Source organism: Bombina bombina, chromosome 2 (assembly GCF_027579735.1).
Source record: "Bombina bombina isolate aBomBom1 chromosome 2, aBomBom1.pri, whole genome shotgun sequence".
Classification (NCBI taxonomy): Eukaryota; Metazoa; Chordata; class Amphibia; order Anura; family Bombinatoridae; genus Bombina; species Bombina bombina.
The window spans coordinates 220,136,962-220,209,050 of NC_069500.1; the positions used below are offsets into that span (position 1 = coordinate 220,136,962).

General features: G+C 40.9%; 1 protein-coding gene and 2 non-coding genes across 3 annotated transcripts; all 3 read left to right on the top strand.

Moving 5' to 3' along the window:
* Positions 1-21,846: 21,846 nt before the first annotated feature.
* On the top strand, positions 21,847-24,683 carry LOC128648670 (cytochrome c oxidase subunit 7C, mitochondrial). Its single transcript, XM_053701475.1, has 3 exons — positions 21,847-22,005; positions 23,420-23,555; positions 24,599-24,683. Exons 1-2 carry the CDS (start codon positions 21,931-21,933, stop codon positions 23,534-23,536), a joined length of 192 nt encoding a protein of 63 aa, XP_053557450.1. The 5' UTR covers positions 21,847-21,930; the 3' UTR covers positions 23,537-23,555; positions 24,599-24,683.
* LOC128650684 (small nucleolar RNA Z39) lies at positions 22,401-22,464 on the top strand. Its single transcript, XR_008400948.1, has one exon. It is a non-coding gene; the product is annotated as a small nucleolar RNA Z39 (small nucleolar RNA).
* Positions 24,449-24,510, top strand: LOC128650686 (small nucleolar RNA Z39). Its single transcript, XR_008400950.1, has one exon. It is a non-coding gene; the product is annotated as a small nucleolar RNA Z39 (small nucleolar RNA).
* Positions 24,684-72,089: the final 47,406 nt, after the last annotated feature.

The following is a 72,089-nucleotide window of genomic DNA, read 5'->3' on the forward strand; positions in this document are numbered from 1 at the left end:
GACATCGCCCGGATAGAAGACCTCTTCTTTGCAGCTTGGAGGAAGACATCGCCCGGATGGAGGACCTCTTCTTTGCCGCTTGGATCAAGACTTCTACCGGATGGAGGACCACATCACCCGGATTGGATGAAGACTTTGGCTCGGCTGAGTGAAGACGACTCAAGGTAGGGAGATCTTCAGGGGGTTAGTGATAGGTTTTTTTAAGGGGGGTTTGGGTGGGTTAGAATAGGGGTATGTGGGTGGTGGGTTGTAATGTTGGGGGTATTGTATTTTTTTTTACAGGTAAAAGAGCTGATTACTTTGGGGCAATGCCCCGCAAAAAGCCCTTTTAAGGGCTGGTAATAGAGCTGATTACTTTTGTAATTTAGAATAGGGTAGGGAATTTTTTTATTTTGGGAGGCATTTTTACAACTTCTTGTAATATTTTTTTAGTTTTTGTAATTTAGTGTTTTTTTGTTTTTGTATTATAGAATAGTTTATATAATTGTATTTTAGTTTAGCTAATTGTAGGTAATTTATTTAATTAATTTAATGATAGTGTAGTGTTAGGTTTAATTGTAACTTAGGTTAGGATTTATTTTACAGGTAATTTTGTACTTATTTTAACTAGGTAGCTATTAAATAGTTATTAACTATTTAATAGCTATTGTACCTAGTTAAAATAAATACAAAGTTGCCTGTGAAATAAATATAAATTCTAAAATAGATACAATGTAATTATTATTTATATTGTAGCTATATTAGGGTTTATTTATAGGTAAGTATTTAGTTTTAAATAGCATTAATTTATTTAATTTTAGGAATATTATTTTGTTTAATTTAAATTATATTTACCTTAGGGGGGTGTTAGGGTTAGAGTTAGGTTTAGGGGTTAATAATTTTATTATAGTAGCGACGGTGCGGACGGGAGATTAGGGGTTAATAATTGTAGGTAGGTGGCGGCGATGTTAGGGAGGGCAGATTAGGGGTTAATAAAATTTATTATAGTGTTTGCGAGGCGGGAGTGTGGCGGTTTATGGGTCAATACATTTATTATAGTGGTGGCGAGGTCCGGTCGGCAGATTAGGGGTTAATAAGTGTAGGTAAGGAAGCGGCGACGTTGGGGGGGCAGATTAGGGGGTAATAAATATAATATAGGTGTCTGCGATGTTAGGGGCAGCAGATTAGGGGTACATAGGGATAACGTAGGTTGCGGCGGTGTCCGGAGCGGCAGATTAGGGGTTAATAATATAATGTAGGTGTCAGCGATAGCGGGGGCTGCAGATTAGGGGTTAATAAGTGTAAGGTTAGGGGTGTTTAGACTCGGGGTTCATGTTAGGGTGTTAGGTGCAGACTTAGCGAGTGTTTCCCCATAGGAAAAAATGGGGCTGCGTTAGGAGCTGAACGCTGCTTTTTTGCAGGTGTTAGGTTTTTTTTTCAGCCCAAACTGCCCCATTGTTTCCTATGGGGATATCGTGCACGAGCACTTTTTTCTAGCTTACCGCTACCATAAGCAACGCTGGTATTGAGGGATGAAGTGGAGCTAAATTAGGCTCAACGCACCCTTTTATGAGCCTAACGCAGCCCCTCAGACAACTCTAAATACCAGCGTTGTTTGAAGGGTGCGCTGGGGAAAAAAGCAGCGATAATGTTTATAGTAATTTGAAAAATGTTACTGCTAAAATAGAGTGGATCCTACAGTTAGGGAGCCTTTTCTAGCCTTCACGTTTATTTTTATGTCTCTTCCTTCAATGGATTAGTTTTCTTGTATGGATGTTCCACTAGTAGGTCTAATCCATAACCTATAACCATTGCCGGTAATATTATACAATTTAATTTCTCAAAATGCTATGGAGATACTGGATTATGAGACAGTTGAGATATAGCACATAATTCTGATATGATTACTATTATAAATAGTTTACCATAGCCTAATATAGACCTTAGGACTCAGTCAACTATCTGGTTCCGCCTTGTGGGTTGCGGCCAAGCTGCAGTGAGAACCGCACATTGACAAAGGTATTATACATCACTAAAAAAAAAATACTGATTTCCAATTTACTCGTTTCTAAATAAAGTATCTCCATACTTCAATTTATTATACACTAACCAGAGATTAATCCCCATTATATTTTGGTATTTAACCCCCTTTCTATAACTAAACAATGGCCTGTATGTCCCCTCAAGTTTACATAATTTATAAGTCTGGTATAATTACTGACCGCTAGATGATGATATAAGCCTAGCATGAGAAGCAAGGATAACTATTACCTGATAATATCTACACAATAAGCTAGGCTCCTCTCCATAACCCTTAAACAGTACATATCATGGCATTTAAGCCTCTGCAAGATAGCTATTGTATTCCTAATGCCCATAGCTACTAATTATGAGGATATATTTGTATTTGCTCTTTTGGCATGGCGCTGGTCTATATACTAGTTGTGTGTCCCGTTTTGGCACTTGCATCGCCATAACCTTCCTAAAATAGCATTATATTTCCTAAAGATGCAACATTTTGAATGTTTATTGTTATTTATTTTATCTTTCTTAATGTTAACCCCTAGTGCACAGACCTTTATAAAAATTCAGGTCCAAAAAAACACTGAGGACTTTATTCTTGTTTGTTTACTTCAGACTATAAGAAAGGAGGTGACGATGTGATGCAATGTTTGCAATTTACACTGTTTGTACACTCATTTCTTTGTCCTCAATAAAAATATAAAAAAAAAAAAAAATTCAGTGTAACAAACAGTTGTTAATCTCCAATATTTTAAATTTACTTCAACATGAGAATAATTTAATCTGTAATGCAGTATTTGATATCATGAAAATTAACATTAAGACTATGGGACAATTTATCAATGTCTGGCGGAGATGATCCGCTGTAGCAAATCATGTCTGCCAGAGAACGCTGAATGCCGACAGCATACGCCGTCGGCATTTAACATTGCACAAGCAGTTCTGGTAAACTGCTTGTGCAATGCCGTCCCCTGCAGATTCGCGGGGTGTCAATCAACCCGATTGTACACGTTCAGGCGGATTGCAGACCGCAGCCTCAGAGAAGGCGTATGAGTTAAGTGCCTGAAGGCTCGCGCAGAAACAGGGCAATTAGGGGCCATTTGGCTGTTGTTCAATCGGCCCCCTAGTCTTTAGCTTTATGGCTTATGCAATGCTTATACGGTATCTAAAACCAGATTACTATCTCTTTCCTTCCAGGGAAATAATTTTTTTGGGTATCAACTGGATTCTTTTATTTCTAATATTACTGGAGGTAAGGGAGTATTTCTTCCCCAAGACAAAAAGTCTAAAGGGAAATTTAAGGCTCCCGATCGCTTACGTTCCTTTTGTCAGAATAGAGAACAGAAAACTGTCTCCTCCCCTAAACCGTCTGGCTCAGTCTGGAAACCTTCTTTAAATTAGAATAAATACAAGCAATATAAGAAACCTAATCCAGTCTCTAAGACCTCATGAAGATGCGGCCCCCAATCCAGTATTTCTGGAAGAAGGCAGATTACACCTTTTTAAAAAAAAAAATTGGTTAGAGTCTGTCCAAAATCCTTTTCTATTGGGTTTTTGTAAAGCGCGGCTAATTATCCGTAAGGGTCTCGAGGCGCTGATGGGTACCGATTAACTGCGAGTAGCTATGAAGTTCATTTGAAGAGCCAGGTTTTGAGGTCCTTTCTGAACTTCATTAGGTCGGTAGCCTGTCTGAAGTGCAAAGGGAGGGTGTTTTGGACCTGCCTCTGGCAGTGTTTTTTCTTATGTGGGGATGAGAGCGAGGGCTTGGTCGGCCGATCGCAGTTGCCTGGTGGGGGTGTAGAAAGTGATATGGTGGTTTAGGTATTCAGGGCTGATGCTGTGGAGGGATTTGAATGTGTGGGTGAGAAGCTTGAAGGTGATTCTTTTGTTGATGGGGAGCCAGTGTAGGTCTCGCAGGTGTTTTGTGATGGGACATTGGCGGGGGATGTTGAGGATAAGTCTGGCAGAGGTGTTCTGAACATGCTGGAGTCTCTTTTGGAGCTTGATGGTGGATCCGGCATAGAGTGCGTCGCCATAGGCTAGTCTGCTGCTGACAAGTGCGTAGGTCACAGTTTTTCTGGTGTCAGGTGGGATCCATCTGAAGATCTTTTGCAGTAGATGGAGCATGTGGAAGCCTGCAGAGGAGACAGCGTTGACTTGTCAGTTCATGTATAGTGATGAGTCTAGAATGAAGCCTAGGTTTCGTGCATGGTCGGTGGGGGTTTGGAGGGGGTCCGAGGGCTGTGGGCCACCAAGAGTTATTCCATGCTGATTTATCGGGTCCGAGGAGTATTTTGGTTTTGTCTGCGTTCAGTTTGAGGCAGTTGTTGTTCATCCAGGTGGCCATTGCTGTAAGCCCTTTGTGGACGTTTCTCTTGGCAGTGGTGGGTTTTCTGTTGAGAGATATGATTAGCTGGGTGTCGTCGGCATAGGAGACGATGTTGAGGTTGTGATGTAGGGCGATGGCTACGTGAGGGGCCGTGTAGATGTTGAATGGTGTGGGGCTCAGTGAGGAGCCTTGTGGTACACCGCAGCTGATTTCTATGGGCTTGGAGGTGAAAGGTGGAAGTATGACTTTCTGGGTTCTGCCAGTGAGGAAGGAGGTGATCCATTCCAGGGCCTTGAAGCGGATGCCGGCATAGTGTAGTCTTGTGCAGAGGATGTGGTGGGAGACAGTGTCGAATGCTGCTGAGTTCTAGGAGGATGAGGGGGGGTTTCTCTGTGGTCGATCAGGGTGTGGATGTCGTCTGTGGTGGCAAGAATGGCGGTCTTGGTGCTGTGGTTGCTCCTGAAGCCGGATTGGGAGGGGTCCAGTGTGAGGTTGGCCTCTATGTGTTGTGTTGATGGATTTTTCAATGACTTTGGTCGGAAATAGCAGCAGAGAGATGGTGCAGTAGTTTTTTTGATACTTGGGATTTTGCTGTGCGTTTCTTCAGCAGGGGCTTCAGCTCCGTGTGCTTCCATTCTTCCAGGAAGGTGCCGGTCTCGAGGGAGCAGTTGATAGTGCGGCAGAGTTCTGGGGCGATGATGTCGCCTGATTTGTTGAATATGTGGTGGGGGCATGGGTCTGAGGGTGCTCTGGAGTGGATAGATCTCATGATTTTGAGGGTGTCCTCAGTGGTGAGTGGGTTCCAGAGGGTCCGAGGGGGATTGGCGGAGTGTTTGGGTGGGTTGTCGATGGAGTTAGGTAGGTTGGCGGTGTTGGGATTGTTCTGTGGAGTAAAGCCACTGTGGAAGTACTGTGAAGTACTGAGTTCCTGGGAAGGCAGGATGTCGTTGTTGCTGTTGGGTTTTGAGAATTACTTGATGACTGTGAATAGCTCCTTGCTGTTGTGGGCGTCGTCGTTGATTCTGTCTTGGATGGCTGTCTTTTTGGTGGTTCTGATAAGGTGGTGGTGGTTCTATTTGTGTCAGGGTTTTTTCCCTGTTGTGTTTGCCATATGATGCTGGCAGCCATTTTACTCACCTCTCTTGCTGACTATGGTGCATTGTGGGGGATGCTGCTCAATTCCTGCACTTCCTTTATGGCCAGACTGGTGTGCATCATCCATGTGAGACAGGATGCAGTCTCAGAATTGTGATGTCATCACTTATTATTTAAAGGGCCTCTGTTCAGTATGCTTTGCCTTTGCGTTGTCTCAGACCTGCTTGTGAGAGTTCCTGTGTATTATCTGGCTGCCTGACGTCCTTCCTGGTTCCTGATCCCTGGCTTGTTCCTGACTCTGCTGTTTTCCTTGTTCCTGATTCCGGCTTGTCTGACTATTCGCTTTGGCTCCTGACTCGGCTCGTCTGACTACCAGCTCTGGTTTTGATTCCTGGCTTGTTATTTGACTTGTGGACTTTTTATTATTTCTTGCTATTAATAAAGGTGTGATTATTTTTGCACTTCTCGTCTCAGTCTGATTCCTGGCACCCTGACAATTTGAAGGAGAAATGGATGCAGTGGTGGTTGGCCCAGTGGAGTTCTGTGATGAGGCTGACTGAGATGTGGTTGCCTGCGTAGAAAATCGGGTTGAGGGTGTGTCTGGGCTCTGTGGGTTGGGGAGTTTACGAGTTGCTTGAGTCCGATAGTTTTAAGGTTTTCCAGTAGGTTGGTGGTGTTGTGGTCATTGAGGTTGTTGAGGTAGTAGTTGAGGTCACCCAGGAGGATGTAGTCCGTGGAGGCATGGGTGTGGGGTGTGATGAGGGCGGTGATGGAGTCGCAGAAGGCAGGGCGGGGTACGGGAGGTCTGTAGATGAGGCTGTCATGGAGGGTGGTGTTGGGGTTGACCTGGATCTTGAAGTGTAGGTGTTCCAGGCCTGGAGAGTGATGGTCGGAGCTGGAAGGGACGTGGAGGTAGTGTTTGTAGATGATGGTGATGTCTCCACCTGGTCGGTTAGTGCGGTCCTTGTGGGAGATCTTGTATCCATCAAAGATGGCGATGTCAGGCGTGGATGAGGGGTTCAGTTAGGTTTCAGTGAAGAATGTGACATCTGGTAAGGTGGAGTCGAGTAAGTTCTAGATTTCTATGGCGTGCTTGTGGATGGAGCGGATGTTGAGGAGGATGCAGTTAAGGTGGTTGTGGCTGTTGTTGAGTTTGTTGATTGTTGGGGTTGTGGTCCGTAGGGAGGAGAAGGGGCAGGTTGGGGCAGTGTGAAGGGTCCATTGGTGTTAGTGGGGGATGCGAGGTGACAGGCGGGAGATCTCTTGGTGTTAAGACCGAGAAGGGTACTGGTGCTGTAGTGGATGCGGGTGCGGGGGACAGGGATGGTTGCACTGGGCGTGGTTAGGGTGCGGACAGGCACAGACGGGCTTGCCTTTGGAGCGCCTTCGGAGGGTAGAGGCAGTGGCGGTGGAATCAGGGGAGGCTGAGTGGAAAGAGAGGAAACAGAGAAGGTTATGAGCAGGGAGGCAGAGAGAATGAGGGATTCTGAGGGGAGTCCCAGAAGGGACTAGGAATGTAGCACAGCGAGCAGCATAAAATAGAGCTGGGAGGGGGCAGATCAGAGTGGCATGCGGGAGGAAGGAAGAGGCAGTGGAATCAGGGGAGGCTGAGTGGAGAGAGGGGACACAAAGAGGGATGTGAGCAGGGAGGCAGGGAGAAGGAGGGTTCCAGAGGGGAGTCCCAGAATGGACTATGAATGTAGTGTAGCGAGCGGCATAAAATAGAGCTGGGAGGGGGACGGGTCAGAGCGAGAGGCGGGAGGAAGGCAGAGGCAGTAGCGGTAGAATCAGGGGAGGCTGAGTGGAGAGAGGGGACACAGAGAGAGATGTGCGCAGGGAGGCAGAGAGGAGGGATCCAGAGGGGAGTCACAGAAGCGACTAGGAATGTAGTGCAGTGAGCGGCATAAAATAGAGCTGGGAGGGGGTGAGTCAGAGCGGGAGGCGGGAGGAAGGCAGAGGCAGTGGAATCAGAGGAGGCTGAGTGGAGAGAGGGGACACAGAGAGGGATGTGAGCAGGGAGGCAGAGAGGAGGGATCCAGAGGGGAGTCCCAGAAGGGACTAGGAATGTAGCACAGCTAGCAACATAAAATAGAGCTGGGAGGGGGCGTGTCAGAGTGGGAGGAAGACAGAGGCAGTGGTGGTGGAATCAGGGGAGGCTGAGTGGAAAGAAGGGACACAGAGAGGGATCTGAGCAGAGAGAAGGAGGGATCCAGAGGGGATATTGAATTGGATTCAGAATACGACCTCCTATGCGAGATGTTTTTTTCTAACCCATATTCCTAAAACACTGTATAAAAGCCCAAGCTTTTCTAAAATCTGTTCAGATCTAGAAAATATGTGAGTAATTGTTCCAGTACCTTTGCAGGGACAATGGATTGGATTTTACTCAAATCTCTTTATTGCACCAAAAAAGGAAAATTATTTCATACCAATTCTGGATCTGAAAACTCTAAACAAATTTTTAAGAATTCATACTTTCAAAATGGAAACTATAAGGACTATTATGCCTTTTGTTCAACAAGGTCACTTTATGTCCACAATAGATTTACAGGATGGTTACCTTCACATCCCAATTCACCCAGACCATCAGCAGTTTCTAAGGTTCTCCTATCTGGAAAAACATTACCAGTTTATTGCTTTTCTGTTTGGCCTAGCGACAGCTCTGAGAATATTTTTAAAGGTTCTCAGTGCCCTTATATCTGTAATCAGAGTGCAGGGTATTGTAGTATTTCCTTATTTGGACAATATCTTGGAACAAGGTCAATTAGCAGAATCTCACACAAAACAACTATTGTTGTTTCTCCAAAGAAATGGTTGGAGGTTAAATTTACCAAAGAGTTTCCTTGTATCTTTATGTTAAAGCCCTTTGCAGCCCTTATTCTCTAACACCTGAGACCCTCATATCTTTGAGCCCTTATAACTTTTTAATGCAATGTTTTATTAGACTGTCAGGGTATGGCATTGTATATCACATAATTTATTATCTCATTTAGCTAACATCTACTATAAATTGATTTAGCAGCATTGTGAACTAATGCTGGAATGGGTGATATCAACCCCCTCCCTTTTTGTTTTGAAACACAGACCTTGTAGAACAAAAGAAATAGACACTTGAAAAACTCAGGATGTCCTGATCTTTCTTCTATGTACGAAAAGTTACCAGGTAATGACCCCCATATGGAGATAACAGACATACTGTCTATAATTACCTCTTTGAAGCTAGGTGAAGCTCAGGAAAATAATAATTAACACTTACTTGGCAATCAAATTTTAGTTTACAAACAGCCCCTTGAAGATTCTCAATACGCATCCTGGTCTGGAAGGAACATATGCCAAAATTCACTTACAGGCATGTGAAAACAGTTTGAGATTTTAAATAGCCTATATTAAAAATGTTCAAACTTTTTCATTTATACCTTAGTACTAGTCGATAAGCCTGCCCAAAGGGCAGTCTAAATTTTTTTTAAACTACAGATGTAGAAACAACCTATTTTGGTAACTCTTTTTTATATAAATAAGTGGGAAAGCCTGCCCAGAGGGCAAGTCTTTTGTGGTGACGGAAACCACCCTGACATTTTCAGAAGGGCGGCCTATTGTGGTGACCACCCTGCCATTTTTGGAATCCACCTGGATGCAGCTTACGTTGCATCCAGGTGGATACTTTCACCCCCCTGCCATCCAGGTAGATTTACAAAATGGTAGGGTGGTGAAAGAATCCACCTGGGATGGCAGGTGAGAGAGCAAAAGAGGGAAAGAGAGAGCAAAAGGGGTGGTGAAAGAATCCACCTGGATGGCAGGGTGGTTAAAGAATCCACCTGGATACAGCATAAGCTGCATCCAGGTGGATTCCAAAAATGGCAGGGTGGTGAAAGAATCCACCTGGATGCAGCTCCTTTCACCACCCTGACATTTTCAGAATCCACCTGGATTCAGCTTACGCTGCATCCAGGTGGATACTTTCACTACCCCTGCCATCCAGGTGGATTCCGAAAAATGGCAGGGTGGTGAAAGGAGCTGCATCCAGGTGGATTCTTTCACCACCCTGCCATTTTTGGAATCCACCTGGATGCAGCGTAAGCATTTTCAGAATCCACCTGGATTCAGCTTACGCTGCATCCAGGTGGATTCTTTCACCACCCTGTTATCCAGGTGGGATTCCGAAAATGGCAGGGTGGTGAAAGGAGCTGCATCCAGGTGGATTCTTTCACCACCCTGCCATCCAGGTGGATTCTTTCACCACCCCTTTTGCTCTCTCTTCCCCCTCTCTTTTGCTCTCCCCCTCTCGTTTGCTCTCTCCCCCCTCTTTTTCTCGCTCTCCCCCCCTCTCTTTTGCACTCTCTCCCCCTCTCTTTTGCTCTCCTCCCCCTCTCTCTCTTTCTCTCTCTTTTGCTCTCCCACTCCCCCCCTCTTTTGCTCTCCCTCTCCTCCTTTCTTTTTCTCTCCCTCTCCCCCCTTTCTTTTGCTCTCCCTCTCCCCCCTCTCTTTTGCTCTCCTCTCCCCCTCTCTCTTTTACTCTCCCTCTTCCCTCTCTCTTTTACTCTCCCTCTCCCCTCTCATTTGCTCTCACTCCCCGATCTTTTGCTCTCTCTCGTTGCCCCCCCTATTTCGCTCTCTCTCCCCCACTCCTTTTGCTCTCTCTCTCTCTCTCCTCTCTTTTGCTCTCACTCCCATCTCTATTGCTCTCTCTCTGCCCTCATTAATGCTCTCTCTCTTCCTTCTCTTTTGCTCTCTCTCTCCTCTCTCTCTTTTGCTCTCTCCCCTCTCTCTTTTGCTCTTTCCCCCCTCTCTTTTGCTCTCTCTCCCCCCTCCATTTGCTCTACCTCTCCCCTCTCTTTTGCTCTATCTCCCCCCTCCATTTGCTCTCTTCCCTCTCTTTTTGCTCTCTCTCTCTGGATAATATTGAATATGAAATGAATTGAGTTAAATTCATATAAGTTTATATTCTCCACACTCAGACTATATTAACATATATATATTATATATATATATATATATATCCACACTCAGACTATATTAATATATATATATATATATATATATATATATAATAAATATATATATAAATATATATATATATATATATATAATATATATATATATATATATATATATATATTGATCTGAAACTTATACTGTATTGGATAAATGTCCTATATTAAATGAATGGCTGTATTGATGATTTAAAAATTTTTTGAAAACCTTCAGGATAAAAATAAATAATGCTTTTCTTTGTTTTTCAGAACCTGGTCTGACCGGGAAATTCCAAATAAGATTGATACATAATAAATAAGCTGTCCTATGAATATTTGTCCCAAACATAAGTCTAGACACTGGATATTAAAATGATATCCACAAGCATACTGTATTTAAAACAATAGAAATGTAACTTTTAAACACATCTTATCTAAAATATTATAAGTAATATACTCATGTTTAGTACGAAAATACTCAGGGTAAATAGTATTATATGGTCCCATACATATTGTACACATTGTTTGCTGATGCTAGAAATTAAAGTATATTTAATAAACATTTTAAAGGTTAGATACTTGACTGCTAGCAATATTAATAATAAAAGTGCATTTCTGGTCGTCTGCTGCCCCCTAGTGGAATAAAACTGGTATGACAGCTAAACGAATTGACTTTTAGAACCCATACCTTCCCAATAAGCCAATTAATGTTCAGCTCCGAGGGTAAATGGGAGAGACAAGCACTTGGTGCGTATCCAAAACATTCACCAATAATTACAATATAGATGCGGGGTTATCACTTGATAAACTCATTCAAAAGGAAGGAAAGGGGTCCTTTTTGGTCTTTTGCTGGAAATTTGACTGACGCAGAACTGCTGCCTTTAAAATACAGTCTCTATAAAGCAAGCCTGGGCTTAACTTTCTTTATCCATAATTGCAATACTTCTCATATGAGGTGAATTGGATTTATCTGAAAAAGCTGAACTCTAAATTGATTTATTTGGTGATGTATATGATTGCTCTATATTTTAATGTTTTAAATCAAAGGTATTCTAAAGCTATAATTAGATTGCAGCTGGTAATTTAAAGAGCATATTTGGTGTTTTACGTTTATATCCAGAGTCCTGTGTAAATTAGAATCAGTCATATTTAATGCCTAAGTAATTTATTTGCTAGACAGGATTTTGCACTCCAGATTTATAAGTCAGTCATTATTGTGAACTCTTTCCAAACTGTACATAAATTGGTTATTGTGGTTAAATCTCTGGTAGTTATTAAGCACTGTTAAGTTAGCGGTCCATATTTTATTGTGGTATTTTAATGCAATTCATTGTGAGTAAGGTTAATTTTAAAGATATATTTTTTTATGATCTGTTGTATAGAATATTGTAACGGAATAAGCGTGTATAATTGATTCATAATCTAGTTTCTAAATAAATATGATTAAAGGTGTTTATAAATTTTAACTAATCTAGAACAATGGAATTAATATAATTTTTAATTGGTAAGTATATAAATTTTATTGGTTGGCAACTGCTGAAATAAGTACACCAACATTTTTCTTGGAGATTATTGCTAACATAATAATAAATAATAATTTTGTAACCTCGTATATACCGAAAAGACATTGTTATTATGTGTGTAACTGTACTTTTTTGTGCCACTTTTTTAAAGTTGCGCATCAAATTGAATTGAGCTCAAGCAAACACGTTTACTATGAACTCATAATACACTCGCTATGGCTGATGCTCTCATAAAGCAAAAAAAAATCCAATATCTCTTGCGCGCAACAGTTAGCAAATCACTCGTAATCTAGCCCTATATATTTAAAGGACTTATTGTATTGTTTGTTGAAGAGGTTTGTGCAACGTATGTAACTTGCCTTTTATAACTTTTAACAGTGTAAAGACATCCGATGCATGGTAGTGACAGATTTTAATATTTTGCACATACAACAGCGTGGCTCTGCAATGGGTGAGTATTTTAGTCATGGAGTTGATATACAAAGTGTAGACATCCAATGTATGCAAGATTTATGATTTGGCACCAAAAAAATGCTTGACTCAGCCAGGCCATCAGTCAACCAGGCTTCATGAGGGTACGAATAAGAATGGGTAAATACTTTGAGTCATGGAAAAGTTAAGGGTATAGACATACAATACATGCCAAATTGTTGTTTAATAAAATATTTCAGATCTAGCACCAAACATTGCTTGGCTTTATAACAGGTAGTCAGCCAGCTGGGCTTAAGGGGGCATACAAATGGGAATAAGTAGGCATAGAGACAAATTATATAAAAATATAAAGAAGGCATCCCAGTGGTGCTATGCCACACCACAATCTTCAAAGATTATACAGAATATCTCAAAATATTATCACAAGCATATATATATATTCTAAAAAGCAATAACAAATAGTGCTATAAACACAATTAGGCTCCTTTTGGAGCCATCCAGCTAGCTCATTCAATTGATTTCCCCGCTTTACTTAGGAAATCAATTGCAAAATAGATTATCATGTGTGTATATACCAAATAAATGGACCCACTGCTTTTGGTAAGCAATTTGATTCCAGTATCAAACCAGAAGAAAATAGCACCAAGACTCTATTGGCTCTATAATATTTCTGTGTGGCAGCAATAATGTTAAAAACAATTATATTTATTAAAATCACTCACAATGTGTTTCTCTGCTTAAACATGGCCATTACCTCAGGCAATAAACAACTAGCAGCAAAAATTCTTATAAACGCACTCAGCGGTCATACTGAAATTAATACCCATGTGCAACCACATAGCCACTCATATCCTCACTTTACACTAAAGGGTGCTATTAAAACTTTGGCGACCGAATATATAAAAGTACTTGAATATAAAAAATAATAATTTTGTGACTATGTTGTAGCCCGCATTCTCTGTCGGCATTTAGCAATGACGGGTGGACATGGTTCACTACAGCGAATCATGTCCGCCCGGCGTATGATAAATCGGCCCGAAGTGCGTGCCTTCTTGCTTCTTATATACAATAGCTACGCTACTGTAACATGAAATCTAATTGAATGCCTCTTTGAGAAGACATTATTGAAAAAATTATTTAAATGAAGTTCAAGAATGGAACATAAAAGTTCTTTTTTTCAGAGGCATTGAAGAAATAACTTTAAATCATTTTAAACTTGAGGTTGGCAGTAAGACTGTAAATGGTGTTGAAGAGATATTCTTAAAGGGACAGTCTACACCAGAATTTGCATTTTTTAAAAGAGAGATAATTCCTTTATTACCCATTCCCCATTTTTGCATAACCAACACACATATTAATATAATTTTACCTCTGTGATTACCTTGTTTATAAGCCTCTGCAGACTGCCCCATTATTTCAGTTCTATTGACAGACTTGCATTTTAGCCAATCAGTGCTGACTCCTAGGTAACTCCATGTGCATGTGCACAATGTTATCTATATGGAACACATCAACTAAGGCCCTCTAGTTGTAAAAAACTGTCAAAATACATTCAGATAAGAGGCGCCTTCAAGCGCTAAGAAATTAGCATATGAGGCTACCTAGGTTTAGCTTTCAACTAAGAATACTAAGTGAACAAAGCAAAATGGTTAATAAAAGTAAATTGCAAAGTTGTTTAAGCCCTTAACGACCAGGGATGTGCCAGGTATGTCCTATAAAAAACGGGTCTTTAAGGACCAAGGACATGCCTGGTACGTCCTCAGGGGTTTTAAGTGCTAGAAGCGATCGTAATCGCTTCCAGTCGCTTTCAGGGTATTGCAGCGATGCCTTGATATTGAGGCATCATGCAATACACTCTGGTAATCAAATGATGCAAAGAGGGCCACTCTGTGGCCCTCTCTGCATCAGTCAGCGATGCTGCCGATCGTTGGTGGCGTGGGAGGGTTGGTGGACAGCCCATCGCTGGAGGGGGTGGGAGGAGGTGTAAAAGGGGCGTGAAAGGCTGGGAGCGGGCGGGAGTGGTTGGGAACGCTACGCTACAGCAAAAGTTTAGTGAGAAGGGAGAGGGGGGATAAGTGTTTGGGAAAGGGATCTGGGAGGGGGGTAGGGTATTGAGGGGGCAGCTATATATAAAAAGCCTTTTATGTTAGTACTGACAGAGTTTCTGCCAGTACTTACAATGGATGTGACAATTGTGGGGTGGGGGAGGGAAGAGAGCTGTTTGAGAGGGATTAGGGAGGGATCAAGGGGTGGGATGTGTCAGGTGGGGAGGGTAATCTATACACTAAAGCTAAAATTAACCCTACAAGCTCCCTAATTAACCCTTTCACTGCTGGGCATAATACAAGTGTGGTGGCGCAGCTACATTTAGCGGCCTACTAATTACCAAAAAGCAATGGCAAAGCCATATATGTCTGCAATTTCTGAACAAAGGGGATCCCAGAGAAGCATTTATAACCAAATGTGCCATGATTGCACCAAGCTGTTTGGTAAATAATTTCAGTGAAAAAACCTAAAGTTTGTGAAAAAGTTAAAGATTTTTTTATTTGATCGCATTTGTCTGTGAAATGGTGGCATAGAATATACCAAAATGGACCTAGATCTATACTTTGGGTTTGTCTACTAAAAAAATATATATACATGCTAAGGGTTATTCAGGGATTCCTAACAGATATCAGTGTTACAATGTAACTTGCTTATTTGGAAAAAAAAAAAAATGTTTAGAAATAGCAAAGTGCTACTGATTGCCCTATAACTTACAAAAAAAAAAGCAAGAACATGTAAACATTGGATATTTCTAAACTCAGGAGAAAATTTAGAAACTATTTAGCATGGGTGTTTTTTTGGTGGTTGTAGATGGGTAAGAGATTTTGTGGGTTAAATGTTTAGAAAAAGTGTGTTTTTTTTCCATTTTTTTTATCATATTTTATAATTTTTTTATAGTAAATTATATATGATGAAAAAAATGGTATCTTTACAAAGTCCATTTAATGCGAGAAAACGGTATATAATATGTGTGGGTACAGTAAATGAGTAAGAGGAAAATTACAGCTAAACACAAACACAGCAGAAATGTAAAAACAGTCCTGGTCCTTAAAGAGACACTGAACCCAAATTTTTTCTATCGTGATTCAGATAGAGCATGCAATTTTAAGCAACTTTCTAATTTACTCCTTTTATCAAATTGTCTTCATTCTATTGGTATCATTATTTGAAAAGCAAGAATGTAAGTTTTGATGCCGGACCATTTTTGTGAACAACCTGGGTTGTTCTTGCTGATTGGTAGATAAATTCACCCACCAATAAAACAAATGCTGTGCAGGGTCTGAACGAAAAATTGTCTGGCTTCTTAGCTTAGATGCCTTCTTTTTTAAATAAAGATAACAAGAGAACGAAGAAAAATAATAATAGGAGTAAATTAGAAAGTTGCTTAAAATTGCATGCTCTATCTGAATCACGAAAGAAAAAAATTGGGCTCAGTGTCCCTTTAACAGTAAGAAAACTGAAAAATGGTCCTGGTCACTAACGCTAGATTGGAGTTTTGTCGGTAACGACCCGAAAATCTAACGCCGGCTTTTTTCTGGCCGCACCATAAAAAATAACTCTGGTATTGAGAGTCCACATAAAGGCTGCGTTAGGCTCCAAAAAAGGAGCGTAGAGCATTTTTAACGCAGCTTCAACTCTCGATACCAGAGTTGCTTACGCAAGCGGCCAGCCTCAAAAACGTGCTCGTGCACGATTCCCCCATAGAAAACAATGGGGGCTGTTTGAGCTGAAAAAAAAACTAACACCTGCAAAAAAGCCACGTTCAGCTCTTAACGCAGCCCCATTGTTTGCTATGCGGAAACACCTCCTAAGTCTGCACCTAACACCCCTAACATGTACCCCGAGTCTAAACACCCCTAACCTTACACTTATTAACCCCTAATCTTGCCGCCCCCCGCTATCGCTGACACCTGCATTTTATTTTTAACCCCTAATCTGCCGCTCCGTAAACCGCCGGCTACTTACATTATCCTTATGTACCCCTAATCTGCTGCCCCTAACACCGCCGACCCCTATATTATATTTATTTACCCCTAATCTGCCCCCCACAACGTCGCCACCAGCTACCTACACTTATTAACCCCTAATCTGCTGACCGCAAAGCGCCGCCACCCTACGGTTATCCTTATGTACCCCTAATCGCTGCCCCTAACACCGCTGACCCCCTATATTATATTTATTAACCCCTAATCTGCCCTCCTAACATCGCCGACACCTAACTTCAATTATTAACCCCTAATCTGCCGACCGGAGCTCACCGCTATTCTAATAAATGTATTAACCCCTAAAGCTAAGTGTCTAACCCTAACACTAACACCCCCCCTAAATTAAAATATAATTTACATCTAACGAAATTAATTATCTCTTATAAAATAAATTATCCTATTTAAAGCTAAATACTTACCTGTAAAATAAATATTAATCCTAATATAGCTACAATATAAATTATAATTATATTATAGCTATTTTAGGATTAATATTTATTTTACAGGCAACTTTGTAATTATTTATAACCATGTACAATACTAATAAATAGTTAAGAAACTAGTTAATAGTTACCTAGTTAAAATAATTACAAATTACCTGTAAAATAAATCCTAACCTAAGTTACAATTAAACCCTAACACTATACTATCATTAAATTAATTAAATAAAAATACCTACAATTAAACCGTAACACTACACTATCAATAAATAAATTAAATACAATTCCTACAAATAACTACAATGAAATAAACTAACTAAAGTACAAAAAATAAAGAAAGAACTAAGTACAAAAAATAAAAAAAATATTTACAAACATAAGAAAAATATTACATACAATTTTAAACTAATTACACCTACTCTAAGCCCCCTAATAAAATAACAAAGACCCCCAAAATAAAAAATGCCCTACCCTATTCTAAATTACTAAAGTTCAAAGCTCTTTTACCTTACCAGCCCTGAACAGGGCCCTTTGCACTTTATTTTTGCACTATTATTTTTTTTTGTACTTTAGTTAGTTTATTTCATTGTAGTTATTTGTAGGAATTGTATTTAATTTATTTATTGATAGTGTAGTGTTAGGTTTAATTGTAGGTAATTGTAGGTATTTTATTTAATTAATTTAATGATAGTATAGTGTTAGGTTTAATTGTAACCTAGGTTAGGATTTATTTTACAGGTAAGTATTTAGCTTTAAATAGGAATAATTTATTTAATAAGAGATAATTAATTTCGTTAGATGTAAATTATATTTAACTTAGGGGGGTGTTAGTGTTAGGGTTAGACTTAGCTTTAGGGGTTAATACATTTATTAGAATAGCGGTGAGCTCCAGTCGGCAGATTAGGGGTTAATAATTGAAGTTAGGTGTCGGCGATGTTAGGGAGGGGCAGATTGGGGATTAATACTATTTATTATAGGGTTAGTGAGGCGGATTAGGGGTTAATAACTTTATGTATAGTAGCGGTGCGGTCCGCTCGGCAGATTAGGGGTTAATAAGTGTAGGCAGGTGGGGAGGCGACGTTGAGGGGGCAGATTAGGGGTTAATAAATATAATATAGGGGTCGGCGGGTGTTAGGGGCAGTAGATTAGGGGTACATAAGGGATAACGTAGGTGGCGGCGCTTTGCGGTCGGCAGATTAGGGGTAATAAGTGTAGGGTAGCTGGCGGCGACCGTGTTTGGGGGCAGATTAGGGGTTAATAAAATATAATATAGGGGTCGGCGCGTGTTAGGGGCAGCAGATTAAGGGGTACATAAGGATAACGTAGGTGGCGGCGCTTTGCGGTCGGGCAGATTAGGGTTAATAAGTGTAGGTAGCTGGCGGCGACGTTGTTGGGGGGCAGATTAGGGGTTAATAAATATAATATAGGGGTCGGCGGTGTTTAGGGGCAGCAGATTAGGGGTACATAAGGGATAACGTAGGTGGCGGTCGGGCAGATTAGGGGTTAAAAAAATTTAATAGGAGTGTCGGCGATGTGGGGGGGGACCTCGGTTTAGGGGTACAAAGTAGTTCATGGGTGTTAGTGTACTTTAGAGTACAGTAGTTAAGAGCTTTATAACCGGTGTTAGCCCCAGAAAGCTCTTAACTACTGACTTTTGTTCCTGCGGCTGGGAGTTTTGTCGTTAGATGTCTAACGCTCACTTCAGACACGACTCTAAATACCGGAGTTAGAAAGATCCCATTGAAAAGATAGGATAGGCAATTGACGTAAGGGGGATCTGCGGTATGGAAAAGTCGCGGCTGAAAGGTGTGCGTTAGACCCTATTTTGAGTGACTCCAAATACCGAGGTAGCCTAAAACCAGCGTTAGGAGCCTCTAACGCTGGTTTTCACGGCTAACGCCAAACTCCAAATCTAGGCCTAAGGGGATTAAAATGACATGGCCCCTACCTCAGGGGGCGGGCAGACTTTTGTAACGCAAAGGGGCTTACCTCTAATATTATTCCAAGTGACGTGGTCAACTAACTAAAAAAAAAAAAAACAGTCTTTATAATAATAATTACATTAACGTATTTATTGAAAAAACACAAAGAGGCCAATTTGCCAAAGTGCGAGCAGACATGATATGATGTAGCATATCTTGTCCGCCGCACATCGATAAATGCCGACCAGCGTATTTATCATTGCACAAGCAGTTCTGGTGAGCTGCTTGTGCAATCGCCGCCCCCTACAGATTCGCGGCCAATCAGTTGCTAGCAGGAGAGTGTCAAGGTCAGCCCGATTGTATAGGATCGGCAGATTGAAGATCGCAGCCTCAGAAGCAGCGGGACAAGTTATGGAGCAGTGTGTCTTTAGACCGCTGCTTCATAACTACTGTTTCATAACTACTGTTTGCCACAAATAGGACCTGCTGGCTGAAAATTTTATTTTTGACCACAAATAATACAGTCTTTAAAAATCAGCTGCGCTCTTTAAAAATTACAGGCCATGCTCTGTCTTTACTTACTGTAAGAGCTCTCTCTTTACATCACGCTGGGGACCGTCAAGGCAACCTTATCTGTGTACTGCACCTGCGTTTAATAAGTAGTATCACAATCAAGACGGCTCGAGGACTCATTCTACAAAGTAATTTTATCGGCTGGGACTCCATGTCAGGTTAATTAGGGGGCAGGTCCTGTAACCAAGCGAGTTTAGCTACAGCAGCGTCGCGGAATCGCTGAAGTACAGTGGCCCATACCGCTGTCATAGACTCAGAGTCATAGTCGATTTCAAAAGTCTGCAAAAGAGAAAGATTTCTCACACATCTACGGTGGCGAGGCTCTTCACTCATAGATGAGTGAGTCAAATCTTTTTCTTATTATGCAGACTTTTGAAATCTTACAGACGGTCACCCTCAAAATTCACTTGCGGTCCACTGGTAGACCGCAATCTACGTCCCTTGCCCTCCCCTGCCCTATCTGAAATTATTAATTTTTTTTTGGTCTAGACTGTCCCTTTAATGTAACAATTGAAGTTTCTTAGGTCATTAACAGAGCAGCCAGGAATACCACAAAATGCTTAAATGAAAGAAATAACTATATAGTATATCAGAGATACATATTTGTGATAAAGGTAAAAGTAAGCATGTTTAAAGTACAGCAGGCTGTAGAAAAAAAAAATAAAGACTAAGGACAGAGATGATGTTATGGCAAAAGGTTAATACGATAAAAGTAAAAATGAGGTCTAGCTATCTCCAACCAGATACCAACCTGTGGGAGACTTGTGACAGGAATGAACAGCAAGAATCACTACACAACCAAGTGCCTGCAAGACACAGTATGCAGGTAATGGTAAGCAGATCAAGTATACAGGGTAAGACAAGGCAGGCACGAGAAGAGTAATAAGAAAGGCAAACAAGGTGCTATGCAGGCAATAGCAAAAAAAAAAATACTTGTGTAATGTTAAGCATTAGAAGTGTTTCAGAGAAATGATAAGACTAGCTCAGACCAACAAAAAAACATCAGTGTGAGATCGACATATGGAAGTTCTGTAGCTGGGATTTCAGCAGGGTAACAAAAGTAGGAATGGTATCAAGTTAGGAGGTATGGCCACAAGCATCTGCATTTAGAATATCTTCTTGCATGGCATAAGATTTTTTTACTTTTCCTGAGAAAGTGGCATGACCACCAAAAACAATGATATTTTATTAGTGACAACTATAACCATAAATATTACCTAGAAAATTGTGACTGCCCAAAATACACTACCCCCCCCCGCAAAAAAAAAACACCCAACAATACCTCATACATAAGTGCTACACGCAACTACAGACTCTCCACCTATGATGAACTGTCTACCTGTCCACAATGAAAAACCTGACTCAAGATATTCGCCAACCAAATATGAACCCCATTCCATTATGGCCCCACACAAAGTACCTGCATAAAGGCAGGTGCCTTTTTAACCCATTTAACAAAACTTTCATTTTTACAGAGTGGGGGGCACAAGTATGAGCAGCACCAAGGGTGTCACTACTTGGAATTTAGTTTCAGTTTGGAGTAGGTGTAAAATTTGAACCGTTGTAAAACGAGGGCCACCTGTATTAGTTAAGCACTTCCTGCTGCTTTTTTTTTTAGTTGACAGATGCGTTCCGCTACAAGATAGCAGAATTGACAGCTGTCGCCAACAAAAATACTGGACAATTATTCAGTGACTGGGCAAAATGGTAGGTGGGGTCTCATTATGCCTTCCCCACAAATCTTGATCTATACCCCCCCTCTAGATTTACCATGTTTATTTGTCACAACTGGAGCAGTCATTTTACCCCTTGGCTGCCACTACTTTTACCTTTCTAGTTGCCAGTAATACATATAAACAGAAGTGATTTATCCCCTTGACTGCTCCCCACTTTTTCCTGCTCCATATTTGTACTGTGTGGAGGGATAGGAGGCGTTTCACATTTAGCTTAAACAAAAAGACTTTTTAAAAACAATGGACATTTAAAGAGACAGTCTACTACATAGGTTTTATTGTTTAAAAAGATAATCTCTTTATTACCCAGTAGTAGTGTCTAGTATTTTTGTGAAGGTTTAACAGAGAGGCTAACACTGATACGTGTTTTAAATTGAACAATGTCCATTTAATAAGTTGTTGAAATTAAGAATTGAGGAGTGAAGGAATAGCTAGAATACAAAAAGTTTATGTCTTCACGGTTATGAATTATCGAGAGGGAAAAAGGTAACAAAAATGGTTCTTGAGCATTTATTTTACGGAGTATTTAAAATATGAACAAATAACATCGTTTGCACTTTAAAAAAAAAATCAACTCATAAAAAAGATAATCATTAAGCAACAAAGCCTACGCTCTATCACGACCTTGACAAATCCCTCCTAACCCACCCACTACCTCCAACGTACGTATTAGGAAAGGCCAACTTTTTTTTGCAATTGTAGCTGGGAATTGTAGTCATTATCTTTCTTTCAAGCAAATTACTGTGACAGCAAAATACTACAATTCCCATAGTACCCCGGATGTCTTTCTGTATGTTCCAGCCCTCTTTCTTTAGCGGAAGCGCTGGGATATAGAGGACTCTGAGGTTACGGTAGTGGCCAGAGAGGTTTCAGCTATCATCATGTTTGGTCAGAGTGTTCGCCGTTTCACTACCTCTGTAATTCGTAGGTCCCACTATGAGGAAGGCCCAGGCAAGGTAATGAGTTACAACGTTATTGAGCGAGAACGGTACAAGCGGTTCTCCTATTTTTAAAGTGTTAGAGGTGTCATGATAATCGTGTCTTCTATAGTGAGGCCTTGTATCGCGTCTAAGGCCTCGTGTACCTACCGGCATTTGCGGTGTTTTAAATATACTCCATAATTAAATAGTATAATATTATGAAGTATTTACTGGCTCTATTACATTGATAAATACGTTTGGAATAATTAATTTTGCTATTAATTTGACACCAAAGTACGTGTTAATATTCTCATGATGCTGAGGGAATAGCATAGGTCTAACCTTCATTCACTTATAAATTAGGGGTGTCCTCTTACTAAAGTAGTTTAGTACGTGCTATTTTGCAATGATGATACACTATTTTATCTTTGGTGCAAATGATGTGAACTTATCAGTATGAGTGTATCAATGATACTGTAAACGCTTGCTGATGTACCAAAGCTGAAATCATTTATTCAACACACTCTAAAGGGGACATACATACAAGTTCATATCAAGCAATCTGTGTGCTAAATGTAGGAAGGTTAAGTTCCATGGAATGCACTCCTGCCTCTGTGGAAACCTAATTATACCATAAACAATTAAAATGCAGTTGTGTGTGCGTGTTTTTTTTTTGTTTTTTTTCTGTGCTTAATTAAACTTTTTATGTGGACTTAAATTCAGTTTAATGTCCCATCTAAGTATGCCAGATAGCCTTACACTCAGTGCATGCTACTCTGATTGCTTTAGAACAGTGCAAAAGCTCTATTACTAGCCACAATCAAGTGAGAAGCTTAGACCACCTGTGAACCCTGGAGCATATGTTTATTATATTTTGCATATTGTACTTGGAAGGTGACTGGTTTACATGCTTTTAATGCAGACATTTTGTAGGCTTTGTATGTAAAGGGACATTAAAGTAAAAATTTACTTTCGTTATCAAAATTTGCACTTTTTTTTTTTTTTTTTTTTTTTTTTTTTTTGTTTTTTTTTTTTTTTTGTTTAATATATATGCACATTGAGACACCATCACCTGACCATGAGAAGTGCACAGTATGTGTTGTGATTGGCTGATGGCTGTGTCATAATAAAGAGAGCAGGGGCAATTGGAAGTAACTGACATTTGTCAGGAAAAAAAAAACTCTTAAAATTTAGACAAAATTTTTATTAAATTCTCTTTATGTGTTTTGATTTTGCAATATTACTATAATGGTTCTGGTGTATTTACTGATGTAAATTATATATTTTTTTTTTAAAAAAAAGCCATAGCTGTGCATTTTTATGTTTATAGTGTGTGGTTGTTGGTTTTTTTTTTTTTTTTTTTTTTTTAAATCAAGTGTACGTAATAAAGATTAATTTTGTTTGCAACCTCTTTCTGTATTAAGATTTCAAAACTATTTTTTCTCTATAGAATCTACCTTTCTCTGTGGAAAACAAATGGCGATTGCTAGGGATGATGACCCTTTTCTTTGGCAGTGGATTTGCATTTCCCTTCATCATAGTCAGACATCAACTGCTAAAGAAATGAACACGCTGTACTATTAAAGGTATTGCAAATATTTTCCTTTGTCATGTCAAAGGCTTTGTTTCTTTTTCGGAAAGGTTTGTGGTTGAGTATGTATGATTATTTTTTATTAATAATTATAGCATGAACTTCTCAAATGTTTGATTATCTTGTTTCATTGCTAGTTTTAGTCAATTCTAAAATATCTTTCAGTCTTTTGGAAAAGATCTTAAAAGTACTATTTTTAAACTCTAGGTTGTAGAATATCCCATTCGGCACACTGTACTTGAAAGTATACTGCTACAGTTTTTATTTTGCTCCTGTAATTGTCTAAACATTGTGTCTTTTACAGTTTTGTCAACTGCAGGCTTTACAAGGCTAACTGTTACATAGCTATCTACTGAGCCCAACTAGGGACAGATGAATTGCAAATCAATTGAGTTTTTACTTACAAATTCAGTGTCCAGCTAGTAACCTTGTCAGAGTTGCTTCTCCAGATAATGCATTGAAGCAAAAAGGTGTTAAATCATTCATTAAGTTTTCACACTCACCTGCTAAATTTAATTTAGGGCTTCAGAAAAATCTTGTAATTACAAAGTTCCTTTAATATACAGTGGATTATAAAATAACCCCAAAAGCAAGTAATCATAAAACGTAAAATATCATTTTAATGTTTAAGTGAACAGGACATACTTTTACTTGCCTGACTGTTTCAATGTATTGGGAAAACAAACATAAGTCCCTAAAGTAGAGGTCCTAGACTGTTCTCTTCTTTCAAGTGGTAAGGGCACTATGGCTTCTCTGGCTATACCTTGTGTGGGGTGAATAAATTACAAAAGCAATGGTTGAAAGTGAAATAGCATCCACAAGTTTAAATGCATTTTTAATAACTTTGTAAACTTTGTATCTTATTTTTACTTTCCCTTTAAAAAAAAAGTGCAAATGATGTAAAAGTAACGGTATGATAAATAATGATACTGTAAACGCTTTCTGATGCACATTTTATTTATTTGGAAATTAACAAGAGCATTAGTTGCTCTAGTAAAGTAAAAAAGCATCTCTCATATGTCATTATTTTCTTTCTAGGTACCGGGGACCTAATGTTTGATGGAGTATGTATAAATTTCCCGCTATACCAGACGACATTTGTAAATAAAGAAGTTGTGATCTATTTTTTTGTTTGTTTTCTTTTGCAAATAGTTGGGGTATGCAACATCAGTTTGGTTTTGACACAACACTGAGTAACTAATTGGTGTAGTGTATATGCTATAGGGATTCTTGATGGTGTTCTGTTCCTTTTAAAAGAAATCAGTGTAAAGTGATCTAATGAATGTCAGTGTTGAGGTCCAGGCCCCTCACACTATTGACTTAAAGGGACAGTCTACTCCCAGAATTTTTTATTGTTTAAAAAGATAGATAATCCCTTTTATTACCCATTCCCCAGTTTTGCATAACCAACATGGTTATATTAATATACCTTTTGTGATTACCTTGTATATAAGCCTCTGCAGACTACCCCTTTTAAGTTATTTTGACATACTTGTATTTTAGGCAATACATGCCCTCTCATAAGTAACTCCACGGGTTTGAGCACAATGTTATCTATATGGCACACATAAACTAACGCCCTCTAGCTGTGAAACTGTCAAATGCATTCAGGTAAGAGGTGGTCTTCAAGGGCTTAGAAATTAGCGCATGATGCGATCTAGGTTTAGCTTTCAACTAAGAATACCAAGAGCACAAAGCAAGTTTGATTAACCCCTTAATGACCACAGCACTTTTCCATTTTCTGTCCGTTTGGGACCAAGGCTATTTTTTTTTTAATAAATAAAGCTTTATTGTTGTAACTGTACAATACAATAAATGTGAACAGCATGAAATCAGGAGTATAGTATACTATATGCATTCAATATGGTACAAAACAAATGGGTTATGGTTACATCCAAATAAAGTCATAGAGGGTCTTAACATCTGGTAACAAGACCCTCTTAAAAGCAGTGTGTTTTTATTTTTTCCATTTATTTCCTTTTTTAGATGATCTATCAAGAGCTCCTGTTCTCTCCACTGAAGATTTATCAAGACTATATTTTCCAGGGAAATGCTAGCCGCACTACCCGGATATCCGTTACTATATTCTCCGGAGAGGATGGGTGTGTTGGAAGAGTATGTGGGAAGGGTGGAGCGTTAGGGTTCAATAGAGGAGAGACAAGAAAAAGGTGAAGAAGGAAGAAAAGGGAATGGGGGGGGGGGCAGGAGAAGAGAGAAGGAAGAGAAAAAAAATGTGGAACAGGGGAGGTGGATCGTCTATTAAATTGTTTTGTTCCAGATTGCTAGAATGTATTCATGTGTCTAATTTGTGGGTCTTGAGATAATGGTAACGTTCCAGGGTAAGCAAATCAGAGACTTGCAGTCTCCACTCTAGTAGAGATAGTACCTCCTGGGATTTCCATCTTTTGGGGATGAGTTTTTTTTTGCGGCTTTTAACATAATCAACAGGAGAGCCAATTTGGCCTTATCTGGTATTTTAGGAAGTTCACAGAACAAGCTTTCAGGGGTTTGGGGGGACCTGCATCTGCAGTATATCAGAGATTGCAGCGAAACCTCTGACCAGAACGTGCGTAATTTTGGGCAGAACCACCACATATGGAGGAGTGTACCCTCTTCTCCACATCCCCTCCAGCAAGTGTTGCTCAGCGCTGGCAAGATTTTGTGGAGTCTGGAAGGTGTGAGGTACCACCGGGTTAGAAACTTCAGGTGTATCTCCTGAATAGTGGCTGAGACAGATGAGCGTTTTGTTAGGAAAGACTCTTTTCCAGGAGTCATCATCGATGTCTTGAGATAGTTCCCTACTCCATGCCAATGTGTATGATGGGGTGTCTGTAGTGCCCAGCCCAGAGGTGAGTTTGTATAGGAGTGAGATTAGGTGCCTTGGAGATGTTGGTGAGAGACACAATTTTTCAAACTGTTTAAGTTCTCTACCAAAGTCTGTCTTATGTTTGTGGTAGGAGATGTAGTGAATAAGTTGGTTGTAGTTCATCCAATGGGAGAACTTCCCTATATCTCTTTTAGCTGTGCATGTGTTTTAATATTTTATTTTCAACCGCGTAAAGAACTTAGCCTTCTTTTAAGTGGTATGGATGTTTAATACGGTTACTTAAGGCACTGTAAGGAAGGCTCTTGTTATCAATGATTGGGGTTAGAGGGGAAAATTTAGTTGAAATGTGAGTAGAGGTAGCAATCGTCCTGTCCCACTCAGTCAAGGCGTTTGTTGTTATTAATATATTTAAAGTTTTAGGTCTATCTTGGGGGGGGAGACCAGGCCAGAGTGCCAATGTTATTGACAGAAAATATTTGTCGATCTAAATGTACGCAGGCCTTATCTATGGTGTTATGGGACCATTCCACAATTCTTTGTAACATTATAGCTTTTCTGTATGCAATTAGCTTTGGGAGGCCAAGGCCCCCCTTATCTCTTGTGAGATACATGTTTTTCTTGGGACTCTCTGCCTAGTCCCCGCCCAAATATATTGGTCAATGAGTCTTTGCAATTGATTAAGGTAATTTTCCTGTAAAGGAATAGGTAGCGCTTGCATCACATAATAATCGGGGGAGAATATTCATCTTAATGATCCCTATTCTTCCCAACCAAGACACAGGTTTATTTCTCCATGTGAGTAAATCTTTCTATTTCTTTTTTCAAAGGGATTAAATTGTGTTTGAAGAGATCTGATGGTGTTGGTGTGAGATATATACCCAGTTATTTCAGATTAGTTTTAGCTATGGTTACGTGGTGCTCAGTCTTAAGTTTCTGTATACATTGGTTTTGAGTGTTAATATTCATCAGCTCAGATTTATTAAGGTTTAGTAGAAAGTTGGACACTCTACCATAGGCTTTCAATTCTCTTAACAATTCCGGGACAGAGGATTCAGCTTTTTTAGTATAAAGAGGGCGTCATCTGCATGGAATGCCTGTTTGTATTCGGTGTCACCTACCGTTATACCCGTAATATTAGTTTTATTTTGTGGGCTAGGATCTCCATGGAGATCGCAAAGAGCAGAGGCGATAACGGGCAGCCTTGTCGTTTACCATTACATATCTGAAATCTATCGGAAAGCATGCCATTCACCCTGACCCTTGCGTTCCCATCTTGCTCATTGTAAGAAGGGCCATCCTACCCTATCGAATGCCTTCTCCGCATCAGTGGAGAAGAGCACCGTAGGTATGTCAGAGACCCTAGCGTGATTAATCAGCTGGATAACTTTAGTGGTGTTATCGCTTTCCTCCCTCTTGGGTACAAATTCTACCTGATCGTTGTGTATTAACCCTGGGATATATTTAATAAGTCTGTTGGCTAAGGTTTTGGCAAGGATTTTCATGTCATGGTTGATGAGGGAGATAGTTCTAAAGTTTCCTGGTTTATCCGCTGGTTTCCCTGGCTTAGCAATAAGAGTAATGTGTGCCTCTAACAGAGACTTAGTTAATTTAGGGTTCTCTTGAAGTTGGTTAAAAAGTTTGTAAGTGGGTAGAGAGGGTTCCCTGGAACTTTTTATAGTATCCAGAGGTGAGGCCACCCGGGCCCGGGATTTTGCCCGTCGGCATGTCCTTAATGGCTTGTGATATCTCCTCTAGGGAGATTGGGCCAGAGAGTGAATTTGCTGCATCTGTGTCTAAAGACGGTAAGTGTAGCCTTGTAAAGTATTCATCTATTCTCTCTGGGAGTGGGGTTGTGATATTGCCTGATTGAGTTTAGTCTCTATTACATAGCTTGCTGTAATAGTCCCAGAAAGCTGAAGCTGTACCTTGACTATCTCTCATGACAAGGTTTTCGGGAGTGGATACTTGCGGATACCAGGTTTGTTGCCTCCTTCGAAATAGAATTGCTTGAGGAATAAGGCATTTCTTTGGTGGATATCTGTGAGGTGTTGATGAAGCTCGGCTCTAGTGTCAAAGTTTATTTTTAGTTGTTACGTTGGAGGGATCTTTTTTTATGGTCAAATTCCAGGGATTTGATGGTTTCTGATCCACAAAAACATATGTGTATATCAAAACAAATCGCAAAAAATCTATTTTATAAAAATATTGGAAAAAATGATTAAAAAAAACTTTTTGAACAACAGGTGTGTACTCAAACTAGTTGGTGTGATTAGAAAGTCATTAAAAAGTCATTGGAGGTGTGGAGGTTCCTGAAATTCAGTCCATTTGGTATAATGGTCCTTTGGAGATCCTTTATTTGTAATCCTAAAAAAGCATTAGAAGTCCTAAAAAATGTTTGAAGATCCAAAGTGTAAAAATATACAAAATGTGTAAAAGTGTGATCGATGTATAGAAAAAATAAAAATGGTGGAAAAAGATGGTGAAAAAGGATAAGGATACTCTGCAAATTTCTCAAGACCTATAAATAAAAAAATACTAACATAGTGTAATACTGTTTAGGTATTTCAGAATTAGTAGGAATAAAACTCACCATATATCTGTCAACGCGTTTCGGCCTGCCAAGGAGGCCTTTCTCAAGACTAATAAATGGTGTTGGTGAGCTAGAACTTATATACCCTTACTTGACCAATCAACTCTATGTTGGTCGCGCCAAAAAACGTCAAACCGGAAGTGATTACTTATCTCACCGAATGTTTATTTCGTTTTTATCTATTTTTTTATATCTTATTTAATATAATTTTTGTTATTTAGGGGCAGTGATTATTGATTGTTCCACAATGTCTCCCATTAGTGTTTCTTTATCCCCTATTTCTACTTCCACTGTATTTGTCTGATGCCGTAGTTTCTAAGAACCGGAAGTGTTTAAAGCGATGTGACCTTCCGGTGTGGTTCTCTATGGCCGGGAAGTGTGAGAGGAGAGAGTTTCCGGTTCCTTCTAAATGTTCGTGTTATAATTGCATTAAGTTTGCTTAGCGAATAAACGGATATGATCCATTTTGCCTACTTGGTTTTTGTCATTGTATGTTTGTTATCTATCTTAAGTATGTTCTATAGTTATCAGAAGTGGCTGTTTTAGTTCCGAAAGAAACAGAAAAAACTTAAGATTTGTGGGCCAATTCACTTCCGGTACATTTTTCTAAGGCCGGAAATAGAGAGCCGTATTTCGGTTTCTCCTGGGTATCCCATGTGAGTAAGAGATAAATTGGTCAAGACTATAACACATGATTCCATAGTTCTTGTATGTGTCAGATACCAAACATACCACTTAATTGTGTTTGGTACACAGTCATTCGGTATGTGTCATTCTAAATTGTTACCGGTACCGGTCCACGATATTGTAATTGGAGAAATGGAATACATTTAACTTTTTAAATGTTTTTGAAACTGAAGGAACATGTATTTATGTGTTATTTTCTATGTAAAATTAATAGGTACATATTGTAACAATTTAGAATTACACAAATAAAGGATCTCCAAAGGACCATTATACCAAATGGACTGAATTTCAGGAACCTCCACACCTCCAACAATGACTTTTTAATGACTTTCTAATCACACCAACTAGTTTGAGTACACACCTGTTCAAAAAGTTTTTTTTAATCATTTTTTCCAATATTTTTATAAAATAGCTTTTTTGCGATTTGTTTTGATATACACATATATGTTTTTGTGGATCACATCCCAATTTATTCACATGCTAACTATAACTGCTTTTGTAGAGCTCATTTTTGGAGACTGTTTTTAAATACTTTTATATATATATTTTTGATCACAACGTTTACTTCTTCTCATTCAATTTTCTTGGTATACTGGTATTATTGCACTTTTTTTCCACACAATTGTTGTGTTTACGATACTAGGGAGGTCACTCACCAGTACGACCTCACCATCATACTGTATATGTGAGACTCACAATACTTTATATTCAGACAGCCATATTCGTTTTTAAATCTGCTTTTAGGACACATTTATATGTAATAGGATTTTATTAACATGGATCCATGTACTTAATTGTTTTAACTATTTAATATTCTGTGAATTGTACCCGGTTGTTTTAATTATACGATATTTTGTGCAAATTGTAATTATTCTTTGTTAAATACACCATATCTAAATTCTAAATCTATCCTTATAACACATGATTCCACATAGAAATTTTTTCTAAACACCCAATATATGCTATCCTAACCCAGGGTCCTAGCATCAAAACTACAATTATTAATCACATAAGCCCCTGCCTATTTTTTGGCGCTCCTATCTATTTACTTTTTCATATTCTATTAACTTAGTGGGCACTTGGGGGACCCACATTAGACAGGAGCAAGAGGTCACCAAACGCAGCGCTGTAGGATACCAATATTTCTAATTTGATGGTTTCTAGCAATGCTGAATGGTTCTTGGGACGTTTATTTATTTTAGACTTATGCTTGATAAATAGACCTCTGACAACTGATTTGTGCGCCTCCCATTCAGTAATGAGGGATGTGGTAGAATTTGAGTTTAGTTCAAAATATTCCTTTAATTGTTTCTGAATGTATTTGCTATTGGAAGATTATCTAACAAAGTATCATCCAATCTCCACAACTTGGGGGAGACTGGATGTCAGGCCAGAGAATCAGACAAGTAACTGGAGCATGATCTGACCACGTGATAGGTCCAATGGTGCATGCATCCATGATAGTTAATCCGTTGGAGTCAGTAAAAATATGATCTATCCTAGTGTAGCAACTATGTGGGTTTGAGTAAAATGTGTAATCTCTGTTGGAGGGATGTAGTGTTCCCCAAACGTAGTGAACTTTTAGTTCATTCAAGGTGGATTTAATGGATTTCATGGTTGTTTAGGGACATTGTAGGTACCTCTAGAGGGAATCTAGTGCTGGGTCTAGAGCGAGGTTAAAGTCTCCTGCCAGAAAAGATGATGCCTTGTGCATGATCAAGGCGTAAGTTGGCTATCGTTTTGAAAAACGCTGGCTAAACTGTATTCTGGGCATACCACGTTTAAAAGTGTAATATTATGGCCATATAGTGTACCCTTGAGTAAGAGGTATCTACCCTCTGGGTTCCTATCAGTGTGGAGTATCTGAACTGGGAGTGTTTTGTGGAAGAGTATAGCCCACCCCTGCTCTTTTGTTGGGCCCAGATGCAAAATAGGCTGTGGGGTAAAATGGCTTGTGCTACTTAGGCTCTTTCCCTTTTGGAAGTGGGTCTCTTGTAACATCAGTATATGATTATTTAATTTTTGTAAGTCATGAAATGCAATAGATCGTTTTCCAGGGTTGTTAAGCCCTTTTGCATTTATAGTTGTCAAATGGATTGAGTGGTCCTGGAACCTACTGGTTTTAGGGGGTATAGTGACAATGTGGGGAAAAAAATAGAACCTGGTTAGAGATAGCAAGGGGATGAAATATGGGGAAGAATGGAGCTTTTTTAGAGAGATAAGTACAGGTAGAAGAGTCTGAGAAAGAAAAGACGTCCAAAGGAAGGGGTAGTTAGAAGTTACTTTCCTGAAAGAGCAAGAGAAAAAAAGAACAGAATCTCACGGGGTAGTAAACCCATTGCAGATTAGTAATATAACTTTTGGTAGATTAAGGATTATCACATGGCATTGAAGGGCGCTAGAGGAGGGAGAGGGATATGAGGGGGGAGAGAGAGGACCTTAGATAACATGTCGTAAGGAGATGGGGACAAGGATAATAATAGGATCTGGGGTGTGCTAATTTAATAAAATATATATATTCCGTCTGGTATGATGTAGTATTATCAGATCATGGGGACATTAGATCTAACGCTAACTCTCTATTATCTCAGTGTATGTTCCCGTGATATAAAACCTTATCATAATTCTATTGTGAGTGTGTCACTAGGAGACTGGGAACAGGAGTGGAAACAAATATCAATGTCAAAACATTAGGAATATAATATAGATTCTTAGTCTAAAGGTAAACTGTGCTTATCCCCTTAACGACTGAGGACGTGCAGGGTACGTCCTCAGAAACAAGGCAGTTAATGCCTGAGAACGTACCCTGCACGTCCTCAGTGTGGAAAGCAGCTGGAAGCGATCCTGCTCGCTTCCAGCTGCTTTCCGGTTATTGCAGTGATGCCTCGATATGGAGGCATCCTGCAATAACCTTTCACGGCCATCCGATGCAGAGAGAGCCACTCTGTGGCCCTCTCTGCACCGGACATCGATGGCCGGTATCGTTGGTGGGTGGGAGCCGGTATGGGAGGTGGGGTGGCGGCCATCGATGGCCCTGGTCATGTGGAGGGGGGCGGGATCGTGGGCGGGGGAGTCCGGGGGCGGGGCGCGTGCACGGGGAGGGAGCGGGGTGGGAACCGCTACACTACGGAAAAAATGTGTCCCCAAAACACAAAGTGGGACAAATAAAAAAGCCCTTGTGTGATTTGGGGGGTGGGGGGCGATTGAGCTACACTACAGAAATTAAAAAAAAATAATAATAAACAGTTGATTGTTCAAAATGGGTACTGGCCAGACAGCTGCCAGTACCAAGATGGCCCCCAATAAGGCTGAGAGGGAGGCGTAGAGAGCTGTTTTGGGGGGGATCAGGGAGGTTGGGGGTTAAGGGGGGGATCCTAAACACAGCATATGTAAATATGCTTTTTTTTTTTTTTTTCTTTAAAAAAAAAAACTTTTATTTTAGTACTGGCAGACTTTCTGCCAGTACTTAAGATGGCGGGGACAATTGTGGGGTGGGGGAGAGAAGGGAGCTGTTTGGGAGGGATCAGGGGGTGGGATGTGTCAGGTGGGAGGCTGATCTCTACACTAAAGCTAAAATTAACCCTGCAAGCTCCCTACAAACTACCTAATTAACCCCTTCACTGCTAGCCATAATACACGTGTGATGCGCAGCAGCATTTAGCGACTTTCTAATTACCATAAAGCAACGCCAAAGTCATATATGTCTGCTATTTCTGAACAAAGGGCATCCCAGAGAAGCATTTACAACCATTTGTGCCCATAATTGCACAAGCTGTTTGTAAATAATTTCAGTGAGAAACCTAACATTGTGAAAAAATTAACATTTTTTTTTACTTTGATCGCATTTGGCTGGCTGTGAAATGGTGGCATGAAATATACCAAAATGGGCCTAGATCAATACTTGGGGTTGTCTCTACACTACACTAAAGCTAAAATTAACCCTAGAAGCTCCCTACATGCTCCCCTAATTAACCCCTTCAATGCTGGGCATATACACGTTATTGTGCGCAGTGGCATTTAGCAGCCTTCTAATTACCAAAAAGCAAAGCCAAAGCCATATATGTCTGCTATTCTGAACAAAGGGGATCCCAGAGAAGCATTTACAACCCTTTATGCCCATAATTGCACAAGTTGTTGATAATAATTTCAGTGAGAAACCTAAAGTTTGTGAAAAAATTTGTGAAAAAGTGAACAATTTTTTTTATTTGATCGCATTTGGCGGTGAAAAGTAGTGGCATGAAATATACCCAAAAATGGGCCTAGATCAATACTTTGGGATGTCCTTCTAAAAAAAAAATATATACATGTCAATAGATATTCAGGGATTCCTGAAAGATATTAGTTGTCCCAATGTAAACTAGCGCTAATTTTGAAAAAAAGTGGTTTGGAAATAGCAAAGTGCTACTTGTATTTATGGCCATATAACTTGCAAAAAAAGCAAAGAAGATGTAACATTGGGTATTTCTAAACTCAGGACAAAATTTAGAAACTATTTAGCATGGGTGTTTATTGGTGGTTGTAGATGTGTAACAGATTTTGGGCTGGTCCAAAGTTAGAAAAAAGTGTGTTTTTTTCCATTTTTCCTTCATATTTTATAATGTTTTTTATAGTAAACTTATAAGATATGATGAAAATATTGGTATCCTTTTGAAAGTCATTTAATGGCGAGAAAAACGGTATATAATATTTGTGGGTACAGTAAATGAGTAAGAGGAAAATTACTGCTAAACACAAACACCGCAAAAATGTAAAAATAGCCTTGGTCCCAAACGGACAGAAAATGGAAAAGTGCTGCGGGTCATTAAGGGGTTATTGAAACAAGAAAAAACAGACCACGTAGGCCACAGAACAAGCATTAGAACAGGTAATACAGTAGAGGTACTCGTATAATCTGAAAGAATCATAGTATTCTAGGGCGCTGACTAATATCACCTTCATATCAATGCAACTACATAAGGGCTAGCATTTTGTAAGTATAGGGAGCCATATCAAGGTAGTTCAAGTCACAGAGTGCTTCAAGAGCAGTGTATGGCATCAGTATGTATTTATGTAGTATAGTCTCTTGCGTATATATGGTATAGCTGTCCTCAAGCAAGGCTATTAATGGGTCCATTAAAAGTATTAAATGTTAAGGCTATAGGGTAATGGGTTGCCCAGTTAAGTCGTTGGGGGTAGTCGTCTAGGCTACAAAAAAAAAATCTCCAAGACACTAAGTGTCATATAAAATTTAGTCTTTTAGCCCACGGAATATAAAAAATGTAAACATTTAGTTATATGGCGAGCAACTTGGGCGCATAGAAACTGGTAGAGCCCTCAGGTTAACCTGTAACATAAGTATATTTTATATTTGTGCATAGTAAAAACAAAGAACATTCACATCAACATTTTGTTCAATTATAGTAAACAAGAAGTAAAAAAATAAACAGTAACAAAGATCACTATCAAGTAGATCTCATAGCTTTTAAATCTTTTTTATATGACCCTTGGGCCCTATCGTGAAGCAGGATAAGTCCTTCTCCAATGCCAGGGTAAGAAGAATGTCCAGGTGCGGGCCTTGGTGTAAATACCTGTACAGAAAGACCTTACATATACAGGGGACTTTTGGGAGTTCGTCATCTTGATTTAAAGGAGCAGGAGTACTCTCAGGAATCCGCCACCTGTCTTTGCTCGGTAGAAGAGGTGGAAGGCTGTTCCCCTCAGGGGAATCCTTCGACAAGGCATTCCCAGCATTGGGTGATGAAGCGAGGTCCATGAAAAATTTCTGTGGAGCCATTCCAGGACGGAATATGAATGTTCTGTTGTGTTTGGTAGCCAGTAAAGACACGGGAAAAACCCCATCTATATTGTATTCCATTTTTCCTTAAAGGAGATGTAATATGTGACAATTCTCTCCTTTTTTTTTGTAACTTTACCGGGGCAAGGTCCATAAAAAATTTGTATCTCCTCCCCCACATGGAGGACAGGGTGGTTTGTTCTGGTACATTTCAGGATTTTTTCTCTGTCTTTGTAGTTGAGAAATTTATTAATAATGTCCCTGGGGGGGGGCTTTAGGTGGTGGTTTAGGGTCGTAAGGCCCTGTGGCCCTTTCAATAGGGATGGCTGCTGCCCGAAGGGTCCATTTTTCATAGTCCTGAAAAGAGCTTGTAGGTACCCCCTCGATTGCTGGTGGGTAAACCTGTTTCTGTGACAACCTCTAATCCTAAGATTATTTCGTCTGTGCGGTTATCTAAATCCTCCAGTTTATCTGATAAAAAGTGGATATTGTCCCGCCTGGTTTTGGAGTTCTGTCGTGTGGTTCTGGAGCGTAGATGACATGGAAGATTGACTCTTCTAGAGTGGATACCCTATGGTATAGTGCTCTGAGATCTTTTACGAAGATCGCCAAAATAAGCTCATTTCCTGGAGAACTCCCCTGGATTTCTTCCTTTGAAGATAGGTGTTGGATGTCTTGTTTAGTAACATGATGAGTGCTAGAGGGGTCTCTTCTTTGATGGATTTGAGCAGTAATACTTGGTTATTTGTTGGCCATTTCTTCTGTAGGGCTAGTCGGTCTGGGCTCTGCAGGTTTTAAGTAATGGTTGAGCGTTTTGGAGATGTTGGGCTTTCCCTGATTTGCTTTGCCTCTTATTAGGCATTCACATAAAGCTTGTGTAATGTGGTTAGGCCCTTATTCTATCTTTTTAGATAAAGGGTTATAGATAGTTTGAGTCTTTTGGGTTATATTCCAGTCCTGAGGGGCTCCTTTTAGATGTGACACATGTTTCCAGGGTCAAGGAATACTCTATGGGAAGTTCAATATCTTGTACTCGGTGGCCCTCAGCCCTAGGATATTTCAAAGGCCCGTTTTGTTGTTTCCAACAATATAGCACAATGCTCTTGGCTTATTGTGCTCCTTTTACACTTTTATATTTAGTTATTCCCTGCAGCTTTACAAATATACTGTCCTGCAGTCTCAAAAGACACTCTCGGTGCTGAGAGGCCTGTATAATAGGGGAAGGGGACAGAGCCACGTGTGCTGCTTGCAGCTGCCTGTACTGAACCGTTATTTAGATATCTGTTTCCTGACTTTAGGATCTATCCCTATGCGGCTCAAATATCTCCCTATTAGTGTGGGTCAGTTAATGTGCAGGGGCAACTGTAAAGGGAGTGCTCCGGTGTGGGCAGCGTTTGGAGTCAGGTGTGCGTCGGCAAAGGATCTGCACTTTGATCGAGCTCCAGTAAGGAAGTATATCCCCTCACACGATCACCCTCTTAACTACTCAGACTCGTGTGTCACCCCTTGGGTTTAAGGCCGATGCAGTCTCCGGTCCTCTATAGGTGCAGACTACGCCTCTTAGCTGTTCGTGGGCAGTTTAGGCTGTATGACTGTGAGGCTTGCGGCATGCTTGCTGTTGCGCAGCGTGATTACTGTGGAGTTCCGTATACAGCTGGCTGTTGGCTGATGATCGTTCTGTGTCCTTCCTTATGTTTAAAACATGTCCAGTTGTCCCTCTTCGATGTGTAATTGATGTCCCCCTGAGTCTAGCAGGGATAGGAAGATAAATATGCCATGGATATTGATGTTTAATCTACATGGGTTTTAGGAGCCCTCTTAGGTAGCGGCCATCTTCCTGCGTGGCCAGACTCCAAGGCTATTTTTGAAGTGTTTGTGTTTAGCTGTAATTTTCCTCTTCCTCATTTACTGTACCCGTTTTTCTCGCCATTAAATGGACTGTCAAAATGATACCATTATTTTCATCATATCTTATAAAAAAAATTTATAGTAAATTATGAGGAAAAAAATGGAAACAATACACTCTTTTTCTAACTTTGACCCCCAAAATCTGTTACACATCTACAACCATCAAAAAACACACATGCTAAATAGTTTCTAAATTTTGTCCAGAGTTTAGAAATACCCAATGTTTACATGTTGTTTTCGTTTTTTGCAAGTTATAGGGCCATAAATACAAGTAGCACATTGCTATTTCCGAACCTCTTTTTTTTTTTCAAAATTAGCGCTAGTTACATTAGAACACTAATATCTTTCAGGAATCCCTGAATATCCATTGACATGTATATATTTTTTTTTTTTTTTTTTTAGAAGGCAGCCCAAAGTATTGATCTAGGCCTATTTTGGTATATTTCATGCCACCATTTCACCGCCAAATGCGAATCAATAAAAAAAAATTGTTCCACTTTCTCACAAATTTTTTCACAAACTTTACGTTACTCACTGAAATTATTTACAAACAACTTATGCAAATTATGGAATAAATGGTTGTAAATGCTTCTCTTGGATCCCCTTTGTTCATAAATAGCAGACATATATAGCTTTGGCGTTGCTTTTTGGTAATTAGAAGGCCGCTAAATGCTGCTGCGCATCACACATGTATTATAGCTAGCAGTGAAGGGGTTAATCAGGTAGTTTGTAGGGAGCTTGCAGGGTTTAATTTTAGCTTTAGAGTCGAGATCAGCCTCCCACCTGACACATCACACCCCCTGATCCCTCCCAAACAGCTTCCTTCCCTCCCCCAACCCACAATTGTCCCCGCCATCTAAGTACTGCAGAAAGTCTGCCAGTACTAAAATAAAAGGTATCTTTTTGGGTGAGGTTTTTGTGTGTTTGGCATATTTACATATGCTGCTTTGTAGAAATCCCCCCCCCCCAAAACAGCTCTATAACCCTCCCCCTCTACCTTATTGGGGGCCATCTTGGGTACTGGCAGCTGTCTGCCAGTACCCAGTTTGCAGAAAAAAATGGTTTTATTTTTTTTTTCTCCCATTTTTTTTCTGTAGGGTAGCTTCCCTCCCTCCACAGAGCACCCAACATTCGCTGATGACCTTTTTTTTTTTTTTTTTTACATTTTTACTTATATTATTTTCTGTAGTGTATCGGTTCCCACCCGCTCCCTCCCCGTGCACGCGCCCGCCCCCCTCCACATCATCTGGGCCTTCGATGGCCGCCTCCCATACACGCTCCCACCCACCAACGATGAAACCCATAGATGTCCAGTGCATCGGATGGCTACTAAGGGTTATTGCAGGATGCCTCGATATCGAGGCATCACTGCAATAACCGGAAAGCAGCTGGAAGCGAGCAGGATCGCTTCCAGCTGCTTTCCAGACTGAGGACGTGCAGGGTACGTCCTCGGTCGTTAAGGGGTTAAAGTAAATTGGAAAGTTGTTCAAATTGACATCTATCGGTATGATACATAATGACTGTTTAATTTTGACTAGGCTGTCCCTTTTAAAGGGACAGTATACACCAATTTTTGTATAACTGCAAGTAATAGACACTACTATAAAGAATAATATGCACAGATACTGATATAAAACAGTTTAAAAACTTAGAAGCTTCCAGTGTAGCTCTGTTTAAAAGGTTACTGGAACACCCACTGCAAGTTGGAAATATCAGATGCTCTCCCTTCCTTTGCATATAAGACCCCTTTACACCAACAGAAGCAAGCTGGAGTAGGTATATGTTGGTATCCTTTTAAAACTTTGGGGCTTGGTTAGGAGTCTGAAAATCAGAGCAATGTTATTTAAAAATAAGCAAAACCTATACATTTAAAAAAAAAAAAAAAAACGTTATGGACTATATAAATAGATCTGCAAAACATTAATGCAAAGAAAACACGAGTGTATAATGTCCCTTTCTTTAATCTGTTTAAAGATAATTATTATGGATTCTATTAGCTTTTTCATTGTTGTACATGAAGTTTATAGTTCGCACACTCAATGTCAATATATTTTCCCTTCAAGTGTCTAAATTCTGTCGCAAAAAGTCAGTGAACTATGTAAGTTGTGCCTCAGTGTATTGTTGGTCTGTTCTTTTTAAACTAAAAGTACAAATTATCTAAAGGTCTCTGTTTGCAAAGTTCTCTAATGAAATCTTGTCAGTACTATAAAGCCATTTGTATTAACCTGCCCCCTACCAGCTAAGCTGGAATAAGGGCCGCACCTTCATGCGAATTTGGGGGCTGGCTTTGATCTCTTAAATGGCTTGAATTCATTCAATTTAAGCCACAAAGTTCTTCTAGCTAAAATAGCTAAAGTCATAGATTTAACCTCAATGTTGATAATATCAAAAAAATGGCATCACAAATGAAATTATTAGCATGTTGGCCAAAAAAAAGATGAAACAGCTGCGACATCAGCCAAAGAAATTGCAGGCCTAAGAAAAGGACCTGAAAATAAATTAATTTTCCTTAGATAAGATACAAGTTTCCCCTCTGAAGGATCTTTAAAATAAATTCTATTTTCCATAGGAATAGTAGTACGTTTAGCAAGAGTAGAGAGAGCCCCATTAACTTTGGGGATCTTTTCTCAAAACTCCAAACTAACTACTGGCAAAGGATACCATTTTTAAAACCTTAAAGAAGGAATAAAAGAAGTATCTGGCCTATTCCATTCCCTAGTATTAGGAACTGGAAAAAAACCTCTGAAGTAACCACAGGAGGTTAATAAACAGAATTTAAATGTTAGCTAGCCTTAAAATCAAGAGGACTAGTCTCAATATTCAATATAATCAACACTTTTTCAACAAAGAACGAATGTACTCCAAAAAAAAAAAAAAGTAGATTTGTTAGTGTCAATATCTGATGAAGGATATTCTGAATCAGATAAATCCTCATCAGAGAAGGATAATTCAGTATGTTGTCGGTCATTTGAAAATTCATCAACTATATGAGAAGTTTAAAAAAGACATTTTATTAGAAGGCGGGGATAGCAGACAAAGCCTTCTGAATAGAATCAGAAAAATATTCTTATAAATTCCCAGGTATATCTTGTACATTAGATGTTAAACGAATAGCAATAAACAATGCCTTAATACTGATGGACATTTTCTCTGCATGTAAAAGTTTATCATGATAACTTATTACAAACCATAGCTAAAGATAAAAAATGCATAACATTAAAATAAATTAACTTAGCTTTGGTAGGACTGATATCAGTCAGCAGGAATCCAACAGTGTTTTCTGATACAGGAACAGTTTTGAGATATCTTGCAAATGTAAGAGAAAAAACAACATATAAAGCAAAATATCTATTCTCTTATATGACAGTTTCAGGAATGGGAAAGATGCAAAACAAAATAAGCCTCTGGAAACCAGAAGCAAAAAGAAATGAAGTCTTAAATAATGTCAAAAGTTTGGCACCAAGTATGACGCCCACAACTGACAAAACTATTTTTTGGAGCAAAAACGTCTGCAACAAACACGAGTGTCATAGATGACGCAACCACGTGAAAAAACTCTGCGCCAACTAAGACGCCGGAAATTACAAAATTACGTCAATAAACATAATTCTCTCGCCAAAAAGTGTTGCGCCAAGAGCCTAACAGCCCGCAATTTAGAAAAGAGAGTCAATATGAAAACTTCAGCTAAGTATTTTTTTTTTTTTTTTTAAATATACATGCATTTCCCAAATATGAAAACTGACATTCTGCAAAAAGGAAATATACTGATAAACCTGAATCATGGCAAATATAAGTACAAATATATATTTAGAACTTTAAATATAAAGTGCCAAACCATAGCTGAGAGTGTCTTAAATAAAGGAAACATACTTACCAAAAGACACTCATCTACATAAAGTAGATAGCCAAACCAGTACTGAAACGAGAATCAGTAGAGGTAATGGTATATATAAGAGTATATCGTCGATCTGAAAAGGGAGGTAGGAGATGAATCTCTACGACCGATAACAGAAAACCTATGAAAATAGATCCCCGTTAGGATGACCATTGTATTCAATAGGTAATACTTCACATCCCTCTGTCATTCACTGCACTCTGAGAGGAACCGGGCTTCAAAAAAGCTGAGAAGCGCATATCAACGTAGAAATCTAGCACAAACATACTTCACCACCTCCATAGGAGGCAAAGTTTGTAAAACTGAATTGTGGGTGTGGTGGGGGGTGTATTTATAGGCATTTTAAGGTTGGGAAACTTTGCCCCTCCTGGTAGGATTACATATCCAATACGTCACTAGCTCATGGACTCTTGCCAATTACATGAAAGAAATGTTCACATTCTTTTTATATTTAAAATTTTTGAGTCACCAGCTCCTACTGAGCATGTGCAGGAATAAGTGTGTATGCATTTGCGAATGGCTGTCACATGGTACATGTATGCATTTGTGAATGGCTGTTGGCTGTCACGTGGTACGTGTATGCATTTGTGATTGGCTGATGGATGTCACATGGTACAGGTACTCATTTGAAGTTCAGACTAAGTGCTATTGCATTGTCTTGTTATTATGCATTTGCTGATCATGCAAATCTACTGTGTTGACTGGTCCTTTAAACATTCAAAAAATATGTTCCTTTTAGATCAACGGAAGCAGTTGCACTTCCATTAACATGTAAATTATCAACATATGTAGTATAGTAGTATACATGATAAGTCACACTGAATTATAGTGAAACCAACTAATGGAGTGTGCCAGCCTAATGTTTTTTTTTTTGTTTTTTTTTTAAAAAAAAAGGATACGATGAAGAATATTGAAAAGATAATGTTGAGTCTATGTGAAAGGGACCTCATTTTCTATAGCATATGTTTTCTTATGGTAACTACAAGATGTTATATAGTACAGAATAGTATATAAAGAGTTAGGGGAGATCAGCAGGCTAGAGCTGCTCGAGGTTGGAGGGGAGGGGGGCGGGCGTTCTAATTGTTGATATAGTTAATAGGTGATTAAAGGTTAGTATAGAGTTCCTAATAAAATGGGTGTAATTGTAGGCTGGGTGCATATAAGTATAGCAGGTAAGATGTTAGTATGAGCATAGTATGAAATATGATTGATAGAGATTAAGTAGGGTACTCTTTTGTTTAACTTAAAGTGTGTGGGCCATAATGATATATAAATGGTAAGTAGAAGTGTAACAACTTGGTATGGGGAAGCTCTTTACTTGTTTGGGCAACTAAAAGAGGTTATAGAGATCTATTGTAAGCTAACACTTTGTAAGACAGATATGAGAAAAGTAGCTACAGAACCCCTACTGTATATTTTCAGCTAACCATTAAAGAGGAGGTTATAGTGGGCTATTGGGGCTATTGTAAATTAGCTCACTATATGACATATATGATAAGGGTAGTTATAAGATCTTAGTTATTGTCAGAAAATCAAATTTGACTTAGACAAAACCTATCTTACGGCTAGATTTAGAGTTCTGCGGCCAAAGGGGTGCGTTAGCTATGCATGCTTTTTTTTCCCCCCCGCACCTTTTAAATACCGCTGGTATTTAGAGTTCACAGAAGGGCTGCGTTAGGCTCCAAAAAGGGAGCGTAGAGCATATTTAACGCCACTGCAACTCTCGATACCAGCGGTGCTTACGGACGCGGCCAGCTTCAAAAACGTGCTCATGCACGATTCCCCTATAGAAAACAATGGGGCAGTTTTAGCTGGAAAAAAAACCTAACACCTGCAAAAAAGCAGCGTTCAGCTCCTAACGCAGCCCCATTGTTTTCTATGGGGGAAACACTTCCTACGTCTGCACCTAACACTCTAACATGAACCCCGAGTCTAAACACCCCTAACCTTACACTTATTAACCCCTAATCTGCCGTCCCCCGCTATCGCTGACACCTGCATATTATTATTAACCCCTAATCTGCCTCTCCGTACACCACCGCAAGCTACATTATAGCTATGTACCCCTAATCTGCTGCCCCTAACACCGCCGACCCCTATATTATATTTATTAACCCCTAATCTGCCCCCCCACAACGTTGCCGCCAGCTACTTACAATAATTAACCCCTAATCTGCCGATCGGAGCTCACCGCTACTATAATAAATGTATTAACCCCTAAAGCTAAGTCTAACCCTAACACTAACACCCCCCTAAGTTAAATATAATTTAAATCTAACAAAATAAATTAACTCTTATTAAATAAATTATTCCTATTTAAAGCTAAATACTTACATGTAAAATAAACCCTAATATAGCTACAATATAAATTATAATTATATTGTAGCTATTTTGGGATTAATATTTATTTTACAGGCAACTTTGTATTTATTTTAACCAGGTACAATAGCTATTAAATAGTTAATAACTATTTAATAGTTACCTAGTTAAAATAATTACATAATTACCTGTAAAATAAATCCTAACCTAAGTTACAATTAAACCTAACACTACACTATCAATAAATAAATTAAATACAATACCTACAAATAAATACAATGAAATAAACTAACTAAAGTACAAAAAATAAAAAAAAGCTAAGATACAAAAAAATAAGAAAATATTTACAAACATTACAAAAATATTACAACAATTTTAAACTAATTACACCTATTCTAAGCCCCCTAATAAAATAACAAAGACCCCCAAAATAAAAAAAAATGCCCCTACCCTATTCTAAATTAAAAAAGTTCAAAGCTCTTTTACCTTACCAGCCCTGAAAATCGCCCTTTGCGGGGCATGCCCCAAAGAATTCAGCTCTTTTGCCTGTAAAAAAAACACATACAATACCCCCCCCAACATTACAACCCACCACCCACATACCCGTAATCTAACCCAAGCCCCCCTTAAATAAACCTAACACTAAGCCCCTGAAGATCTTCCTACCTTATCTTCACCTCGCCGGGTATCACACCCGATCCATCCTGGCTCCGATGTCTTGATCCAAGCCCAAGCCGGGGGCTGAAGATGTCCATGATCCGGCTGAAGTCTTCATCCAAGCGGGAGCTGAAGAGGTCCATGATCCGGCTGAAGTCTTCTATCAACGGCATCTTCAATCTTCTTCTTCCGGAGCCATCATCTTCCAGCCGACGCGGATCCAACCTCTTCTACCGACGCCTACTCGCCGAAATGACGGTTCCTTTAAATGACGTCATCCAAGATGGCGTCCGTCGAATTCCGATTGGCTGATAAGATTCTATCAGTCAATCGGAATTTAAGGTAGGAAAATTCTGATTGGCTGATGGAATCAGCCAATCAGAATCAAGTTCAATCCGATTGGCTGATCTGATCAGCCAATCAGATTGAGCTCGCATTCTATTGGCTGTTCCGACTTAGCTGGCGGCGGTGTACGGAGCGGCAGATTAGGGGTTAAAAAATTTAATAGAGTGGCGCCGATGTGGGGGGGACCTCGGTTTAGGGGTACATAGGTAGTTTATGGGTGTTAGTGTACTTTAGAGCACAGTAGTTAAGAGCTTTATAAACCGGCGTTAGCCCAGAAAGCTCTTAACTCCTGGGTTTTTTCTGCGGCTGGAGTTTTGTCGTTAGATTTCTAACGCTCACTTCAGCCACGACTCTAAATACCTATTAGAAATATACCTTTATGAAATACTTTGCACATAATCAAAATATGAAAGAACAGATTAAGAAGCTTACTAAATGAGCCTAGGGGTTAAGCTAAGTTTCTTTCTGATCCACTAACATAGATAAATGAATAATTATAGGATATATCTTAAGTTCCCGATAACATGTACATAAAAGTATATCAACTAGTAACAATAAGGGTTGAGAAAATACTTAAGGAACTCGTTGTAAACTGGGCACAGTTACAAAGGAGAGTGGTAAAGATGCGGGTGGCATTGGGACAGACAAGAGTTGTGGGTAGTGGAGGCTGGAACCACAAGTACATAATATGCACCTGCATGTAAACTGAGATACGTGTGTGCATGAGAGTATATCAACAAATAGCTCAAGGAACTCGTAGCAGTTAGTGATCGACAGGAAGAGCCGAGTAACTCCTTATGGAGTCTAAGATTAGAATCTAATGATAATGCATATGGATTATGCAATTAAATACCGAAGATTCATGTCAAATATTGCACCATATTATGCTGGACCTGAAAGCGATGTTTTGTTGTAACAATCCTACATCTTAAGCATAGGTCTATATAAAGAAAAGTCAGTGTAACATATTTAAATCTATGCAGAACACTAACTATGGCGAAATGACCTTATTGCACAGCTACACCATATGAGATGTATTTGCATGCTGAAATGAAATGCAGTATAAGCGGTATCTACTAAGTTCATCTGGGCATGGATTTCTAACGTGTTGTCTGTACTTATTATGGGAACCTTAATTGCTAAAATATGAGGATAACTGTATGGGGAAGATGGTTAAATCATATAATGGCAATATATACCATGTGATTGGTTCCTACATGCAAATTCAATTCCATTGGGTCACCATATTATCTGTTGTTTGTTGTAGTAACCCAAGAAGCAGCAGAATTGTACAAATATGATCCTCACCAGGAGAACCAATATGATAAGTTGCGTTAACACACACATGGCTATTAAGTATAGTAAGGGAATATTTCCCCTGTCAATGGGGGGGGTAAGGTGGCTTAAACTATATTAGGTTTCTCTTGGCTTTATAGAATATTATGGATAAGAATCCAGCTTGTGTTCAAGATGGACGGGTGCCTGATTTGAAACAGTTAGTCATATGTTTAAGATAAATACAAAGAGCCATGACTTGAAACATATTATCTCAGATATCTATACTCAGTCTATATATCAAATTATAAAGTTCTCATATATGACTAAGTTTCTGTGATTATGGGATATAAGTCTCCAATACTGCCAATAGTTGGTGAACAGCTCCAAGGCGGCTATGTATACAGTTAGCTCACACCTGTTTTGGCCGTTTATCATGGATCTCAGGTGCACTTCCAAAATCCGTCCTTTGTTGCGGTGAGTGAGCCTGCCGTTGTTCCATTGTCTCTGTAGTGAATGGAGAGCGCTGAGTTTCATTCTCCCCACCCATGAGTTGGGGTTTAAGTGTAATGCCCGTCCGAGAGGGGTAGCGTATTGGAGGAGGTAGGCCAGGCTAGTAGGGGGTTCATTCGTTTGGACGTTTAGTGAGTGCATGTTCGTCCTTGTAAGAAAATTGCGTGACTGCTCTGCATTAGGTCCTATGTTTCCCAGACCCCAGTCTGGCTGTGGGAGTGATATCCACAACATGTAATGGACCAGCTCTGCCTTGGGTGCCACTCTTAGGGGAAGCTGCAATATCGTATCGGGAGTCCGTAGTAGCTGAGTGGACTGAGACACTCCCCTCTCTCCATACCGTTCACTAGCGACACCTTGTCCTGCGTGGTGAACAGATGCATCTGTATAAGCAGAAGCAATAGGAGGAGGGTAGGGTGCCAACAGGCTCTGTCCCATTTAGATCGTACCTGGGCTGGGCTGGGCTAGCGGTGGATCTCAGTTCTCGGCTATGAGCAGAGTACTGAATGTCTAGAGTATCTATTAAGTTGCGTAGGTGCATTGGTGATGCGTGCCTCCATGCTGGAAGATAGCTCAGCCATCCTAATGCGACATAAAAGCTGGGTGTATAACTCGGAGTGCTGGTATATAGAAATGCTTCTTACCCCTACGCACCGGGGAGAGGGAGTGTTCTGGCTTCATGCCTCAATAGTCATGTCCTTAAGCGTTCTGGGTAGTTCCAAAACAGATTCAACACCCCAAATAACTGCAATATATCGGGCTAAAAGTCAGGAACACTAGAGATATGCGCCTGGCATCCTCAGCGGTTGACCCAGCCCCCTTCAGTTATTTATTTAAACATTTGAAATACATTACTTATGCCAGAGTTAGCATATATTTCTGTGCCCAAAACATCATTGGGGCAGGCCTAAAAACAATTTCATATCTTGGAGGGGGATCTACCCTAAGTACATTCATACTGAAATCAGTGGCCTAATGGTCATTAACCCTTTGAAAATATTAGGTACTTATTAAAAAAATGGAATTACGGCACCTATGCCAGTATTGGCATCAGTTTCTGTGCCCAAAAACACATTGGGCAAGGCTAAAACAATTCCATGTCATGGAGGGGGATTTATTCTAAGTACATTCATAGGGAAATCAGTGGCCTATTGGTCATTAACCCTTTGAAAATAACAGTTATTTATTTAAACATTTGAAAAACATTACTTATGCCAGAGTTAGCATATATTTCTGTGCTCAAAACATCATTGGGGCAGGCTAAAAACAATTTCATATCATGGAGGGGATCTACCCTAAGTACATTCATATTGAAATCAGTGGCCTAATGGTCATTAACCCTTTTAAAATATCAGTTACTTATTAAAAAAAATGGGAAATTACAGCACCTATGCCAGTTTTGGCATCAATTCTCTGTGCTCAAAACACCATTGGGCCAGACTAAAAACAATTTCATGTCATGGAGGGGAATCTACCTTACTTATATTAACAGTTAAAATTAGTGGCACAATGGTTATTAACCCTTTGAAAATATCAGTTACTTATTCAAAAATGGAAAATTACAGCACCTATGCCAGTTTCGGCATCAATTTCTGTGCCAAAAACACAGTTGGGCTAGGCTAAAAAATATTCCATGTCATGGAGGGGGATCTGCCCTATGTAGATTGACAGTAAAATCAGTGGCCTAATGGTTATTAACCCTTTGAAAATATCAGGTTTTTTATTAAAAAATGGGAATTACAGCACCTATGCCAGTGTTGGCATCAATTTATTTGTATAAAACACCATTAGGGCCAGGCTTACAAACAATGTCATGTCATGGAGTGGGATCTACCCTATGTATATTAACAGTAAAATCAGTGGCCCAATGGTTTCGGCATCAATTTCTGTGCCAAAAACACAGTTGGGCTAGGCTAAAAAATATTCCATGTCCTTGGAGGGGGCTCTACCCTACGTATATTAACAGTAAAATCAGTGGCCTAATGGTTATTAACCCTTTGAAAAGTATCAGTTACTTATTCAAAATGTGAATCACTTTACCTATGCAGTTTGGCATCAATTTCTGTACCCAAAATACTATTGGGCCAGGCTAAAAAAACAATTTCATTTCATGGAGGAGGTTCTACCCTATGTATATTATGTGTATTTCATAGTCATTTCAGTGGCCCAATGAATATTAACCCTTTGAAAAAAATCAGTTACTGATTCAAAAATATGAATTATAGCACCTATTTTAAGTTTTGGCATCATTTCTGTGCCAAGACTGCTGACAATTTTGAATTGATGCTAATGTAGCCACAATAAAGAATAGTTACTTGATGCCAAACATATTCTAAAATCGAGGAGTAAACCCCATAGCCTTCTCTAAAGGGTAGTGAAGTTGCGAATAGTTCGCCGGTGAATAGTTCCCCGGGCGAACATAGCATGTTCGCGTTCGCCGCGGCAGGCGAACATATGCGATGTTCGATCCGCCCCCTATTCGTCATCATTGAGTAATACTTTGACCCTGTACCTCACAGTCAGCAGGCACATTCCAGCCAATCAGCAGCAGACCCTACCTCCCAGACCCTCCCTACCTCCTGGACAGCATCCATTTTAGATTCATTCGGAAGCTCCATTGTTAGTGAGAGGAGGGACAGTGTAGCTGCTGCTGATTGAATAGGGAAATCTATAGCTAGGCTAGTGTATTCAGTGTCCACTACAGTCCTGAAGGACTCATCTGATCTCTGCTGTAAGGACAGCACCCCAAAAAAGCCCCTTTTAGGGCTAGAATATCTGCTTTTTTCCCTGTGTAATCTAATTGCAGTTGCCTGCCTGCCAGCCAGCGTGTGTGTCAGGCTCACAGCGTATACTGTGCCCACTTGCCCAGTGTAGTTTTAAAAAAAACAACAATTTTGACTGTGTTAAATAATAGCAGTCAGTTTCCTTCACACGTGTGGGTTTCAGTGCCTGCCTGCCAGGGCACAGTGTCACCCCAGTGCAACTCATTTCTGGTGTAACAGTAGTGTCGATTAAAAAAAAAAACAACACATTTTTGACTGTGTTAAATAATAGCAGTCAGTTTCCTTCACACGTGTGCGTTTCAGGGCCTGCCAGGGCACAGTGTCAAACCAGTGCAACTCATATCTGGTGTAACAGTAGTGTACATTAAAAAAAAAACTAGAAATTTGAATGTGAAATAATAGCAGTCAGTTTCCCTTCACACGTGTGCGTTTCAGTGCCTGCCTGCCAGGGCACAGTGTCACCCCAGTGCAACTCATATCTGGTGTAACAGTAGTGTAGATTTAAAAAAAACAACACTTTTTTGACTGTGTTAAATAATAGCAGTCAGGTTTCCTTCACACTGTGTGCGTTTCAGTGCCTGCCAGGGCACAGTGTCACCCCAGTGCAACTCATATCTGGTGTAATTGTAGTGTAGCTTTTAAAAAACAACAACACTTTTTTGACTGTGTTAAATAATAGCAGTCAGTTTCCTTCACACGTGTGCGTTTCAGTGCCTGCCAGGGCACAGTGTCACCCCAGTGCAACTCATATCTGGTTGTAACAGTAGTGTACATTTAAAAAAAAAAAAAACAACACTTTTTTTACTGTGTTAAATAATAGCAGGTCAGTTTCCTTCACACGTGTGCGTTTTCAGTGCCTGCCAGGGCACAGTGTCACACCAGTGCAACTCATATCTGGTGTAAACAGTAGTGTACATTTAAAAAAAAAAATACAATTTTGACTGTAATAGATTGAATAGCAGTTAGTTTTCTGCAAGCGTGTGTGTCAGGCTACTCTGCCAACTTCTTCCAGTGCACAGTGCCACTCATATCTGTTGTAACAGTAGCTTGCACTAATCGGAAAAAAAAGACAGGCAGAGGCAGGCCACCCCGCAGGGGCCGTCGTGTTCGTGGTGCTGTGATTCCCTTTGGCCCTAGAATAATGCCCAGTGTTCAGAGGCCACATACCCCGAACTCGAACAGTTCTGAGGACATAGTTTGACTGGCTAACACAGGACACCCAATCTTCTACGACTTCCACTCGGAACCTTGATGCACCATCCTCCTCTAGCTTAGCTTTGGGCACCTCTCAAGTTACCACTCGCCCGCCTGCCGCCACCACCAACACTAGCACCACAGCCGCTTCACTTGATCTGTCAGAGGAGTTATTTACACATCAGTTGGAAGAAATGAGTGATAGTGATGCGCAAACCATTATTGCAAGAGGATGTAGATAACAGGGATATGTCTCAGTCAGGCAGCATTAAACACATGGACGTACGGTGTGATGATGATGATGTTGTACCCGCTGCTGCTTCCTTTTTTGAGTTGTCAGATACAAGTGAAGCGGTTGATGATGACGATGCGTCCGTGGATGTCCACATGGGTGCCCGCTAGAAGAGAAGAAGAAGAGGGGGAAAGTTCAGATGGGGGAGACAGAGAGGAGGAGGAGACGAGTTGGAAGGAGGGGGAGGTCATCACAAGGAGGCTAGTGGCACAGTCAGACAGCATGCATCGGCACCCGGGGTCAGCCAGACAGCACGCCAATCAACGCATGCTGTTTGCCACCACCAGAATGCCGTCATTGCAGAGCTGAGCAGTGTGGCATTTTTTTTGTGTGTCTGCCTCTGACAACAGCGATGCCATTTGCAACCTGTGCCAAAAGAAACTGAGGTCGTGGGAAGTCCAACACCCACCTAAGTACAACTGCTTTGCGAAGGCACATGATCACACATCACAAACGCCTATGGGGATCAACACATGAGTACAAGCAGCACACAAACTCAAAGCCGCCATCCTCCTCCTGGTCCAGCATCTTCAGCCACATCAACCACTGCTGTCCTCCTTGCCCCCTCTCAACCATCCGCCACTCCCGTGTCTTGCCTTGAGCAGTTCCTACTCATCTGCCCACAGTCAGGTGTCTGTCAAGACCAGGTTTGAGCGTAAGAAGCCAATGTACAAAGTCACCCCCTTGTCCAGCTGGCTTGACTGAACTCTTAGCCCGCCAGCTTTTACCATACAAGCTGGTGGAGTCTGAGGCATTCAAAAAAATTTGTAGCTATTGGGACACCGCAGTGGAGGTACCCGGCCGAAATTTCTTTGCACAAAAGGCAATCCCCAACCTGTACTTGATTGTGCAAAAGGAAGTAATGGCATGTCTGGCACACAGTGTTGGGGCAAGGGTCCATCTGACCACTGATACCTGGTCTGCAAAGCATGGTCAGGGCAGGTATATCACCTACACTGCGCATTGGGTAAACCTGCCTGACGGCTGCCAAGCATGGAATGCGTGGCTCTGCAGAGGAGTTGGTGACACCGCCACGACTTGCAGGCAGGCCTGCTGCCACCTCCTCTACTCCTCCTAGTCCATCCTCTTCCATAACCTCCTCGGCTGAGTCCTCTTCTGTTGCTCGCGTCCTTGCTCCACATCAACGGCACCCCCCCCCCAGCTCCCCAGGTACTATTCCACATCCCGGATACGGCAGTGTCACGCCGTCTTTGGGTTGACTTGCCTGAAAGCAGAGAGTCACACCGGACCAGCACTCCTGTCCGCCCTGAACGCACAGGTGGATCAGTGGCTGACTCCGCACCAACTGGAGATTGGCAAAGTGGTTAGTGACAACGGAAGAAATTTGGTGGCGGCATTGAATTTGGGCAAGTTGACACATGTGCCGTGCATGGCATATGTGTGTAATCTGATCATACAAAGCTTTGTGCATAAGTACCCAGGCTTTACAGGACCTGAAGCAGGCCAGGAAGGTGTGTGGCCATTTAGGAGTTCCTACACGGCCATGGCGCACTTTTCAGATATCCAGTGGCGAAACAACATGCCAGTGAGGCGCTTGATTTGCGACAGCCCGACACATTGGAATTCAACACTCCTAATGTTCGACCCGCCTGATCCAACAAGAGAAAAAGCCTGTTAACGACTATTTGTATGACTGGGGTGCTAGGACAGCCTCTGCGGAGCTGGGAATTTTTTGCCACGTTTACTGGACGCTCATGCGCAATGCCTGTAGGCTCATGCGTCCTTTTGAGGAGGTGACAAACCTAGTCAGTCGCACCGAAGGCACCATCAGCGACATCATACCATTTGTTTGTTCCTGGAGCGTGCCCTGTGAAGAGTGCTGGATCAGGCCGTAGATGAGCGTGAAGAGGAAGGAGTTGTGGTCACCATCACCACCAGAAACAGCCTTATCAGCATCGCTTGCTGGACCTGCGGCAACGCTGGAAGAGGATTGTGAGGAAGAGGAGTCAGAGGAGGAATGTGGCTTTGAGGAGGAGGAGGAAGACCCAACCACAACAGGCATCCCAGGGTGCTCATGTCACCTATCTGGTACCCGTGGTGTTGTACGTGGCTGGGGGGAAGAAGATACCTTCAGTGAGATCACTGAGGACGAGGAACGGGACATGAGTAGCTCGGGCATCCAACCTTGTGCAAATGGGGGTCTTTCATGCTGTCGTGCCTGTTGAGGGACCCTCGTATAAAAAGGCTGAAGAGAACGACCTGTACTGGGTGTCCCACGCTACTAGACCCCCCGGTATAAGCATAAAGTGCATGAAATGTTACTGAATTACCGCAAGTCAGAAAGGATGGCAGCAGTTCCAAAATAAATTAAAAAGTATGCTTTACACAGCATATAAGGGTGATGTCACAGCACAATGGGAATCTAACAGGGGAAGAGGTGAAAGTAATCCTCCTCCTCCCACGACCACGCCGGCAAGTACAGACGTGTTGTTTGATGGAGGACATGCGGAGCTTTTTAAGTCCTACGCATCGCCACAGCCCTTCGGGGTCCACCCTCAGAGAACGACTCGACCGACAGGTAGCAGACTACCTTGCCTTAACTGCAGATATCGACACTCCTGAGGAGCTATGAACCCTTGACTACCCCTTGACTACTGGGTGTGCAGGCTTGACCTGTGGCCTGAGCTATCCCAATTTGCGATCGAACTTCTGGCCTGCCCCGCTTCAAGTGTCCTGTCAGAAAGGACCCCTTCAGTGCAGCAGGAGGTATTGTCACTGAGAAGAGAAGTCGCCCTAGGTCAAAAAAGTCTAGATTTACCTCACCTTTATTAAGATGAAGGAGGGATGGATCCCGAAGGGACTGACAGTGGGCGATACATTCGACTAAAAAAGGCCTGATGAGATGAGCTGCCTTGGGCTAAAAATGGTCCACCACGCTGCTGTATTTGATCTCTGAATGCCGGATGACTTGCGTGACTTATCCGCCACCAACTAGGGTTCAAGTCCGCAATGTTTTTAGGGCACTTTCTGCCTGGGAAACCAACATCAAGTTTTCTAGCCGCTGCAAACAATACCTAATTTTTCAGGCATGTGTACATGCCTAATTTTTCTGGCCTCTGGTGCTGCACTGTGGCTTCAAAAACCAAACAAAAAAAAGGCACATAACAGGGATTAAACTGATAGGAATAGTACTACTTAACACACCACTCCTATCTGGTGGCACATTAGATTGCACGCGCAGTGCCCCAAATTTGAAGTAGGAGGACCGACCAAGCATCTTTTTCCATCTCCCGGTTCCTAAAATCGATGCCATATACACGTCCCCTGATAGGGGACGTAACAGGGATTAAACTGATAAGAATAGAACTACTTAACACACCACTCCTATCTGGTGGCACATTAGATTGCACGCGCAGTGCCCCAAATTTGAAGTAGGAGGACCGACCAAGCATCTTTTTCCATCTCCCGGTTCCTAAAATCGATGCCATATACACGTCCCCTGATAGGGGACGTAACAGGGATTAAACTGATAAGAATAGAACTACTTAACACACCACTCCTATCTGGTGGCACATTAGATTGCTCGGGCAGTGCCCCAAATTTGAAGTAGAAGGACCGGACCAAGCATCTTTTTCCATCTCCCGGTTCCCTAAAATCGATGCCATATACACGTCCCCTGATAGGGACATAACAGGGAGTAAACTGATAAGAATAGAACTACTTAACACACCACTCATATCTGGTGGCACATTAGATTGCATGCGCAGTGCCCCAAATTTGAAGGAGGAGCCGACCAAGCATCTTTTTTTCCGTCTCCCGGTTCCTAAAATCGATGCCTGATAGGGGACGTAACAGGGATTACACTGATAGGAATAGTACTACTTAACACACCTTATAATAACGCAGAGAGAGGCAATGCAGAGAGAGGAGTCTGAAGAAGAGGAGTCAGAGGAGGAAGGTGGCTTTGAGGAGGTGGAAGACCAAACACAGCAGGCGTCCCAGGGGGCTTGTTGTCACCTTTCGGGGACCCTTGGTGTTGTACGTGGCTGGGTGGAGGAAGAGACCTTCAATGACATCAGTGAGGACAAGGAACGGGACATGGCTAGCTTGGTATACAACCTTGTGCAAATGGGGAGTTTGCGGTTGTGCAAATGGACTGTTTGCGGTTGTTTGCGGTGCGGTTTAAACAGGGAGTTTGGTCTGTCACTGTGAAGCGGGCGTAACCCTTACACTACCTGATCGATACAACATCATACCTGATGTTTTAAAGCACGTTATTCCAAACAATTTAGGAATGTTAGGTGATTTATGCCCTTTATGGCTTTAAAACCAGGACTCTGCATCAACTATGTAATTTTCCATGGGAGTTTTGCCATGTATCCCCCTCCGGCATGCCACAGTCCAGGTGTTAGTCCCCTTGAAACAACTTTTCCATCACTATTGTGGCCAGAAAGAGTCCCTGTGGGTTTAAAGTTCGCCTGCCTATTGAAGTCTATGGCGGTTCGCCCGGTTTCGCACGTTCACGAACAGTTGTGGAATTTTTAGGTTTCCGACATCACTACTAAAGGGTTTAGTGCCCTCTACATGTTGTCTGCCCCCAAGTTTACTTAAATAATTCACTAGTCCTGGACAACTCAGACAAGTGGAAATGTGCTCAAGGGAATTGTGTTGCCTGTTGAAAATGTATTATTTTATTGCAGTAGAGAGACTATCGGCTGAAAAGTTTGAGATTGCTAATTTAATAAATTATATGTTTTTATTATACTGTATGCAGCTGGTGATTATGCCTAGTTCAGAGATGATATGCCCTAGATCTGCCACCCCATGATTGCTTTAAGATGGTATGTCCCAGCAGCTGTAACTTCAGGCTGTTTGCCTGTCAGGAAGCAGTTGAAATGAGCTCTGTCAGACTGCACGTCGGTGATGTCTCCCTCCTTAATTGCTCTTGTAGGAGCCAGTAAGTCCATAAACCATCAGGTAGAATCTTTATTTATGCGTGATGGCAGCCTGAATATGTAGCAGCATGAGCACTGAGTTATACAGCTGTATTGCAACAAGCTATTCACCACACAATATCAATAAACAAAATCAATACTGAGCACTGTGCATACAGATTTATATACATCTTTGTGTATGTTGATAAAACCCTCCAAGAACGAATGACGATGCTTACTTTCACAAATAATCAATCACACATTTATTTAAGAAGAGATAGATAACAAGATAACATTATTGCAACAAAGCTTGAACACAGAGATGACAATAACAAAAATAAAGTAATATATGATGTTATATTACCCCATTAAGTATGACCTTCTCTGGGAGGCCTGGAAGTTATGAAGTATACCAGATGGCACTCAAAATATGATATGCTCCTACTGAGTTTATATATTGTTCACACTGCTGACAATTGATAACTGTAGTCCTGGCAGTATTCCAAACAAGGTATTGCAATCTATTATTTGCTTTAACAACTCATAGTCACTCCGACATATCCCATATAAGTTAATTTATAGAGAAAAAAGTTGTGTGTCCAATCAACAGAAAACATAATACTGGGAAATTGTTCCTTATAGATTTGTCAGTCAATGTCCTATGATAGAATCAGAAAGTGTTTTAACAGGTGTCCCACAGTAATAGAACAATATTATGCAGTCACATATCTCATAGGCCACTATTTGGAAAAGGACCAAAACTCCAAAGTCTTGGTGAACACAAGGGGCCCGATCACATATGCGGCGTCGCCTATTTTTTGTGGATCAAGCAATCACATATATGGTGCTGCATACAAGTCCGGCACGTATATTTCACCCATCGCCCGCAGTTTTTTCTCCCATAAACTAACATAGAACTGGCGTCTGTATCACATATTCAGCGCGGGTGAGAATTGAGACATTTTACTCCATATTCCCCTCGACAACACATTGGCAGGTGCAGCAAGCTTTGCGCTGACTATGAAAAGTACCGTAACTCTCTATAAGCCTTAACAAACACCTAACGCATGCACAATATCCACCCCTAATCTGCAATCCCCCCACCCCAATAAGTAATAAATGTATTTACCCCTAATCTGCAATCCCCCCACCGCAATAAGAAATATAATGTATAAAACTTCTAAACCACCATCCCGCTACAACGTAAAAAACTATATAAACCTATTAACCTCTAAACTGCCCATCCCCCACATCGCAAAGTACCTAATAAAGTTATTAACCCCTAATCCGCAAACCCCCCACAACGCAAAGTACCTAATTAACCTATTAACCCGTAATCCGCCAACCCTCCACAACACAAACTACGTATTAACCTATTAACTCGCGGAGGCTGATCGGCGGCGGCGCAGTCATCCAAAGTAGAGGTCCTCTTGTTGTGATCGTCAGCCGCACATTGAAGATTGAATGCGAGGTACCCATTTTATATTGGGGTACCTTGCATTCCTATTGGCTGAAAATTTCATATCAGCCAATAGGATGAGAGCTGCCACCGAGATGAAGATTGAAGATGGTCCTGCGCTGGAAGAAGACCTTCTCTGCCCGGTTGACGGTTTTAGGGGTCAATAGTTTAATTAGGTAGTTTGCGCTGTGGGGGGTTGTGGATTATGGAGTTAATAGTGTAATTAGTTAGATTGCGTTGTGGGGGGTTGGCGTATTAGGGGTTATTAACTTTATTAGATGGATTGCGTTGTGGGGGGGTTGGCGGATTGGGGGTTAATAACTTTATTAGTAGTTGCGATGTGGGGAAATGGCGGATATAGGGATTTTGACTTGTTGGTTTAATTTTTGGGAGGCGGGTTAGATTTTTATGGGAGATTTTAACTGTTTTTTTTTCTCAGGCGTCTGCAGTTCATATAAATAAGTCACTGGTGACTCCAGAAATGTGTATATACTAACATTTCTGAACCTCGCCAGTTTATCCGACTTACGGCAGTATATGATCTGCTGGCACTGTATATGTGATTCACCCGATGTGCGAGGTGAATTTACGGGAGACGGGGGTTTCAGCACTTGCGCTGAAACCTACGCCATATATGTAATCTCGCCCAAGGTGTTTAGCCCAGTGGACTCCGCTTTGGCTACTGTGCAGCTCGTGAAGCCAAACTCCTTCATCAAGAGGGGGGTGTAGTCCTCCCAACCGGCTCCAGATTAGATCATCGACATCACAGGGGGAGGAGAAGGTCCTTCTAGCTGGCTTTAATAAAACCGGCTGTGTGACCTGTTGGGTATCTTTAATGCGCTGGCAATTAAAGTGACTATTGGTGCTGATAATTGCGGTGCTCCAACCACCAAATTATAAACTTAGAAAATGAAAAAAAATGCATTTTCAATACTCTAACTTGCTGTAACAGAAGTCAAACTGTATTGGTGATAACCAATAGCAAGACCTAGCATGTTTCATGCATTAATAATTGCGCTTTATTAGAGGTTAATGACTTCTATCATTACATCACTTTATACTGTATAGGTTATATCAAGCCAAAGTTAAAGGGACAGGTCAACACCAGAATATTTGTTGTTTAAAAGAAAGATAATCCCTTTATCACCCATTCCCCAGATTTGCATAACCAACACTGTTATAGAAATATACTTTTTACCTCTGTGATTACCTTGTATCTATGCTTCTGCAAACTGCCCCCTTATTTCAGTTCTTTTGACAGACTTGCATTTTAGCCAATCAGTGCTCACTCCAGGGTAACTCACGTGCATGAGCTCAATGTTATCTATATGAAACATGTGAACTAATGCCCTCTAGTGGTCAAAATGCATTCAAATTAGAGGCAGCCTTCAAGGTCCAAGAAATTAGCATATGAACCACCTAGGTTTAGCTTTTCAACTAAGAATACCAAGAGAACAAAGCAAAATTGGTGATGAAAGTAAATCGGAAAATTGTTTAAAATTACATGCCCTATTTAAATCATGAAAGTTTTTTTTGGACTTGATTGTCCCTTTTAAACCTAACCTATTTTTAACCCTGTCATCAACATTAAGTTTTTAACTGTTTAAAATCAATAAAGGATTAATAAGAATAAAAACAAAATACATTCAAAATAAAATAATAATAATACTCATATAAGCACACACAAAACAATATCTATCATAAAAATAATAATAACTATCGGTCCCTATGTGAAAGGTTAGGGGGTTGGTTGGATCATATATTACAACCTATAGTATTGGTGGTACCTGGTTATATAAGAGACAGCTCATATTTAATAGAAGAATTAAAGTATGTTAAGTGGGAACCTTGTTTTAAATGGATGACTTTCTGCTGTAGCCCTTTATTCTAACATACCACATTATTTATTGTTTCTGGAGGATACCCGTAGCAAAAACATTTTCGTAGTTATGGAGAAAGTATGAAATATTTTCTTTTACTGGTATTGAAATGACACGCAGAGTTCCCAGAGGATGGTGACATGATTCCCACATTGTTAAGAGAGGTTTATTGGATTCTGGAATTACAAACCTAGATCCACCAGAAGGTATAAATTAAAAAAATAGAGGTAGAATACTGTTTGTGGAGTTAATCTAGTGCTTACATATATTAGTTTAAATTCAAATAAAAAAAAATATATATATATATATATATTTTTCCTGCTCTTATTAAAGTCTTGAGTACACAGAAACATTGATATAATTTTTCCTGTAATAATATACTTGAAAAATGTAGGTTAGGATTAGAATATGAGAAAATAATTTATCTTAGAAAAACATTTTTTATTTTTTATACAAACATATTTTTACCAATAGTTATTATTTTTATACAAAACACAGAAGGGGACTGCACTCCAAGACCCAGACCGGGTACACATCCTGACCCCTGCAACATGCTCAGCCCTGGGTGCTCAGTGGCACTCACAAGAAGCTGTGCTGTCACCAGAGTCACAAGCAGTTAACCCCAGACATGTCTGGGTGCAAGAATTATAGGGGAAATTACAAAACAAATTAATACAACACACAGTGTGTGTGGCTGTTTTAGGGTCCCAGGTATTGGAATGGTCCTTGACGTGGTACCTGGGCTTGTCCATTTGGCCAGATGCGGTAACTAACCTTTCCATTTGTGCTTTTAAATCTTAGCTGTGAGCTTGCTAGTGAGTGCAGGGTTTTCTCTGGGTGTTTTATTATTTTTAGGACAGATACTTTTTTGAGTGTATATTAGTATTATTATTTATTTCAATGAATTTTGTTTAATTTTTATTCATTCATTAATGATTTTTGAACAGTTATGAACTCAAGGGTGAAAATGGGTTAGGTTAAAGGGACATGAAACCCAAAGAAAAATCTTTCATGATTCAGATAGATGATATAATGTTAAACAACTTTATAATATATTTCTATTATCTAATTTAGTTCATTCTCTTGGTATCCTTTGTTGAAGGAGCATTATTGCACTACTGGGCGCTAGCTGAAAACCAATGACAAGAGTCATAAATGTACAGCCACCAATCAGTGGCTTCTGAGCCTACCTAGGTATTCTTTTCAACACTAGATACAAAGCGAACAAAACAAATTAGATAATATAAATAAATTGGAAAGTTATTTAAAATTGCACGTTCTATCTGAATCATAAAAAAATATATATTTTTCATGTCCCTTTAATTCACAAATCATGTGATGTTCTCATTGGTTTAAATAACTTATATATAGCAACATAAAGATAGAAATCATTAAAGGGACATACCATTTAAAAAAAAATCCAATTTACTTCTATTATCTAATTTGTTTTGTTCCCTTGGTATCATTTGTTGAAGGAGCAGCAACGCACTACTGGTTTCTAACTGAACACATGGGTGAGCCAATGGCAATCGGTATATATATGTGCAGCCACCAATCAGCAGCTAGAACCTAGGTTCTTTGCTGCTCCTGAACTTACCTAGATAAACCTTTTCTGCAAAGGATAACAAGAGAAGGAAGCAAATGAAATAATAGAAGTAAATTGGATTTTTTTTTAAATGGTATGTCCCTTTAATGATTTCTATCTTTATGTTGCTATATATAAGTTATTTAAACCAATGAGAACATCACATGATTTGTGAATTAAAGGGACATGAAAAATATATATTTTTTTATGATTCAGATAGAACGTGCAATTTAAATAACTTTCCAATTTATTTATATTATCTAATTTGTTTTTGTTCGCTTTGTATCTATTGTTGAAAAGAATACCTAGGTAGGCTCAGAAGCCACTGATTGGTGGCTGTACATTTATGACTCTTGTCATTGGTTTTCAGCTAGCGCCCAGTAGTGCAATAATGCTCCTTCAACAAAGGATACCAAGAGAATGAACTAAATTAGATAATAGAAATATATTATAAAGTTGTTTAACATTATATCATCTATCTGAATCATGAAAGATTTTCTTTGGGTTTCATGTCCCTTTAACCTAACCCATTTTCACCCTTGAGTTCATAACTGTTCAAAATCATTAATGAATGAATAAAAATTAAACAAAATTCATTGAAAATAAATAATAATACTAATATACACTCAAAAAAGTATCTGTCCTAAAAATAATAAAACACACAGAGAAAACCCTGCACTCACTAGCAAGCTCACAGCTAAGATTTAAAAGCACAAATGGAAAGGTTAGTTACCGCATCTGGCCAAATGGGACAAGCCCAGTACCACGTCAAGGACCTTTCCAATACCTGGGACCCTAAAACAGCCACACACACTGTGTGTTGTATTAATTTGTTTTGTAATTTCCCCTATAATTCTTGCACCCAGACATGTCTGGGGTTAACTGCTTGTGACTCTGGTGACAGCACAGCTTCTTGTGAGTGCCACTGAGCACCCAGGGCTGAGCATGTTGCAGGGTCAGGATGTTGTACCCGGTTCCTGGTCTTGGAGTGCAGTCCCCTTCTGTGTTTTGTATAAAAATAATAACTATTGGTAAAAATATGTTTGTATAAAAATAAAAAATGTTTTTCTAAGATAAATTATTTTCTCATATTCTAATCCTAACCTACATTTTTCAAGTATATTATTACAGGAAAAATATATCAATGTTTCTGTGTACTCAAGACTTTATAAGAGCAGGGAAAAATATATATATATATATATATTTTTTTTTATTTGAATTTAAACTAATATATGTAAGCACTAGATTAACTCCACAAACAGATCTACCTCTATTTTTTTTAATTTATACCTTCTGGTGATCTAGTATGTAATTCCAGAATCCAATAAACCTCTCTTTAACAATGTGTGAATCATGTCACCTCCTCTGGGAACTCTGCGTGTCATTTCAATACCAGTAAAAGAAAATATTTCATACTTTCTCCATAACTACGAAAATGTTTTGCTACGGGTATCCTCCAGAAACAATAAATAATGGGTATGTTAGAATAAAGGGCTACAGCAGAAAGTCATCCATTTAAAACAAGGTTCCCCACTTACATACTTTAATTCTTCTATTAAATATGAGCTGTCTCTTATATAACCAGGTACCACCAATACTATAGGTTGTAATATATGATCCAACCAACCCCCTAACCTTTCACATAGGGACCGATAGTTATTATTATTTTTATGATAGATATTGTTTTGTGTGTGCTTATATGAGTATTATTATTATTTATTTTGAATGTATTTTGTTTTATTCTTATTAATCCTTTATTGATTTTAAACAGTTAAAAACTTAATGTTGATGACAGGGTTAAAAATAGGTTAGGTTTAAAGGGACAATCAAGTCCAAAAAAAACTTTCATGATTTAAATAGGGCATGTAATTTTAAACAATTTTCCGATTTACTTTCATCACCAATTTTGCTTTGTTCTCTTGTATTCTTAGTTGAAAGCTAAAACCTAGGTGGTTCATATGCTAATTTCTTGGACCTTGAAGGCTGCCTCTAATTTGAATGCATTTTGACCACTAGAGGGCATTAGTTCACATGTTTTCATATAGATAACATTGAGCTCTGCACGTGAAGTTACTCTGGAGTGAGCACTGATTGGCTAAAATGCAAGTCTGTCAAAAGAACTGAAATAAGGGGGCAGTTTGCAGAAGCATAGATACAAGGTAATCACAGAGGTAAAAAGTATATTTCTATAACAGTGTTGGTTATGCAAATCTGGGGAATGGGTGATAAAGGGATTATCTTTCTTTTTAAACAACAAATATTCTGGTGTTGACTGTCCCTTTAACTTTGGCTGATATAACCTATACAGTATAAAGTGATGTAATGATAGAAGTCATTAACCTCTAATAAAGCGCAATTATTAATGCATGAAACATGCTAGTCGTGCTATTGGTTATCACCAATACAGTTTGACTTCTGTTACAGCAAGTTAGAGTATTGAAAATGCATTTTTTTCATTTTCTAAGTTTATAATTTGGTGGTTGGAGCACCGCAATTATCAGCACCAATAGTCACTTTTAATTGCCAGCGCATTAAAGAATACCCAACAGGTCACACAGCCGTTTTATTAAAGCCAGCTAGAAGGACCTTCTCCTCCCCCTGTGATGTCGATGATCTAATCTGGAGCCGGTTGGGAGGACTACACCCCCCTCTTGATGAGGAGTTTGGCTTCACGAGCTGCACAGTAGCCAAAGCGGAGTCCACTGGGCTAAACACCTTGGGCGAGATTACATATATGGCGTAGGTTTCAGCGCAAGTGCTGAAACCCCCGTCTCCCGTAAATTCACCTCGCACATCGGTGTGAATCACATATACAGTGCCAGCAGATATCATATACTCGCCCGTAAGTCGGATAAACTGGCGAGGTTCAGAAATGTTAGTATATACACATTTCTGGAGTCACCAGTGACTTATTTATATGAACTGCAGACGCCTGAGAAAAAAAAACCAGTTAAAATCTCCCATAAAAATCTAACCCGCCTCCCAAAAATTAAAACCAACAAGTCAAAATCCCTATATCCGCCATTTCCCCACATCGCAACTACTAATAAAGTTATTAACCCCCAATCCGCCAACCCCCCACAACGCAATCCATCTAATAAAGTTAATAACCCCTAATACGCCAACCCCCCACAACGCAATCTAACTAATTACACTATTAACTCCATAATCCACCAACCCCCCACAGCGCAAACTACCTAATTAAACTATTGACCCCTAAACCGTCAAACGCGGCAGAGAAGGTCTTCTTCCAGCGCAGGGACCATCTTCAATCTTCATCTCGGTGGCAGCTCTCATCCTATGGCTGATATGAAATTTTCAGCCAATAGGAAAGCAAGGTACCCCAATATAAAATGGGTACCTCGCATTCAATCTTCAATGTGCGGCTGACGATCACAACAAGAGGACCTCTACTTTTGGATGACTGCGCCGCCGCCGATCAGCCTCCGCGAGTTAATAGGTTAATACGTAGTTTGTGTTGTGGAGGGTTGGCGGATTACGGGTTAATAGGTTAATTAGGTACTTTGCGTTGTGGGGGGTTTGCGGATTAGGGGTTAATAACTTTATTAGGTACTTTGCAGTGTGGGGATGGCAGTTTAGAGGTTAATAGGTTTATATAGTTTTTTACGTTGTAGCGGGATGGTGGTTTAGAAGTTTTATACATTATATTTCTTATTGCGGTGGGGGGATTGCAGATTAGGGGTAAATACATTTTATTACTTATTGGGGTGGGGGGATTGCAGATTAGGGGTGGATATTGTGCATGCGTTAGGTGTTTGTTAAGGCTTATAGAGAGTTACGGTACTTTCATAGTCCAGCGCAAAGCTTGCTGCACCTGCCAATGTGTGTCGAGGGGAATATGGAGTAAAATGTCTCAATTCTCACCGCGCTGAATATGTGATACAGACGCCAGTTCTATGTTAGTTTATGGGAGAAAAACTGCGGGCGATGGGTGAAATATACGTGCCGGACTTGTATGCAGCACCATATATGTGAATGCTTGATCCACAAAAAATAGCCGACGCCGCATATGTGATCGGGCCCCTTGTGTTCACCAAGACTTTGGAGTTTTGGTCCTTTTCCAAATAGTGGCCTATGAGATATGTGACTGCATAATATTGTTCTATTACTGTGGGACACCTGTTAAAACACTTTCTGATTCTATCATAGGACATTGACTGACAAATCTATAAGGAACAATTTCCCAGTATTATGTTTTCTGTTGATTGGACACACAACTTTTTCTCTATAAATTAACTTATATGGGATATGTCGGAGTGACTATGAGTTGTTAAAGCAAATAATAGATTGCAATACCTTGTTTGGAATACTGCCAGGACTACAGTTATCAATTGTCAGCAGTGTGAACAATATATAAACTCAGTAGAGCATATCATATTGAGTGCCATCTGGTATACTTCATAACTTCCAGGCCTCCCAGAGAAGGTCATACTAATGGGGTAATATAACATCATATATTACTTTATTTTTGTTATTGTCATCTCTGTGTTCAAGCTTTGTTGCAATAATGTTATCTTTGTTATCTATCTCTTCTTAAATAAATGTGTGATTGATTATTGTGGAAAGTAAGCATCGTCATTCGTTCTTGGAGGGTTTTATCAACATACACAAAGATGTATATAAATCTGTATGCACAGTGCTCAGTATTGATTTTGTTTATTGATATTGTGTGGTGAATAGCTTGTTGCAATACAGCTGTATAACTCAGTGCTCATGCTGCTACATATTCAGGCTGCCATCACGCATAAATAAAGATTCTACCTGATGGTTTATGACTTACTGGCTCCTACAAGAGCAATTAAGGAGGGAGACATCACCGACGTGCAGTCTGACAGAGCTCATTTCAACTGCTTCCTGACAGGCAAACAGCCTGAAGTTACAGCTGCTGGGACATACCATCTTAAAGCAATCATGGGGGTGCAGATCTAGGGCATATCATCTCTGACTAGCATAATCAACCAGCTGCATACAGTATAATAAAAAACATATAATTTATTAAATTAGCAATCTCAACTTTTCAGCCGATAGTCCTCTCTACTGCAATAAATAATACATTTTCAACAGGCAACACAATTCCCTTGAGCACATTTCCACTTGTCTGAGTTGTCCAGGACTAGTGAATTATTTAAGTAAACTTGGGGGCAGACAACATGTAGAGGGCACTAAACCCTTTAGTAGTGATGTCGGAAACTAAAAATTCCACAACTGTTCGTGAACGTGCGAACCGGGCGAACCGCCATAGACTTCAATAGGCAGGCGAACTTTAAAACCCACAGGGACTCTTTCTGGCCACAATAGTGATGGAAAAGTTGTTTCAAGGGGACTAACACCTGGACTGTGGCATGCCGGAGGGGGATACATGGCAAAAACTTCCCCATGGAAAATTACATAGTTGATGCAGAGTCTGGTTTTAAGCCATAAAGGGCATAAATCACCTAACATTCCTAAATTGTTTGGAATAACGTGCTTTAAAACATCAGGTATGATGTTGTATCGATCAGGTAGTGTAAGGGTTACGCCCGCTTCACAGTGACAGGACCAAACTCCCTGTTTAACGCACCGCAAACAACCGCAAACAGTCCATTTGCACAACCGCAAACTCCCCATTTGCACAAGGTTGTATACCAAGCTAGCCATGTCCCGTTCCTTGTCCTCACTGATGTCATTGAAGGTCTCTTCCTCCACCCAGCCACGTACAACACCAAGGGTCCCCGAAAGGTGACAACCAAGCCCCCTGGGACGCCTGCTGTGTTTGGTCTTCCACCTCCTCAAAGCCACCTTCCTCCTCTGACTCCTCTTCTTCAGACTCCTCTCTCTGCATTGCCTCTCTCTGCGTTATTATAAGGTGTGTTAAGTAGTACTATTCCTATCAGTGTAATCCCTGTTACGTCCCCTATCAGGCAACGATTTTAGGAACCGGGAGACGGAAAAAGATGCTTGGTCGGTCCTCCTTCAAATTTGGGGCACTGCGCATGCAATCTAATGTGCCACCAGATATGAAGTGGTGTGTTAAGTAGTTCTATTCTTATCAGTTTACTCCCTGTTATGTCCCCTATCAGGGGACGTGGTATATGGCATCGATTTTAGGAACCGGGAGATGGAAAAAGATGCTTGGTCGGTCCTTTCTACTTCAAATTTGGGGCCACTGCCCGAGCAATCTAATGTGCCACCAGATAGGAGTGGTGTGTTAAGTAGTTCTATTCTTATCAGTTTAATCCCTGTTACGTCCCCTACAGGGGACGTGTATATGGCATCGATTTTAGGAACCGGGAGATGGAAAAAGATGCTTGGTCGGTCCTCCTACTTCAAATTTGGGGCACTGCGCGTGCAATCAATGTGCCACCAGATAGGAGTGGTGTGTTAAGTAGTTCTATTCTTATCAGTTTAATCCCTGTTACGTCCCCTATCAGGGGACGTGGTATATGGCATCGATTTTAGGAACCGGGAGATGGAAAAAGATGCATGGTCGGTCCTCCTACTTCAAATTTGGGGCACTGCGCGTGCAATCTAATGTGCCACCAGATAGGAGTGGTGTGTTAAGTAGTACTATTCCTATCAGTTTAATCCCTGTTATGTGCCTTTTTTTTGTTTGGTTTTTGAAGCCACAGTGCAGCACCAGAGGCCTAGAAAAATTAGGCCTGTTACACATGCCTGAAAAATTAGGTATTGTTGCAGCGGCTAGAAAACTTGATGTTGGTTTCCCAGGCAGAAAGTGCCCTAAAAAACATTGCGACTTGAACCCCTAGTTGGTGGCGGATAAGTCACGCAAGTTCATCCGGCATTCAGAGATCAAATACAGCAGCGTGTGACCATTTTAGGCCCAAGGCAGCTCATCTCATCAGGCCTTTTTAGTCGAATGTATCGCCCACTGTCAGTCCCTTCGGGATCCCATCCCTCCTTCATCTTAATAAAGGTGAGGTAATCTAGACTGTTTTGACCTAGGCGACTTCTCTTCTCAGTGACAATACCTCCTGCTGCAACTGAAGGTCCTTTCTGACAGGACACTTGAAGCGGGGCAGGCAGAAGTTCGATCGCAAATTGGGATAGCTCAGGCCACAGGTCAAGCCTGCACACCCAGTAGTCAAGGGGTAGTCAAGGGGTTCATAGCTCCTCAGAGTGTCGATATCTGCAGTTAAGGGCAAGGTAGTCTGCTACCTGTCGATCGAGTCGTTCTCTGAGGGTGGACCCCCGAAGGGCGGTGGGCGATGCGTAGGACTTAAAAAGCTCCGCATGTCCTCCATCAACAACCACGTCTGTACTTGCCGGCGTGGTCGTCGGGAGGAGGAGGATTACTTTCACCCTCTTCCCCTGTTAGATTCCCATTGTGCTGTGACATCACCCTTATATGCTGTGTAAAGCATACTTTTTAATTTATTTTGGAACTTGCTGCATCCTTTCTGACTTGCGGTAATTCAGTAACATTTCATGCACTTTATGCTTATACCGGGGTCTAGTAGCGTGGGACACCCAGTACAGGTCGTTTCTCCTTCAGCCTTTTTATACGAGGGGTCCCTCAACAGGCACGACAGCATGAAAGACCCCCATTTGCACAAGGTTGGATGCCGAGCTACTCATGTCCCGTTCCTCGTCCTCAGTGATCTCACTGAAGGTATCTTCTTCCCCCACGCCACGTACAACACCACGGGTACCAGATAGGTGACATGAGCACCCTGGGATGCCTGTTGTGGTTGGTCTTCCTCCTCCTCCTCAAAGCCACATTCCTCCTCTGACTCTCTTCCTCACAATCCTCTTCCAGCGTTGCCGCAGGTCCAGCAAGCGATGCTGATAAGGCTGTTTCTGGTGGTGATGGTGACCACAACTCTTCCTCTTCACGCTCATCTACGGCCTGATCCAGCACTCTTCACAGGGCACGCTCCAGGAACAAAACAAATGGTATGATGTCGCTGATGGTGCCTTCGTGCGACTGACTAGGTTTGTCACCCCTCAAAAGGACGCATGAGCCTACAGGCATTGCGCATGAGCGTCCAGTAACGTGGCAAAAAAATTCCCAGCTCCGCAGAGGCTGTCCTAGCACCCCAGTCATACAAATAGTCGTTAACGGCTTTTTCTTGTTGGATCAGGCGGTCGAACATTAGGAGTGTTGAATTCCAATGTGTCGGGCTGTCGCAAATCAAGCGCCTCACTGGCATGTTGTTTCGCCACTGGATATCTGAAAAGTGCGCCATGGCCGTGTAGGAACTCCTGAAATGGGCCACACACCTTCCTGGCTGCTTCAGGTCCTGTAAGCCTGGGTACTTATGCACAAAGCTTTGTATGATCAGATTACACACATAAGCCCATGCACGGCACATGTGTCAACTTTGCCCAAATTCAATGCCGCCACCAAATTTCTTCCGTTGTCACTAACCACTTTGCCATCTCCAGTTGGTGCGGAGTCAGCCACTGATCCACCTGTGCGTTCAGGGCGGACAGGAGTGCTGGTCCGGTGTGACTCTCTGCTTTCAGGCAAGGTCAACCCAAAGGACGGCGTGACACTGCCGTATCCGGGATGTGGAATAGTACCTGGGGAGCTGGGGGGGGGTGCCGTTGATGTGGAGCAAGACGCAGCAACAGGAAGAGGACTCAGCCGAGGAGGTTATGGAAGAGGATGGGACTAGGAGGAGTAGAGGAGGTGGCAGCAGGCCTGCCTGCAAGTCGTGGCGGTGTCACCAACTCCTCTGCAGAGCCACGCATTCCATGCTTGGCAGCCGTCAGCAGGTTTACCCCAATGCGCAGTGTAGGTGATATACCTGCCCTGACCATGCTTTGCAGACCAGGTATCAGTGGTCAGATGGACGCCTTGCCCCAACACCTGTGTGCCAGACATGCCATTACTTCCTTTTGCACAATCAAGTACAGGTTGGGGATTGCCTTTTTGTGCAAAGAAATTTCGGCCGGGTACCTTCCACTGCGGTGTCCCAATAGCTACAAATTTTTTGAATGCCTCAGACTCCACCAGCTTGTATGGTAAAAGCTGGCGGGCTAAGAGTTCAGTCAAGCCAGCCTGGACAAGGGGGTGACTTTGTAACATTGGCTTCTTACGCTCAAACATGTCCTTGACAGACCCTGACTGTGGGCAGATGAGTAGGAACTGCTCAAGGCAAGGACACGGGAGTTGGCGGATGGTTGAGAGGGGCAAGGAGGACAGCAGTGGTTGATGTGGCTGAAGATTGCTGGACCAGGAGGAGGAGATGGCGGCTTTGAGTTTGTGTGCTGCTTGTACTCATTGGTTGATCCCATAGGCCGTTTGTGATGTGTGATCATGTGCCTTCGCAAAGCAGTTGTACTTAGGTGGGTGGTTGGGACTTCCCACGACTCAGTTTCTTTTGGCACAGGTTGCAAATGGCATCGCTGTTGTCAGAGGCAGGACACACAAATAAAATGCCACACTGCTCAGCTCTGCAATGACGGCATTCTGGTGGTGGCAACAGCATGCGTTGATTGCGTGCTGTCTGGCTGACCCCGGGTTGCCGATGCATGCTGTCTGACTGTGCCACTAGCTCCTTGTGATGACCTCCCCCTCCTTCCAACTCGTCTCCTCCTCCTCTCTGTCTCCCCATCTGAACTTTCCCCCTCTTCTTCTTCTCTTCTAGCGGGCACCCATGTGACATCCACGGACGCATCGTCATAATCAAGCCGCTTCACTTGTATCTGACAACTCAAAAAAGGAAGCAGCAGCGGGTACAACCATCATCATCATCACCCGTACGTCCATGTGTTTAATGCTGCCTGACTGAGACATATCCCTGTTATCTACATCCTCTTGCAATAATGTTGCGCATCACTATCACTCATTTCTTCCAACTGATGTGTAAATAACTCCTCTGACAGATCAAGTGAAGCGGGCTGTGGTGCTAGTGTTGGTGGTGGCGGCAGGCGGGCGAGTGGTAACTTGAGAGGTGCCCAAAGCTAAGCTAGAGGGAGGATGGTGCATCAAGGTTCCGAGTGGAAGTCGTAGAAGATTGGGTGTCCCTGTGTTAGCCAGTCAACTATGTCCTCAGAACTGTTCGAGTTCGGGGTATGTGGCCTCTGAACACTGGGCATTATTCTAGGCCAAAGGGAATCACAGCACCACGAACACGACGGCCCCCTGCGGGGGTGGCCTGCCTCTGCCTGTCTTTTTTTTTCCGATTAGTGCAAGCTACTGTTACAACAGATATGAGTGCACTGTGCACTGGAAGAAGTTGGCAGAGTAGCCTGACACACACGCTTGCAGGAAAACTAACTGCTATTCAATCTATTACAGTCAAAATTGTATTTTTTTTTTAAATGTAACACTACTGTTACACCAGATTATGAGTTGCACTGGTGTGACACTGTGCCCTGGCAGGCACTGAAACGCACACGTGTGAAGGAAACTGACTGCTATTATTTAAACACAGTAAAAAAAGTGTTGTTTTTTTTTTTTAAATGTACACTACTGTTACAACCAGATATGAGTTGCACTGGGGTGGACACTGTGCCCTGGCAGGCACTGAAACGCACACTGTGTGAAGGAAACTGACTGCTATTATTTAACACAGTCAAAAAAAAGTGTTGTTGTTTTTTAAGCTACACTACAATTACACCAGATATGAGTTGCACTGGGGTGGACACTGTGCCCTGGCAGGCACTGAAACGCACACGTGTGAAGGAAACTGACTGCTATTATTTAACACAGTCAAAAAAGTGTTGTTTTTTTTAAATGTACACTACTGTTACACCAGATATGAGTTGCACTGGGGTGACACTGTGCCCTGGCAGGCAGGCACTGAAACGCACACGTGTGAAGGAAACTGACTGCTATTATTTCACATTCAAATTTCTAGTTTTTTTTTTAATGTACACTACTGTTACACCAGATATGAGTTGCACTGGTTTGACACTGTGCCCTGGCAGGCCCTGAAACGCCACACGTGTGAAGGAAACTGACTGCTATTATTTAACACCAGTCAAAAATGTGTTGTTTTTTTTTAATCGACACTACTGTTACACCAGAAATGAGTTTGCACTGGGGTGACACTGTGCCCTGGCAGGGCAGGGCACTGAAATCGCACACGTGTGAAGGAAACTGACTGCTAATATTTTAACACAGTCTAAATTGTTGTTTTTTTTAAACTACACTGGGCAAGTGGGCACAGTAAACGCTGTGAGCCTGACACACACGCTGGCTGGCAGGCAGGCAACTGCAATTAGATTACACAGGGAAAAAAGCAGATATTCTAGCCCTAAAAGGGGCTTTTTGGGGTGCTGTCCTTACAGCAGAGATCAGATGAGTCCTTCAGGACTGTAGTGGACACTGATACACTAGCCTAGCTATAGATTTCCCTATTCAATCAGCAGCAGCTACACTGTCCCTCCTCTCACTAACAATGGAGCTTCCGAATGAATCTAAAAATGGATGCTGTCCAGGAGGTAGGAGGGTCTGGGAGGTAGGGTCTGCTGCTGATTGGCTGGAATGTGCCTGCTGACTGTGAGGTACAGGGTCAAAGTATTACTCAATGATGACGAATAGGGGGCGGATCGAACATCGCATATGTTCGCCTGCCGCGGCGAACGCGAACATGCTATGTTCGCCGGGAACTATTCACCGGCGAACTATTCGCAACATCACTACCCTTTAGAGAAGGCTATGGGGTTTACTCCTCGATT

Excerpts from the sequence above, each read along its gene's own strand:
- LOC128648670 (XM_053701475.1), top strand. The coding sequence starts at position 21,931 with ATGTTTGGTCAGAGTGTTCGCCGTTTCACTACCTCTGTAATTCGTAGG. Across the intron at positions 22,006-23,419 it reads ATGAGGAAGGCCCAGGCAAG|AATCTACCTTTCTCTGTGGA; the intron begins GTAATGAGTTAC and ends TTTTCTCTATAG.